The following is a 71,534-nucleotide window of genomic DNA, read 5'->3' on the forward strand; positions in this document are numbered from 1 at the left end:
TTATACATTTTATTTTAATTAATCTAATAATATTTTTTATTTTTCTAAAATAAACATTTAAAAGTATTTCTTTTGACGAATCCGTCCACCAGCTAGCTAAACCCATTTAGTAATGGATTTTAGCGAAAGATGCATATTGAAAAAATACATAGCATATAAAGAAAGGATAAGGGCTTGTTTGGCAAGCTTGAAAAGTAATTTTTTAAATTTTTTATTTATAAAAAGTAATAGTATTAATGTTTAATATAATTTTTAAAATTAAATTATAATTTTTTAAGAAGTTATTTAAGAGTTTTTAACTAAAAAATAACTTCTCACATAATATTATTACTTTTTATCACATTTTTATAAAATAAGTACTTTTAAAATTAAAAATTTAAATACAAAATAATTTATTTATAAACTATTTTTAATATAATTATTTATTATTTAAATTATTTTTTTAAAAACAACTTAATTAAATTGTTTATTCAAATTGATCCTAATAAATGCCATGTTTTATAAGTTTTTTTTAGATACTTACTATGTATGATATGTACATTTTCAATATATATGTGAGTGTGCACCTTGGCATACTCTTGTGATTGTGGGCCCCATTCCAAATTATGCTTTCATTATTTATCCTTTTTACTTTGTCCTACTAATTAAGTAATAGAGTAAATTATCCAATTAGTTTTGGGAAAAGTTTTTAAATTAGTTTTTGAAAGTTTTTTTTAATTAAATTTATTTTTTAAAAATTTTAAATTGACCATTTTAGTTTTTTTTTGTCATTTTCATTGTTAACGATGTTAAAATATGTTGATATAATACATTAAATAATACTATACATATTTAATAGTTTTAATTGGCAATTAATATGATAAAATTGATAAAATTATATTAAATTAATTTTAAATTGAAGGATTTCGATGTCTCAAATTATCCTTTTAATTAAATTTTGGTTTGATATAATTTTATAAATTTATCATGTTAATAGTTAATTAAAATTTTTATATGTATTATAATATCATTTAACGTGTCATATTAATTTTTAAAAGACGAATTTAATTAATTTTTTTAAAAATTTAATTTAAAAAACGAATAATAATTCTTCAAAACGAATTTGACAATTTCCCTTTAAATAATACCTACTACCACTAAACAAACATATTAGTATCACCATTAGACATTAATATTTGTTAGTTGTTACATAGACATGGTTATAAATACATTCTCCAATAATCATAATAATAGATAGTAATGATAGTATACATATGGAGTTGTATACTCACCTACGAGCAAACTATAGAAGATAATAGTTTACTTTCCATATTCTTATAATAATAAAGAACATGCATGTGCAACAATGTTGTATCAATTAATTTAATGTACTTAGAGTTTTTTATATTTCTATTTAAACACGTTTCTTTTATTATAATTCAAATTGTAAACACGGTTATATAAATTAAATTCCATTATTATTTTAAATTGTGACATCATTATAATTTGTTATTAGTTACTATTTATGTATATGTACAATGAATTTCATTGCTGATTGCAAAATTAAGACTGCAAATAGAAAAATAAAATAAAATGTGTGTATCATTTTGTATAAAACTGTCAATCATCAGGAAATGAAGTATATTAAAGTAAATTCCTTTTTCCTTTTGAAAGTATATTAAAGTAAATTCTTATACCATCTGTTTGTGAATATATTATTAAGTTAATGGTTAAATTAATTTTTAAAAAAATAGGTTATTTTTTAAATTTATCTCTAAAAATTTTTATTAATTAAATTAATTTTTTAAAGATTATAAATTAATTATTTTTGTCCTTTTATCACTCAATTAATAATTTTTGTTAACAATTAATGATATAAAATATTAACTGGTAGCATACGTAATACTTATTATGTCTAATTATTACACGTTAAACAAATATGTTTAAAAATTTATTAATTTAGTCCATTTTTTTAATTATATAAATTTTAATCCTAATATAACTTAACGACACTAAATTGGTAAATTTTCATAAATATATTTATCTAGCATCTAATTGGATATGTTAAATATCATGGATGATAATGTGAATTAACATTTTATATCATCAATTATTTATGAAAACAATTAATCCAGTAATTAAAGAGCAAAAATAATTAATTTATAATCTTTAAAAAAATAATTTAATTAATAATTTTTTTTAAGAATAAATTTAAAAAATGAATCATCTTTTAAAAATTGATTTAACTATTAAAATAGGTAAATATTATGGTGTCTATCATTTTGTACCTAAATTACTAAAAAAATAAATAAATAATATTTAATAACTTTTATATGATTTAATTTTTATTTTAAATATTTATTTTTTATTTAAAAAAATTAGATAATTTAAATAATTTAAACACCATAACAAAAATACCATTGAATTCACCATTAAAGTATTAATCCATAAATATTAAAGAGAGAGAGAGAATCGTGCAGCTATGTCTTGTGTATTTATTATATTTTTTTAAAATTTGATGAAAGATTATTATTCGGCCGTACTATTTTATTTTATTTTATTTCATTTCGGTGGAATTCAAGCTCTTCAAGAGAAAGGGTAAGAAAAGGGGATCCAAAGACTTTTGGAATTAGAAATTCAGAAATGGAATAAACTAAATGAATGTACTATTAAGTAGTAACTACAATGCATAATTTAGAAAATAAAATAATTTATTTACATACTAAAATTAATTATTAAAATTAATTATTATATATTTTTATATAAATATATATAATTTAATTTATTTTTAATATATATTTTATATTTTAATTATATTTTATTTTAGTAGCTGATTTATTGTTATAAAATATATTACATATATGCCTGACTAATAGGTCACCAAAATATTGCATAGTATCATCATTATCTATGAATTAATTAAGGTGTAATTAATATTAATATATGAAACCATGAATTCATTTATTTATGGCAACATTATTCTGAGTTTCTGAGTGAGTGAAGAAGAAGAAAGTAATAAGAAAGTAAAAGAAAAAGAAAAGAAAACCGTGTTTGTGTTTGATTTCCAAAAAGTTTTGGTGCTTAATAATGCTCTCGTGACTCTCTCTCTCTTCATCACCAACAAAACCTTTCAATTTTTAAACCAATACACACATCTCATCTGCAACCAAATCTACTGCCATTCACTTCATACTTCAGAGTTCAGATCTCTCTCTCTCTCTCATTGCACTTTAAGGTTGTCTTTTATTTTATTTGTTTAGTTCTGTTTAGCTGAGATACCTTGGAATGTGTGTCCGGTTTTGTTTCTTAATCTTCTGGATCTTCAACTACTTAGATCATTGCTCAACCTGCAGAATTTCAATGCATGCTTCTTCTTCTTCTTCTTCTTCATTATGTTATTATTATTTCTTTTCCTTTTCTTTTTGGTCTCTGTCTTGATTCTCCATTGCTCGGTTTTATTCAGTCATATTTTCAATGCTGCAAATTCAGAAAGCTCCAATCTTTACTCCAAATGGTTGAAATGTTTCTGAGGCAATGAAACTGAAATGATGTATGCAAATTCAATTTTTTACTTTTCTATGCAGTGGAAGTCTGAACTCTGAAGGAGCTTAAGGAAGAGCAATTTTTGCTGCAAGTGGAAAAAAAAAATGACCATTGATATGCCACCATCTGTGGCACAAAGTGTGAGGACTAATAGATCTTCATTTAGTTCAAGCTTTGGCCATGAGGATAATACCCCTCTTCACCACTATTCTGCTGTTAGTAATGGTGATGGCTATGAAAGTGATAGCTCAAGTTTTGCACCACCGTGAGTATCATGCTTTGTTTCAAGTTTCATTGCATTATATTAATGCAAGTGTTTGATAAGTATTTTTGGATAAAAAGGTTGGAATTTTATGTGTTTGGTGTGTTGGCAAATGTTCAAACCTGAAATCAATGAGGCTGAAATTTCTGAATTATATTAGTAGAGTTTACCAAAGAACCTATGGATTTTCTTCCACAATTTTCTTGGTGTTCTCTGAAAACATTGTATGCTGCTGCTCACCATAATTTTCATATTATGCACTTTTTTCTCCTTTCCCCCATTTGAGTGGCTAGTTTTATGGCAATGCAAGAACGAATTCTCTGATTGTGACCTAATGATTTTATTCATTTGTTGCAGCACACCAAACACTCTATCAACAGCTATTCCAGCTGAACTTGCTGGAGTTGTACCCTTGATTGATAGATTCCAGGTGCGGAATACATATTTCTATCTATCTAGAATTGTAATTTGCTTGAGTAATATTCTTCCCTCTTTATTATGTAACTCAATGATCTTTGTCCAACTAAGTTTATGTGTCATTGGTAGATTTAATTGATTGGTTTATGTGCATGTTCATGTCAAATCATCAAGTTCTCCTTGATGCTGTTTGTTATAGGTAGAAGGATTCTTAAAATTGATGCATAAACAAATTCAATCTGCCGGCAAACGAGGATTTTTTTCTAAAAGATCTGTGGGACCTCAAGTTCGAGAGAAACTTACATTTGAGGACATGCTTTGTTTCCAGAAGGTAATCAAATGCTCAATTTTCCATAATGCACAGTTAAGTATATCAAACACAATTGAAGAGCTAAGTTGAAAATTCATGTAGGATCCAATTCCAACATCGTTGCTTAAGCTGAACAGTGATTTGGCAAGTCGTTCAACAAAATTATTCCAGCTAGTTTTGAAATATATGGGTGTTGATTCATCTGATCGTGTATCTCCAATTAGCTTAGACGAACGAGTTGAGCTTGTAGGCAAAATATACAAGCAAAGTTTGAAACATTCAGAACTCCGAGATGAACTTTTTGTCCAGATATCAAAACAAACAAGGAACAACCCGGATAGGCATGCACATTTCTTAAGTACTTAATTTCATTCTTTCATGTTTTCTTGTAGTGGTTAATATCTTTGTTGGTCTTTATCTAAATCAGGGAATCGTTGATTAAAGCATGGGAGTTAATGTATTTATGTGTATCTTGCATGCCTCCTAGTAAAGACATTGGGGGATATCTATCAGAATATATTCATCATATAGTAAATGGTGTGAATACCGGCCCCGAGATTCGAGCCCTTGCATTGAATACATTGAGTGCATTGAAGCGCTCTGTCAAGGCTGGTCCTAGACATATAATTCCAGGGCCCAAGGAGATTGAAGCTCAGTTGACTGGGAAAAAGCTTACAACTATAGTGTTCTTCCTAGATGAAACTTTTGAAGAAATTTCATATGACATGTCAACAACGGTTGCTGATGCTGTTGAGGTTTTCTTAAAACTCTTATCTACTGCTGTCTTAGACATAGTTATTTTCCTTTTGTTTCAATTTCTTGATATCCTCAATCAATTGTGTTCATTCTATCAAGATTGCTTCAGGAACTTGCAGGGATCATCAAGTTGTCAACATACTCTAGCTTTAGCCTCTTTGAATGTCGCAAAGCTGTTACTACCTCGAAATCACCTGATTCCGGTAACATAATCTCCTTTTCCCCCTCATTGCTTCGTTGCTTGTTGATATTGTTAATCTAGCTATCTGAAATCAATAGTCTCACAACTGTTCTTATTGTTACTTAGAGGAGTACGTTGGGCTAGATGATAATAAACATATTGGGGATCTACTAGCAGAATTTAAGGCAGCAAAAGATCGAAGCAAAGGAGAAATTTTGCATTGTAAATTGATCTTCAAGAAGAAATTATTTCGTGAATCAGATGAAGCTGTGACAGATCCAATGTTTATGCAGTTGTCCTATGTACAAGTATGCCTTTTTTATTTTCTTTTTTGTTAATGAAAAAGAATTTCTAACTTTTAACTGTAATTGCCTTAAAAGGTATATGGTTTTCTGATGCTGGATGTGTTATTACAGTTGCAACATGATTATATTTTTGGAAATTATCCGGTTGGAAGGGATGAAGCATCCCAGCTATCTGCATTGCAAATTTTAGCTGAGATTGGATTTGTTAGGAGACCCGAATCATGCTCGTAAGTGGTTTTCAACTATCATCTTGTTGCAAGCTATCATCCTACAGTGTTTAGCATGCTATTGTTGATGTTCTGTTGATTGAAATTGGAATTTTCTAATCTACAGAACTGACTCAAATATCTGTATTTATCAGTGACTGGAGCTCATTTCTTGAGCGATTTCTGCCTAGACAAATTGCAATGACACGAGCAAGACGGGAATGGGAGCTGGACATTCTTTCGTGCTACCATTCACTGGTATGGGACTCTGATACTGGCTAAGAGCCTGCACCATCTGTTTATCATTTTTCCAGTTGTAGTTTGTGTCATTGATTATTATTGATACCCTTAAGTCTGCACCTAATAGTAGTCTTTTTTCTTCTCTCATTTAATATAGCATTCCTTTTTTCATAGGAGCATTTGACAAAAGATGATGCAAGACAGCAATTTCTGCATATACTCAGGACACTTCCATATGGGAATTCTGTTTTCTTCAATGTGCGCAAGATTGACGATCCAATCGGGCTTTTACCTGGACGAATAATATTAGGAATTAACAAAAGAGGGGTGAGAATTTATAGTGTGATAAAATATTTTAGACTTAAATTTTTAGGAATGAGTTGATCTTTTAGTTAAATGTTTCTTCTGGCATATTGTATACAGGTCCACTTTTTCCGTCCAGTTCCCAAGGAGTATTTGCATTCAGCTGAGTTGAGAGATATAATGCAATTCGGAAGCAGCAACACTGCAGTATTTTTTAAAATGCGAGTTGCAGGTGTTCTCCACATATTCCAATTTGAAACCAAGCAGGTGATGCTTTGATTGACATAAACTATTCAAGTTCTTGATTTTGGTCCTTCTTACTTGACTAATATCTTTATCAGTTTGGAGTTATTGAATGTCATTGGTATCTCATCCTTCATTGTAGGGTGAGGAAATTTGTGTAGCTCTTCAAACACATATAAATGATGTAATGCTCCGTCGCTACTCAAAAGCACGGACTACTGCTGGTGGTTCTTTGAATGAAGATATCTCTAGTAATTTCAAGTCTCCTAATTTGGAATCATATGAGAAGCGTGTCCAAGATTTATCAAAGCTTGCTGAAGAGTATAAAAGAAATGCTGATCAAGTAAGTTTAAGCTTCTAATTTCTAATGTATGTTATGATATGCTGTGCAAAATTAAGGTTTATCCTAAACTCTAAATCCTTAATGATTGAAGCCTTAAGCATTAGGCCAATGCATATTTTTTCGGTCAATTGATATAATATCTTAAATTATGTTGAATAGTTGCGTGAAGAATTGAACGAGAAGCGAAAACAAGAAGAGAAAATGCTACAAGAGTTGGAGAGCTTGAACGAATCCTTGAATGTTGATAAGCTTAGTCTTGAGGAAGTTACAAATGACCGTGATAGGCTTATCTCATTATGTGATGAAAAAGATAAGGCTCTTCAGGTAAAGTTCTTAACTTAATTGAATTGGTCTTAACATCTTCACATTATTGACCTATCTCAATGATTATACAATCTACTAGGCTGCAATTCTAGAGAAAAGGAACATGGAAACAAGGATGACCAAGTTGAATAAATTGGTTATAGAGAAAGAGAACACTACCCAAAATGAGCCTATTGGAGCAAATCAGCAAGTAAGATGCCTTTTGAAAGTAGTTGTTCATCGTCATTCTTCTTATTGATATAATTTATTTTAATTACATATCATTTGTGGACTTTGTCTGGTACTTGATAGGTTTTACAAAAGCTTGAAGCTGAGCTAAAACTTTGTAAAGATGAGCTTCGTGTAGCTGAAGAAACCATCAAAAGCCTGACAACTGACAAATTGATTTTGGAGCAGAGGCTGTCTAGCCTTGAGAAGAAAAATTCTGAAGAGGTAAAGAAGATTGAGACTCTATTAGTTATTTAACTTTAAAACAAATAATTCTAAGATGTTCAATCAGCATCATGGTGGTGGTTATAATGCAGAGTTCTTCTATTCAATTGAAACTTGAACAAGAACGCAAAACTCTGAAAGGTCAAGTTTATGACCTCGAAAGAAAAGTAGAAGTATTCAGACAAGAGTTAGTTGCTGCTGAGTCTACACTTTCAGCCAAGGACTCTGAATTGAATGCATTGAAGAGCAATTTGAGAGAGCTTGAAGAATTGAGAGAAATGAAAGAGGTTTTGATACTCTTGTCTCAACTTATGGTGTTAAATTTAAGATGCAAAGCAACTTATAAATTTCTTTTTACTTCATTTAGGACATTGATAGAAAGGACAAACAAACAGCTGCCATATTGAAGATGCAAGCAGCTCAACTAGCTGACATGGAGTTGCTTTATAAAGAAGAACAAGTTTTGAGGAAGCGATATTTTAATACAATAGAAGGTGGCAAGGATAAAGTTTTAATTACAAAAATTATGTCTTTGACTTGTGAATTTACATATTTAATCGACATAATAAGAACATTGGAATTTTGGCCTCTATTTCAGATATGAAAGGCAAGATAAGAGTGTATTGTCGGTTAAGGCCTCTAAGTGACAAAGAAATTGCTGAGAAAGATGGAGATTCTCTTACTACTGTAGATGAGTTTACTGTTGAACATCAATGGAAAGATGATAAACCAAAACAACACATATATGATCGTGTGTTTGATGGCAATGCCACTCAAGAAGATGTATTTGAGGATACAAGGGTAAGTAAAATCATGGCAAATTCTTGCTTTAGATATATATGAACATTAAAATTTTCTTACATCATCACTCTTTAACATTGTCATTATCTTGGCCATTACATTGCAGTACTTGGTGCAATCGGCCGTAGATGGTTATAATGTCTGCATTTTTGCTTATGGTCAAACTGGTTCCGGAAAGACATTTACAATTTATGGATCTGAAAGCAACCCTGGCCTTACCCCACGTGCCACTGCAGAACTTTTTAGAATTTTAAGGAGAGACAGTAACAAGTTTTCATTTTCCTTGAAGGTAACAATTTTAAATTTCAGATTAATAACTGTTTTGCATTTTTTTAAAAAAATATGTCATTATCTCCTGAATATATGTACAATGATCTTGCTGAAGTAGGTGATTAAGGTTTTTCCTTTGTCATGTGAGTGTAATAATATCATAATACTTCTTGTGCATCAATGATGCAGGCATACATGGTGGAACTATACCAAGATACACTTGTTGATCTTTTGTTACCAAAGAATGCCAAGCGTTTAAGATTGGATATTAAGAAGGACTCAAAGGTAAACATTTGTATTGATTGTAAATTTCCAATCTCAGATCATTTTTAAGAATCCAAAGTATTTAGAATTATTCAATTGATGCTAGGGAATGGTAGCTGTGGAAAATGTAACGACCGTGTCAATTTCTACCATGGACGAACTGAACAGCATAATACAAAAAGGATCTGAAAGGCGACATACTTCGGAAACACAAATGAATGAAGAAAGCTCAAGATCTCATCTTATTCTATCAATAGTAATTGAAAGTACTAATCTTCAAAGTCAATCAGCTGCAAGGGGAAAGGTAGTACTATTCTTTAAGGTTATTTTGAAATATAGTTGTGCTGTTCTGTGGATGTTAACCTATTTTTATGTTGATTTGAAATACAGCTGAGTTTTGTGGACCTTGCTGGTTCAGAGAGAGTGAAAAAATCAGGTTCTGAAGGTAGTCAACTTAAAGAAGCACAAAGTATCAATAAATCATTATCAGCACTTGGAGATGTTATTAGTGCTTTATCCTCTGGTGGACAACACATACCTTATAGGAATCACAAGTTAACTATGTTGATGAGTGATTCATTGGGGGGAAATGCTAAAACTCTCATGTTTGTGAATGTGTCTCCAGCACAGTCTAGCTTGGATGAGACTCATAACTCTCTTATGTATGTCAACTATTTGTTTTTTTTTATCCTTTTTTTCATATATAAAAAAAGAATTGCCTAACAAAATTGCATTATGTTTTAATGATAATTTAGGTATGCATCAAGGGTGAGGTCAATTGTGAATGATCCAAGCAAAAATGTTAGTTCAAAAGAGATAGCTAGGTTGAAAAAATTAGTTGCTTATTGGAAGGAACAAGCAGGTAGAAAAGGGGAGGATGAAGATTTAGAAGAAATTCAAGATGTAAGACCTTCTAGAGATAGAATTGATGGCCGCCATTCTATGTAGAGTAACTATTTATTATTCAATTCTAAGAAAATAGGAACTGTCATTTGTTGTATTTTTGGTTTTGCTTCATTGGAATGTCATCTGTTAAATTTTCAAGGTTGCATGTGCTTATAAATAGGTTGTAAGGTATAATTTTTTTTTTTTTTTGGAGGGATGTAACTCTGTATAGTTGAACCTTGTATATATGTTGTTAATCTTTAACTCATTCAATATTAATGTATACTTTATTCTTCCTAAATATGGTACTCAAAAGTATACAATTATACACTTAAGAGATAAGGTGTGGATAACATCTTAAATCTAGGACATCTTTTTTTATGGACTTACTTTGGAAAATGAGTATAACTCTCCAAGACTTATAATTATAAGGCTATCAATAACATTTAACGAGCAAAGAAGGTTGTGTTAATGGGAGAGTACTCTAAAGTTGCAGCTGTAGGCTCACTTGAAGAAGGATCACCCGAGGAAGCGCCGCTTTGATCCGCGGCAGGCCACACAAAAGGTGGCTTGAAGGGTGGAACATAAGGCACAGGAACTGACCCTGATATGATCTGAACAATTGTCTGCATCTTAGGCCTCTCACTTGCAATGGGGTGAGAGCATGCTAACCCCAATTTCAATACCCTCTCTGCTTCTTCAGCCTCAAACTCATTCTCTAGCCTTGGATCTACTGCCTCTAGTATCCTTCCCTGGCGGTGCAAGTGCCAAACCCAATCCACAAGAAACTGATAGTCCAAATTCTTTGTCCATGGCCTCTGTCCACACACCACCTCCAGCAAGACTGCGCCGAATCCATACACGTCGGATTCACGCGTGGCCTTTCCGATGTATAAGCACTCTGGTGCAATGTAGCCCATAGTTCCAGGAACACCATGCAAATTTGCATAAGATGTCTTCTTGTTCTCAATTGCACGAGCCAAACCAAAATCGCCTAAGCGTGCATTAAAGTCAGAGTCTAGCATGATGTTACTTGCTTTGAGATCTCTGTGGATCACTTTCTTATCGCATTCGTTGTGTAGGTAGTTCAAAGCAGCAACCAACCCTGATATGATCTTGTATCTTAGATGCCAACTTAATGGGGTTTTGTTGGTCCCTTCCTTGAAGAAAAGGTGATGATCTAAGCTTCCATTAGGCATGTACTCATATACTAAAAGTAGTATCCCATTCTTGTGGCACCATCCTGCATATTTATCATCAAATTAGTAAAAAAAAGCAATGCAATATAATATATACTCAGCTAATTATTACTAAATGAAACTTCAATAGTAGAGACTCACATGCAATTCTCCTGGGAAGTTGATAGTTGATAACCAATAAATGATTAGACATGTTTGATTAAATTGTCATCTAATCATGTCATCTAATAATGTTTCACTATCAACTTTACATCAAGACAACTGTGTAAGTTTCCACCAACTTCAATATAGAGACCAAGTAAGCGGACAAGGTTCTTGTGACGAAGAGAATTGATGATGGTGAGCTCAGCCAGGAAATCATGTGTGCTAGAGATCTTGTCCCTCAAGAACTTCTTGACAGCCACCTGGGTCTTGTCCTTAGGAAGTGTTCCTCTGTAAACAGCACCAAAACCACCTTGTCCTAGCTTGTTCTTGACATCATCGAAGTTGTTGGTTGCCATCTTCAGATCCTCAAACCTGTACTCTTTGGGGGTTCCCGGGAGGTTCCTCAATGTGTTCACCAGCGTCTTGTCTGACCCACTTTGGCTTATCATTTTGCTTATGCATTTGAGGCAATACACAAATCTACGAATGATGCTGATAATACCTATGGTTACAAGTATTAGAACAGCCACTACAATATACAGAGGGATCAGTGAATGCGCCATGTCGTTGGAGTGTTGAAAATTGAAACCAATAAAGTGATCAAACATGGTTTAATTTTATTGTTTTAATTTGTATCTGAAGTTGAAATTAATGTATTAAAATATTGCCCTGCCGAAATTAAAAGATAAAGAATGTATTTGTCTCACTTTATGTCGTTAACTACAATGTGGATACAACAAGAAGGACTCGACAAACAATAATGTTAGTGATGAATAATATTCATTTGAGTGGAATAATACTAATACTGTCAGAGAAGTCTCATGTGGATAAGACTCATAACTTGTGAGTTGAGAAGAAATTAATAAACCGTTAGTTTCCAAAGTTTAAGATAAACGTGAACATTTACACTATACATACTTCATTCCTGCATGACGTACATATAACAAATTGTTTGACGAATTGAATTTGATACTAGCTAGTGCAAATTAATGTATGAAGATATATAACAAGAAGGTAAGAAACAATGTTGTTCATTCATCGTCGTATATAATTAATAATAGAACAATGCCAAAGCCACCTTGACCAAGCTTGTTGCTGTCATGGAAATTGTTGGTGGCGATCTTGAGCTCCCGGAACCTGAACTCTCTTGGAGTCCCTGGCAGTCTCCTCAGTCTGCTCAACAATTTCGGGTCCGATCCACTTCCAACTGCTTTTGACAATTTTCCGGGAACTTTCTTCAATCTGGCTTGTTAATGTGATTAAATTATATATACCTCTAAATTATATTTGTCATTCTATTTGTCATTTTTTGTATTTTTGTTTTTGCTCTAGTGGAATGCCATCTGTTAAATTTCCAAGATTGCAACTCTGTATAGTTGAATCTTGTATATGTGTCGTTAATCTTTAACTCATTCAAATATTAATGTATACCTTATTCTTCCTAAATATAGTACTCAAAAGTTTACAAATATACACTTGAGACTTTAGAACATCTCTTTTAATGAACTTAGTTTTGGAAATGAGTGGAACTCTCAAGACTTGTAAAGGCTATCAGTAACATTTAACGAGCAAAGAAGGTTGTGTTAATGGGAGAGCACTCTAAAGTGGCAGCTGTAGGGCCTTGATCCACGGCAGGCCACACAAAAGGTGGCTTGAAGGGTGGAACCTGACCCTGATATGATCTGAACAATTGTTTGCATCTTGGGCCTCTCAGGAGCCATGGGGTGAGAGCATACTAGCCCCAATGTCAAGATCCTCTCTGCCTCTTCAGCCACAAAATCATTCCCAAGTCTGGGGTCCACTGCTTCTAGAATCTTCCCTTCACCATGTAACTGCCAAACCCAGCCCACCAAGAAATGATGCCCCCCAATCTTTGCCCATGGTCGTTGACCACACACTACCTCGAGTAACACAGCTCCAAATCCATACACATCGGACTCGCACGTGGCCTTACCGGTGTAAAGGCACTCCGGCGCAATGTAGCCCCGAGTCCCTGCTGGTACACCCTCGGCATACGAGGTTTTCTCGTTGTCAAGCGTTCGAGCTAAGCCAAAGTCACCTAATCGTGCATTGAAGTCGGAATCAAGCATAATGTTGCTTGCTTTGAGATCTCTATGCACCACTTTTTGATCATACTCATTGTGCAGGTAATTTAGTGCAAAAGCCACGTCTAATAAGATCTTATATCTTAGACTCCAACTTAGTGGGGTTTTGGTAGTCCCTTTCTCAAAGAAAATGTGGTTATCCAAACTTCCATTAGGCATGTATTCGTATACCAACAGTAGTGTCCCTTTGTTGTGGCACCATCCTGCATATATTTTTATAATTTAATTCCGTAATATCACAAAAAAAATAAAACTCAATTTAAATTATGTAATATCACAAAAACAAATTATATCAAAAGCTGAGTTGATTGCTTAGCATGTTTCTTTGACTGATGACCCAATTACCTAGTAAGCGCACAAGGTTCTTGTAACGGAGACAGTTGATGATGGTGAGCTCAGCCAAGAAATCACTGATGCCTTTGATGCTGTCCCTTGAGAACTTCTTGACTGCCATTTGCAGCTTCTCCTTCGGCAGTGTTCCTCTGTAAACGATGCCAAAGCCACCTTGACCAAGCTTGTTGCTGTCATGGAAATTGTTGGTGGCAATCTTGAGTTCCCGGAACCTGAACTCGCTGGGAGTCCCTGGCAATCTCTTCAGTGTGCTCAACAATTTCGGGTCCGATCCACTTTCCCTTATCTTCCTGCGTAGGAAATGCATAACACCGGTAATAAGCAAAGCCAAAAGAGGTGCTCCCACACCAACACCTACGCCGGTCTTCCACCAGTAATTATCATTTCTTGCACTACTCATACTATAATTAGGTAGAACCTCCACCGACAAGTTCCATCTAAATATTGCGTTCAACTCGTAATAATTGCCGGTGGAAGCCGAGAACCCAAAATATGACATGTCATTCACCAAACCTTTCAGGTCTAGATGCGAACTCAATACTGCCTTCGATGGCTTTTCCGCTACTATGGGGCCATCGTAATGATACTGACTCTCCGCCATGTACACCTCCATCTCCTTCTTTACACCATCGTACTCCACCCACACCATGTAGAACCGCGTGTCATTACTTGGAGCCAACCAAACTTGGAAAGAGGAACGGTAACTTTGGAGACGACGCCATTGATGTCGAGTCCCACGTGGTTGTCGTCGGGGTCGAAGTCCTGCTTCACGGTATCGAACTCCACTGCAACGATTTGGTTGGAAGAATTGCCGTCGGTTAATTGATTGGTGAGGCCCAGGTAATTGCCATAGCTGAGGGGTGGAATCGAGAGAGAAGGTCCGATGATAAAGGCAATACCTTCGCCGGGAGTGTTGTTGCGAACGCGATAGATGTTCATGAGGAAGGAGGTGTTGAAGGAAGCGATTCTTGTGTCATCCCACAGCTTGAAGGGCTTGTTGATGAACACTCGTCCGGAGTTGACGCGGAGGGCCCCATCGGCGGAATATGGACTCAGTTGAAGGTCACTGAAATTCAGCCATGCCATTGGTATGACATATAACTCTCTGTTGATCATGGAGTGATTGAAGGGCCCAAAATTATATTTCTCTGTCTCCTGGGACAGGACCACTACCAGGAACAGTGGCAAAATAGCAAATGTGGTTGCACTGCCAAGGTAGAGCCATCGCCGTGAATCCATGTTAACAAGCTGACTGCCAATTTGACTCAAAATCAAATTAAAACATATTACATAGTGTGTGTAGTCAATATGAGCGCCGTGTATACAACTTCAGACTCTGAACGCGTTTTGACATTTTCGGGGAACTTTCTTCGGTCGCTTAGAGATGTCAACGGGGCAGGGTGGGGTGGGGATGCCTCCCTGCTCCGCCATCAGATTTGCTTTCTATCCCCGTTTTTATTTTCCATTCTGGAAGAATATTACTTACCATTCCCATTCTCCAGAGTCTCATTCTCCGTGGAGATCCATTTTCCATCTACCTAATAATTCTAATTAATTATTAATTTTTATACGAATAGAGTTGTAAGTATTTATTTTATACAAAAATGATAAGATTTTATATAAAAAATTTAAATGACACGATGATAACTTCTTTTAAAATAACGTAATGGAAGACGTAACGACGAGTCAAAAGACAAAGCAATGGATAAAGTGAGAGATGCGACGACAGAGAATGAACACGACGACAGAGTTATAAAAAGAAACACTACAAATAGAAATTACGACTCAATAAAAATATGGCACGATGAAATGTGACGATGCGGTAAAAATGGTGGCACAACAAAAAAATCAGTCAAACCAAAACAAAGGTTAAGCCATCTAAGAAAGCAGCCACCAAGCCACTAACACGAGAAGCTTGCGCCAAGGGGGCAACAGGTGTAATCTTCAATTCTTCGTACAATTATACTTCTGTTAACGCAAAATTGGGTACAAACTTGATGATGCTCTCCATTATAAGTAGAAGTTACATAAAAAATTTCATTCATTCATATTTTAAAATTAATATTTTAACGATGCAGATTCATTATGCACCGGTGTACCAATAAAGTACAATGACACAGGTGAAATTCTTCCGTAAGTATAAATATTTGTCAAACATATAAATATTATGGAAAAATTATTCTAAAAGACCATTAAAAAGATTTAATTGTTAAAAAGAATCTTTAATACCAAAATTATTAAGAAGGATCAAATTTTTTTATATTTAAAAAGAAAAATCAAATCATTTTGTAAGGAAAAAAATATATCCTTAATTACTTTTTATTTATTTTTATAATCTTTAATATATGTTGTTTAATTCTCAACGCTATATAGATATGTATGAATATTCACTTGGAATTAATTAGTTAATTAATTTAAAACAAATTACTCTAAAAGATCGTTAAAGAGATTTAATTATTAAAATATTAATTCTTAACTATTTTTTATTTTTTTTTTATAATTTTTATATTAACAATTTTTTTTTAAATTTTTAGTAATTTTTATTATTTATTTATGTTTTACTTTTATGATCTTTTGTTTTTTATTCTCGTTCGATAAAGATTACAAAAATAAAAAATAAATAAAAATAAATAAATAAATAATAAAAATTACTAAAATTAAAAAAAAAATAAAATTTATCAACATAAAAATTATTAAAAAAATAAAAATAATTAAGGATATATTTATCCTTTTATAAAAATATTTGGTTCTTCTTTTTAAATATAAAAAAATTTGGCCTTTCTTAATAATTTTGGTATTAAAGATCTTTTTTAACAATTAAATCTTCCTAACGACCCTTTAGAATAATTTTTCCCATAATAATACACTTGTCCTATAAAGCATGGCCACTACTCTGATTCTATTTACTGTGTTCTAATAAATAATTTTTTTAAATATATTTAGACACATTTAAATATTATTATATATTTATTATTTAGTCTTATTTTTAATATATATTTTTAAAATAAATTAAAAATAATATATTATTTATTATTAAAACAACAAATATTATAAATATTTTATATAATTAAAAAATATTAAAATAATTAAAAAAGTAATTTATATTTTATTAATAAAATATTAAAATATTATTATAATTTATTTAAAAATATTTTTATATTTTAAATATATGTTATATTTTTTTGTATTATAAAAATTTTAAATTTATATATTCACATATTTTATACGGTATCATCTCGTGTGAACACTTATCAAATATCTAACTATGAAATCCCTAAATTACCTGAAAATTATCCAAATCCTAATGTACTCTCCATACTCCATTACACAGAACACACGTTCCTTCACCCCTCATCCAGCTAGGGATGTCAAAAACCTCCCGGAACCGGGAATCTCCGCAGAGACCGCTCCGAATGAGATCTTGATAGCGAAAATTTTTTTCTGCAGAAACGAGGATAGATGATAAAATTCCCCGAAGTAGACCCGAACGGAGATCCCATCTCCGTATTTTCTACCATTCCTGAATATATTAAATTACTTAAATATCTTTATAAATTTAATTTTTATTTTAGTTTTTAAGTAATTTCACTTTGCATATATATAGAAAAGTTAACCCCAACTCCTCTTTCCAATTTCCACTTCCCACTTCCAACATAGAGCGCCGCATTTGTTGTTCGACAGTGCTCCTCTCCTCGCGAATCCCTTCGTCTCTCTCTGCACCCTTCCTCTGCATTCTCTCCGTCGTCCCAGCCAGCAACCTCCGACCACCATCGTCACGGCCTTGTCACTGTCCGTTTCACCCGGCCCACACTGCATCATCACCGCCCCGCCCCGTGCGCCCTGTTTCGTACGCTCTCTTCCCGTCGTTCGCCGCTCTTCTCTTCACCGGCGTTTCTGACCTCTTCAGCCATTTCTCTCTTATCCCTGGTAAGATTCACTACTCTCTCCTTTTCTTCTTTTATTTTGGGATTTCAGCTTAGGTTTTTGCTTTTATTCATGAATTTGATGGTGATTTTGATTTTTTGAAGTTGGTGGCTGTTGTTTTTGTTAATGGATGTTTTGTTCTATGAATTTCTGATAATTGGTGGCTGTTTTTTTCATTTTTTTCATACTTTAATTTTTTTTATTTTCCATTAATTCTGAATTCTGATTTTATTAGCTGTTGCCTGTTGATGAGTTTATGCTATGCTATTCTGTATTAATAATTTATATTTTGTAGAATGAAAAATTCTGATTTGCTGCACCATTTATATATTGAATTATAACCCAAAACGGTGATACATGAATCGACTAAACATAAAGCTGATTCACCTTCTTATTGTGCTTAATTTATTGGTTGAGCTACTTTAGTACAAGGATTAAGTGTGTTTCAGGCCTCAAGTTTCAGGTTCTCTGTTTGTTGTAGTAAGTTAGTTATGAGTTTTGATTGCAATTAGGATTCACTAAGTGGAATCTAGGGCCTTTTACAAACGTTTGGAAGGATTTAAGGAGTTTGAGGTTGTTGCAGGTTTAGAAGATGAATGGTTCTACTTCAGTTTTGGATTTTCTATTGAAAACTAGCTTAATTTTGCAGGCTTTTGGTATCTGACAATCTAACCTGAAGCTTTATTTAGTTGCATGCATGAGTTCCATTGTAGGGTTTGAAAGTTATTTATTATTCTACACACGTTGCTGGTCTTCTTTCTTTTCTATTCACTATAGTATTAGTTCTAAACTTAGGTTTTCACCTGTTTTGTGCTGTAGTTTCTGACTTTAATATGTATGTACACGGATTTGAGAAAACTCCCCTTGTAGTGCAAAATGTGATTGATTGCATGTGGTTGGAAGAAAGTAATACATAAGCAGATGAGAAAACTCCCCTTAACAGAGAACATGGAGTTGTTTGTTGGAAGCTGAAGACTTTATTTTATGGCTTTTTTTAAGAATGGATGTTGTATTTTAAAATTTCGTTTTATGAACTATGATCACTTGATTTTATATTTCTTTATTTGCAAGTTGTAATCTTGGATAAGATATGTATGTTTGTGATATGTATGTTTGTGTGTTGTTTTGACATTTTGTGGTTTTTTTTATATTTTTTTAAATTTTTTATGGTAATTTTCATATAAATGTTCAACATAAGCAGATGGGGAATGGGGACCCGCGGGGAACACGGGGAACGTGGGGAATGGGGATGGGGGCAATTATTCTCCCATAGCGGGGAATGGGGCGGGGACGGGGACAAAATTTGAGGGCGGGGACGGGGAGCAGGAGGCATCCCCGCCCCCGCCCCCGCCCCGCCCCCGCCCCGCCTCATTGACACCCCTATCACCCAGCGCCACAAACTCTCCCACCAATCCAGACCTCCTCACATCCCTGTCGTCCTCCCTCTCCTCCGTCTACTGCCGGACAACAGCAACTCATATCAGCAGCGTTTTGTCTCCCTCTCCTTTCCTTGTAGCACCCCTCCCTCTCCGTCGTCCTCCACGGCTCTACGCAGCAGCAGGCCAGAGCAGCACGCATCAGCAGCCGCCGTGGTCCTCCGCGTACAGTAGCAGCACGCACCAGCACTCCCCTATCGCCCTTCACTCCGCCGTCGCTCAAGCTTCAAGGTCTCGCAGCGTCTTCCATCCGCGCAGTCCCTGTTTTTGCCGTCCAGCCCCGTCTTCCCTGCACTGTCTGTTTATCTAGAACGGAGCCCTAGGTGTTGGGATTTTTTTCTAATTTTTCTGAACTTTTTCTTTTCTGACTTCTAATTGGTTTTAGGTTGTGACTTGATAATTTTTCTGTTCGTTATGATTATTGGTTCTTGGTACTGATTTAATGATTGCGGTTATGATGATTTTCAATTTGTTATGATTATTGGTTCTGATTTTCCATTTTTATTCTGATTATTTGTTCTCTACCTTTTTTTATTCTGATTTTCTTTGTTATGATTCTTTGCTGTTTTGTTCTGAAAAGAGTGGTAAAGATGGCATTGAGCATGAAGATAAATTTCACAAAGGCAAGCTTGAATATGCAGATCTATCACCTTCCTTACTAATTAAGTGAGGAACTCCTGATGATACTCATGGGCCTCAATTGTTTGTTAAAAAGTTTTGGAATTTATTGCATGTTTTGTTAATGAGGCCATGGGCATCTTCTGGGTTTATTATGTATCTATGCGTGTATCAATGTCAATTCAATGCTTAGCAAGCTTGATCTCTCATAGCAAATGTGAACAAGAACAATAATTATCATTGGGAGGGATGGAAAGAAGATTGGGTTAACACCAAAGATTTGATTAGATCAAAGAACTTCACTTTATTTTCCTTTGTGTGAATCAAGTTGAGTGGTGTTTTGGTTCTTCTTTACTTTTGTTTTTCTTTTCTCTTTTGCGAGCTTGTGTAATTTTTTGTTTCTGTTTGCTGACTCACTTCACTGTTTTTATTCTTTTTTATTTTGGTAACCTTTGCCTTAAGTAACCACTAAACACTAGCCACAGGTTCTACTATTTATAGAACGAACTTTGCCACTTAAACCCATTGCCAAAGGAAATTAGAAGCTAGTACTTTTAGAAGATTTGGTTTGATTAAAGAAGCTCAACCCATTGAGTGATCCTGGTTTCAAGATATTGCATGTTGTTATAACTTGTGCTTTAAAAGAAAAGTGGAATCTCTGGCCATAAATCATAAATCAGTCATAGCAAATATGATTATTGGTTCTCTACTGTTTTTTTATTTGAATTTTTTTGTTATGATTCTTTGTTGTTTTGTTCTGAAAAGAGTGGTAAAGATGGCATTAAGCATGAAGATAAATTTCCTTTAGAACATATTTTTTTAATTAGCGTAAAAATTGAAAAACCGAATCAAACCAATCTATTTCTAGTTGGTTTGGTTGGCCTCACAAAAAAACCGAACCAAACCATATCGAATTTTTATGTATAATTTGTGCGGATGTTTTTTTTTTCTTCTAAAATCCGAACCAGACTGCAAACCAAACACCCCTAGCCAGAGTAGCTGCTATCCTATTTTCTGACGGATACTCAGTATTATTATTTTTGAAGCTCACTTAATTTTTATTTTTTTGTTTGTTTTTGTCAGGTTTCAGATTAGTTGTCAGTGATGGAGCATGGGTCACACTCTGATCAGAGTAAATCAACTTTTTCTCTGGCAGATGAGGATCATACATTTGCAAATTCTATGAGATTCACATTAAATCAAGAGTAAGTAGTGTGAAAGCCATGTGTTTTTAATCTTAGGAATTTATTCTTGCATTTTGAGAGGAAACTACATAAAATGACACAGAAATAAAAGAAGCAGTATATATTGCTATAGCTATATAGCTGAAATGAAAGAAACCTTATTGGAGCATTAAGCAGTTACACACCCCAAGAATCTCCCAATTTAGATGCCTAACTGCTCTCCATATTCTCCCTTCTTACTAGTTACAACAAACTTGACACATAAGTGGCGCATCCCTTCAGTTTTACATTTCCCTGCAGAAGTCATCGCTTGACCCAATTTCAATTGGTTCCTATTAGCCCTTGATTTTATATTAGAAATATTTTCAAAATCAGTCAATGGAATTCAATATATGTCCTAAGTGTAAGCGATATCATACAAGGTTCCCTTATAGCAACCATGTCAGGAAAATCCATTAGCAAATAGCAATGCAAAAGCTCTGTATCCAACAATTAATTTAGTACCAGGAAATACCTTTGAATTTGAGGCATTTCTTTCCAACCACCAAAATAAAGAAGTAAGCAGCATGCTGCTCTAAATTCATGTCTTCCTTATAATGACCAATCAAACATTGTCTAGATTTTGCTTTACTATAAATCTTTACATACTTGGTCCTTATACATGATAAAGAGGAGGGTTGCATTAGACCAATGGTAACAAGTGTAAGACTTTGTAAAAATTCACCAAAAGAATTAATGAATTCTTGAAATAAATAAATATAAACTAAACTGAATCCTTATTGTGAAGCATGAATTTCTCCCACATATCTGTGAGGAGAGGACGGGGATTGAGCCAAATATCTCTATTGCTTTTGATTTCTCTCTGTATTTTTTGTGGCACATAATTAATTATCCATTAGTTTAGGTTTTGCATCTCTCTTTTTCACTCCTTCACTTATAGCTTTTATTTTTAGTACTATATATCCTAATGAGGTGATATCAGTAATGTTTCTTGCAGTCCAAGAGTTACATTTTGTGGGTACAGCATTCCTCATCCGTCTGATAACCGCGTTAACATCAGAGTCCAGACAACAGGTAACATATGGCATGCCTTTCAACTGTAGTAGGTATCATCATGTGAACTATATCTCTTCACCTAATAAAGATGAGAGGACAATGATTAATCATGATTGCTTTTCTACAAAGTTTTTCACAGCACCTTTTTTTTCATCATCTCATATCTATGGCAATTTTCCAAGCCTGATCCTATTGCTTTCTTGGCATTTCAAATTTCATCTTGTTATCATTCAAGTGGTCTTAATTTGATCCTCTTTTCTTTATTTTAGCTGCTCCTCTTAAGGTGGTTTCTGGCCATTTCAGGAAGATATGAGTAAAGTCTAATTTGTTGTCTCATGCATGATTGAACTTGAGGCTGAAATTATTGTTTTGAGAAAAGTGTGGTGAATTAAGTCCTATTCAATGTTCAAAAGTCATATATATAGCATTGACTGGGAGATAGATTGAGGACATGTTAATACCCGCAGGCATTCCCATAAAATTTATTGATTTAATCCAATTATCATTCATTTGGTCTTATTGTGTTCATTGCTTTATCATTATGCAACTGTAGGGGATCCGGCACGAGAAGTTTTAAAGGATGCATGTCAAGATCTGATGCTTATCTGCCAACATGTAAGGAGCACTTTTGATAAGGCTATCAGTGATTTCAAAAAGAGCGAGACTGTAGAGATTGATGATTCTGAATAGTAATATTTTCTAGTTATATACTTGATTGTTATTTTGTGGAGTGTTGATTCTCCACTGTGTATGGTTGGCATCAAATTTTCATTAATATAAAAGACCGTTTTGCTTTCAATGATGTGTTGGAGACAAGACAAGGGACCTTCTATTCCTATTTGTTACTTTGGTTAAAACACAAGTCTTTTAATTTTTTCTTTAGCAAATTAATGACTTTTGATTATCACATGCTCATGCTCCTTGACATTTTATTTTGCATTGAATTAGTTTTAGACCAATAGTTGTTATCAACCATGTTTGCATTTGCTTCTCTAGTCTGGTAAAAAATTCTTGTCATTGGTGCAAATTATTATAACCAGGTCTAGGGTATTGTTATTTAAACGCGTCCAGTTTTACAATATTGTTTGTGTTTATGATTTTACTAACTTTCTCATTGATTTCTTACCATTTAAAATTCACAGCTTTACCACTCTTTTCAGAACAAAACAGCAAAGAATCATAACAAAGAAAATCAGAATAAAAAAAGATAGAGAACAAATAATCAGAATAAAAATGGAAAATCAGAACCAATAATCATAACAAATTGAAAATCATCATAACCGCAATTATTAAATCAGTACCAAGAACCAATAATCATGACGAACAGAAAAATTATCAAGTCACAACCTAAAACCAATTAGAAGTCAGAAAAGAAAAAGTTCAGAAAAATCCCAACACCTAGGGCTCCGTTCTAGATAAACAGACAGTGCAGGGAAGACGACACGGCGGGGCTGGACGGCAAAAACAGGGACTGTGCGGATGGAAGGCGCTGCAAGACCTTGAAGCTTGAGCGACGGCGGAGTGAAGGGCGATACGGGGAGTGCTGGTGCGTGCTGCTACTGTACGCAGAGGACCACGGCGGCTGCTGATGCTGCGTGGAGCCGTGGAGGACGACGGAGAGGGAGGGGTGCTACAAGGAAAGGAGAGGGAGACAAAAGGCTGCTGGTACGAGTTGCTGTTGTCCGGCGGTAGACGGAGGAGAGGGAGGACGACGGGGCTGTGAGGAGGTCTGGATTGGTGGGAGAGTTTGTGGCGCTGGGTGAGGGGGGAAGGAACGTGTGTGTTCTGTGTAATGGAGTATGGAGCATAGTTGTAAGAATCGGATCGGTGATCGAACCGGTCAGGTTACTGGTTCAATTGATAAATCACTGGTTGAACTGATAAAATCGGTTTCACATGAATAAAAAATATAAAATAGTAAAAAATTTAGTAAAGTGAGAATTAGGTTCTTGAAATTTTTGACTTCAGATTAATTAGCCCTTGAAAAAAGTAAAGTATCAATTTGGTCTTTCACGACAGTAAACCATGGATACGTTATGTCCCTCTATCAATTTATTATGTGAAATTTAATAGTGATGCTTATATATTTCTATTAATTAGTCCTAAGTCAAAATCTTTGAAGACATACTACTTAACTTAATATTTTAAAAAATTTAAAATAAATATATTAACTAACATTTTAATAATGGTATAAATCCTAAAGTATTATATATTAAAAAAAAGTGAGTATAAAACTAAAATTAAATTAAATAAATATAAAACAATTCAATTATGTATATGTGTATATACATATACACATAAAGTATATATATATATATATATATATATATATATATATATATATATATATATATATATATATATATATTAACTAGCACATAAAGTATAAAAGTTACAAAGCAGCTTGGTGGCATACCTTGTTGAGTGCAACAAGAGAGACATGAGTTCGAGTCCTGCACAGGAGTAAGTAATGTTCGAGGACGGCTAGAGCACCGTAGACCTGTGAAATGCTGGGAGCACTATAGGACTGGCCGGTTTCTGACGAATCGTCCGGTTCTTACCGGTTTAATTGCGTGTTCGGTCTAAACTATAAATCGAATCGGCCAAATTACCGGTTTACTGGTTTTTCGAGGACGGCTAGAGCACCGTAGACCTGTGAAATGTTGGGAGCACTATAGGACTGGCCGGTTTCTGACGAATCGTCCGGTTCTTACCGGTTTAATTGCGTGTTCGGTCTAAACTATAAATCGAATAGGTTCGATTACCGGTTTTCCGGTCGAACCGGCCAGTCCGATCCGGTTCTTACCACTATGATGGGGAGTACATTAGGGTTTGGGTAATTTCGGGGTAATTTAAGGATTTCATGGTTAGATATTTGACAAGTGTGCCACACATACGAGATGACACTATATAAAATATGTGAATATATAAATTTAAAATTTTTATAATACAAAAAAATACAACATATATTTAAAATATAAAAATATTTTTAAATAAATTATAATAATATTTTAATATTTTATTGATAAAATATAAATTAATTTTTTAATTATTTTAATATTTTTTAATTATATAAAATATTTATAATATTTGTTGTTTTAATAATTAATAATATATTATTTTTAATTCATTTTAAAAATATATGTTAAAAACAAGACTAAATAATAAATATGTAATAATATTTAAATGTGTCTAAATATGTTTAAAAAAAATTATTTATTAGAACACAGTAAGCAGAATCGGAGTAATGGCCATGCTTTATAGGACAAGTGTATTATTTTATTATGGGAAAATTATTCTAAAGGACCGTTAGAAAGACTTAATTATTAAAAAAGACTTTTAATACTAAAATTATTAAAAAAGATGAAATTTTTTTATAACATTTAAGAAGACGAACCAAATCTTTTTATAAAAAGATAAATATATCCTTAATTATTTTTATTTATTTTTTAATAATCTTTATGTTGATAAATTTTATTTTTTTTTATTTTAGTAATTTTTATTAATTGTTTATTTATTTTTATTTTTTTTTTGTGATCTTTATCCAACGAGAATACAAAGCAAAAGATGATAAAAGTAAAAAATAAATAAATAATCAAAATTACTAAAAATTTAGAAAAAATAAAAATTGTTAATATAAATTATAAAAAATAAATAAAAAATAGTTAAGAATCAATATTTTAATAATTAAATCTCTCTAATGATCTTTTAGAGTAATTTGTTTTAAATTAATTAACTAATTAATTCCAAGTGAATATTCATACATATCTATATAGCGTTGAGAATTAAACAGCATATATTAAAGATTATAAAAATAAATAAAAAATAATTAAGGATATATTTTTTTCCTTACAAAAAGATTTGGTTCTTCTTTTTAAATATAAAAAAAATTTGGCCCTTCTTAATAATTTTGGTATTAAAGATCCTTTTTAACAATTAAATCTTCCTAACGGTCCTTTAGAATAATTTTCCCTTATTATTATTGTTGTTGTTATTATTGTATAAATTTTTATGATATAAATTTTTGTTTTAAAAATTATATAAATTATTATAGAATTAATTATAAAATAAAAAACTCTTTTACATTATTTTACTTCGAATTACTGTTGATTTGTAATTCGAATTAGTTTGATTCGAATTCTGGTTGATCCATGTTACGTTTTTTGCTTTGGTAGAATCATGTAATTTCTCATCCACTATAATTTAATAGTGTGATTTGCCCATAAAATTATTTATGAATTAGTCACTATTAAAGTATTAATTAGTACAACTAAATCAAAACTGTTATGAGAAGGAGGAGTAGTATAGTCAACCACTTCTCTAATTGGACTTCAGTTTATAAAATAGATATTTATGAACTGTTCTGTGTTAGTTAATAGTGGTGACCATGGAAATTTAGACTATTCGTAAATCAATGTATACGATCGTATTAATTTTTTTTTCACTGAAAGCATGTAACAAAAGGAATAGTGACAGAAATGGAAGGTTTTGCAATGTGAAGCACAGGGTACAATGCAAGGAAGCAAAAACTCGTTGGTCAATTGCCACATGTGTGTTAGCATCTAGGAATAGAAATGTTGAGGCCCCAAAAGAATTGGTAGACCATGATCACAAATGCATTTATCATCCTTTTTTTTCATGAAGATTAGAGAAAGCTAAGAATAATGTCCAACAAGATGCGCACTAATGAAGCCCTTGAGTTATTAAGGCCATTGTTTGCCAAATAATTAAGCAACTTTTTTATCAATAAGGGGGAAGCCCTGGTTTGTATTAGCATTGATACTTCTATAATCATCAATTCTATATTTGTGCACGGAAGTGAATGTTCTTATGATTAATTTGTGGGGATTTTGAGATAACACTAGTTTATCCTTTTAAAGAGTACAAAAATCAAAAGCTGAATCAACATATTTCATCAAAATTTACATACATACATACATACATACACAGAGTTCCCCAATTTCTTTCCTTTCAAATAAAAATTAGAGGGAAAAGAGAAAAAAAAGGACTATGTATTAAAGAATATATACTTAATTACTGATCAATCAAGTCAAATCAAAACAAAGAAGTGGAAAAAGTCTGAATTGAACTTCTTCCACATTTCCAAGGGACGAAAATTGATTTGGATGTGTGAACAAACAGGACTGAAGCAAAATCTATTTTAGAAAAAAGAGGCCACATTATTAGACCAAGGAACTGTTACTTGAGAACTCAAGATTCATAGAGGAATGTGTGTTAATTGGAGTGTACTCAGTGTTTGCTAGTGATGTGAGATCACTTGCAAAGCTTCCAAGATCCACAGCAGGCCACACAAAAGATGGCTTGAAGGGTGGAACATGAGGAACAGGAACTGACCCTGATATGATCTGAACAATTGTCTGCATCTTAGGCCTCTCACTTGCAATGGGATGAGAGCATGCTAACCCCAATTTCAACACCCTTTCTGCTTCTTCAGCCTCAAACTCATTCTCTAGCCTTGGATCCACTGCCTCTAGTATCCGTCTCTCGCGGTGCAAGTGCCAAACCCAATCCACAAGAAACTGATAGTCCAAATTCTTTGTCCATGGCCTCTGTCCACACACCACCTCCAGCAAGACCGCGCCAAATCCATACACATCGGATTCGCGCGTGGCCTTGCCCGTGTGGAAGCACTCTGGGGCAATGTAGCCCATTGTTCCTGGCACTCCTTCTAGCTCCGCGTATGATGTTTTTTCGTTTTCAATTGCGCGGGCCAAACCAAAGTCGCCTAACCGTGCATTGAAGTCGGAGTCTAGCATTATGTTACTTGCTTTAAGATCTCTGTGGATTACTTTTTGATCATACTCGTTGTGTAGATAGTTCAATGCAGAAGCTACCCCTGATATGATCTTATATCTTAGATGCCAACTTAATGGGGTTTTGCTTGTTCCTTCTTCAAAGAAAATGTGGTTGTCTAAGCTTCCATTAGGCATGTATTCGTACACTAAGAGTAGCACCCCGTTCTTGTGGCACCATCCTGAATAATTAAATTTTAGATCAACAAAGTCAATCATCTAAATAGAAACATTAATATGGTGCTAACTGCTGATAAACCAATGCCGTTGACCACATATATAGAGAGATATGCTTAGTATTATATATAGTTATATACTACTGCTACTACACCTAATTAATTTTACTTGTAAGTCAAGATAAGCAAAATTGATATGTATTACGATAAGAAGATAACGACCTTAGAATTTTTTTTTTTTTGGTGACTTAACGATCTTTGCTCTTGCTATAATAAGACTTGATGAGTTTTTCCAATAAAATAATGGCTTATGGCCTTATGGGAAGCTAGCTAGCCTGAAGGAAGTTTTGACATTGTCATGAATTAGAAAGTCATAAACTCGTATTGACAATATAATTTGACCAAAAATGTTGGTGAGTTATTTTATATATGTTTATTCAAAATTCCCTATTATTTCTTATTGTCGAATGAAGTATAAATATCATTATATTAATCAAAGTGAAAGTCACAATTTAATTTTATAATATAATAAGAGTTTAATTTTGATCCACTGAGAGTATTAAGTGTTTTACACCGTCGTGCAATCACATTTGTTCTTTTGAATGACCATTTTACGCGGTCAATGTGAAATGTAGTTATTTTTACTGATGTAACTTTACATAATTAGATGCACGTATAAAATTATTTTATACTGATAGTGCATTAAAATTAAATTCATATAATAATTAGATAAATTCTACATATCCACGCAAAAGTGAGGTCATTTGTCATTATAATAATGAAATTTGGTAACAAAATTTTTTTTGGCTCTATGGTAAGGGTTGATATTGACCAAGTACATAAGGAATACAAGGTCACTTTCAAAAGACAATTAGTGCCTTAGTGGAACCAATGAAAAGGGAAGGAAAAAAAAGACAAAATAAGGATACCAAATCTGAAGATATATGTTGATCAAGCCTCCAAGAACGGCAAGAAGGTCAATTCTAACTAAAGGGGATGGATGAACATTTTAGAACTCATCAGATTTTGGCCATGTGCAACTATGTTTCATCATTTTCTCTTTTTTAGTTATTCTTTACACGACCTACTTGAGGGAAAATATTCATATAAAAAATAGTAAGACTAGTTCTCTCAACAATGTTTTTTCATTTTTCACTTAAAAAAAATATAGCTTACACCTTAAAGAATAAAACATCTACCATTTAAACCAATTTTTTCCAATTATATCTCTAATCAAAGGAAAACTGGAAAAGAAGGAGAAACTCGTAATTTTAATTATGACACCATCACCAACCATTCTATTATTAGATGGTCAAAATTGTCAGCGAATATATGTACTTGCACTAAATGCAACTACATCAATCATGGCCGCTAATTAATTCGACAAGACACCATGGATCACTCTCTAGGTCTCAAATATTCCTAGTTCGATCCCTTGATCATCATCACCATCGTCATAATCAAAACAATAACGAATCTAGATCCTAACACTGTCAAGTTCAATCTAACTTCTTCTTATTCCTGACAGTGACTGCTAGATTATTATCATTAAAGCAGTAATTTAATAAACAAGTAAGAAATTAATTTAGAAACATACCAAGTAATTTGACAAGGTGCTTGTGGCGGAGCCTATTGATGATTGTAAGTTCAGCCAAGAAATCATCAGTGCTCTTCATCTTGTCCCTAGAGAACATCTTAACGGCCACTTGAAGCTTCTCCATTGGAAGAGTCCCTCTATAAACCACACCAAACCCACCCTGTCCAAGTTTATTGTTCTTCTCATCAAAATTATTCGTAGCCTTCTTCAATTCTTGAAACTTAAATTCCCTCGGTGTTCCAGGCAAGCTCTTAAGCGCGCCCATAATTTCAGAATTCGAACCATTATCACAATTTTTCCTCAACACGCAGCACCACAGGAACACACCTACACCACCAACACCAATAACCACTATAGGAACGCCCACACCAAGCCCAATCGAGATCCCTTTATTGTTTCCGTTACCGCTACTTTTCTTGGGAAGGGTTTCTATTGATACGTTCCATCTCAAGACGCAGTTCAATTCAATGGTTTTCCCTGTTGAAGCTGAGAATCCGAAAAAGGATTTCTGGCTAACGAAATCTCGAAGATCTAGTGTCGAATTCAACACCGGTTTTGACGGTTTTGCCACTATTGGACTGTCTTTATCGGCCTGGGGAGCCATAAAGACGTTTATGACCCTGCGTGAACCGTCGTAGTCGATCCAGATCACGTAGAACGCTGTACCGTTTGGTGAGATCTCGTAACCGAATTTGGACAGTGGAACGGTGACGGTGGAATTGACGGAGTTGATGTTCAGACCGATGTGGTTGTTGTCTGGATCGTAGGCCTGCTTCACGGTGTCGAGCTCAACGGCGACGATCTTGTTGTCGGAGCTGCCGTCGGTGGTGGAGTTTGTAAGGCCGAGAAAACCGCCGTAGCTGTTGTTAGGGATAGTGAGATTCGGCGCAATGAGGAACGTGATGCCTTCGCCGGGGATGGTGTTGTTGACGCGGAAAACGTTGACGAGGAAGGAGGTGTTGAAGGAGAAGAGTGTGGAATCGTCGGTCCAGAGAGCGAAGGGTTCGTCGTTGAAGACTCTGCCGGAGATGTTGTTGAGGCTGACAGCGCCGGCGCTCTCCGGTGTGACCTGGAGGGCGCCGAAATTGATGTTGCCGTTGATGACGGAGAAGTTGTCGTAGTAGGAGGCGTCAAAGGGGCCCCAGGTGTATTTTTCGGTTTTGAAGTTGGTGGCGGCTGAGATGGTGGTTGTGGCCGCCGGGATGACCAGGAGGATGAAGATGATGGCGGCGGCGGAGAGTGGCGAGTGTGGTGGAGACATGTCAGTGCTGTTAAAGTTTTTAATGGCGGCTAGCGGTGGTGCTGGTGGTGCATTATTAGTGTGAAATTTTGATGCAAATTAAAAAGAAGGAAGCGATGGAGGGTCTTTTTTATACGTTAATTATTATATTATTTTATTATTTATGACAAATTTGACTCTGTTTCACTCTGTTTCTTGCTAGTTTCCTCCAGTTTATGGCTATTGCATGAGAAGGATAAAATAAAATGAGAAGTGCTGATTTTCTTTTCTATTATCAAAATATGAATTTATATGATTTGAACATCTTGCATCTTTATGTATTGAATTAATAGAAGATAGTTGTTATATAACATTAGAAATAATAAAAATCAGTTAATATATTAACTAAAAGATTTTTGTACATTCACAATTCCAAAACTATAAAATCCATGTAAACTAATTATTTATCTAATGTATATTTGTAATTTTGATAATCTTATCATCATTATAAAATAAGATGAATAATGGATAGGTTTTGAATAAATGAATAAGAAAGCGAATCAAGTTATTACTAAGGAGAGAAAATGTCTAAGGTGTGATGGTGTGTTGTGATGTCATTGACGTGAAACCTTTTGGATGATGCTAAATGCTAAGAATTTTCTGTTTTTACTTTTTATAAGTGCAAAAAAAAAAAGGTTGTTTATTCGAGTGAATAGAATAAGATAAAATATAAAAAATAAGAAATATAAAATTTAGTATTTTTGTATTTTGTTTAATGATAAATTAAAATAAATTATGAATTTTTTATTTTTTTATTTTTTTATTTAAAAATTTAAAAAATATATATAATAATAAAAATACAATTATAAAAAAATAATAAAAATAATAAAAAATAAGTTGTGTTATTTATTAGTATTTTTATGTTTTATTTTTTAAGATGAATATAAAATATACTAACTCAGTATTTTTAGACACAATATTTCTATACATATCTCAAACATAATTTTGTGTTTTTATGATTACGTTTGTTTCTATGAACAGGACAAGACATGATACTAAGAATAAAACATAAATAACAGAAATATAAAATTTAGTATTCTTATATTTTGTTTAGTAATAAAATAAAATAAATTATAAAAATTTAATTTATTTTTATTTAAAAATTTTGAAAAAAATATAATAATAAAAGTATAACTATAAAAATTAACAAAAATAATAAAAAAATTATATTATTTATTAGTATTTTTATATTTTTTATTAAAATTAACATAAATACACTAATTTAATATTTTTATACATATTATTTTTATTCTTATTTTATTTATTAAATATAATTTTACGTCTTTTATTTTTATCTTAATATTTTATCTCTATAAACAAATGCAATTTATATTTCTATCTCCGTATCCTGATCCTATGAACAAATGCAACCATCCATATTAGTTGATTAAACGAGGGCATTGGCCTTCCACAGTAGTTGACAACGAACATCAAAATTTCTTAGTATATCTTTATAAGTTATTGAACCGTTAATTTTCTTTAATTTACTAATTAACAAAGTAAAGTCTGTCCTCCACTATGTTGACTCAACACATATATAAAGGATTGTCCTCTATCATTTATGAAGAATTTGAATTTTTTAAAATTTGAATTATACTTTAGATAATAAAATATAATTTTTTATTATTTATTTTATAAGTGAGATTAAAAATAAATATAAGAGAAAAATTATTTAAAGATAAAAGATTATATTTTAGTCTCTAAAATATAAATTTAAAATTTAGAAGATTCAAATTCATTTCTGAATATTATCAAAATCTAATTATTTAAAAAAAAAGGGTCAAATGACTAATAATTTTAGAAAAAAATTAATTAGAATTGATATAAAACAAATTCAAAGAAAAATTGTGTTATCCAGCAGTTTTCTTTTAAAATATAGAAATACTTAACATTTTTTTAACTAAGTTCACATATTTATGTATATATGCTTTTTTATAGTTTTTTTTCATCTCTTATTTAATTTTTTTTGTCTTTTTTTTCTTCCTTCTTTTATATATGTTCAACAGAAATTATTAAGTACAAAAATTTTAGTACATAATATAAAAATTTTGTAGTAATTAACACTAAAAATTTTAAAGGATTACAAAATAAGAATAATAACTCACTCAACTAACAAAATATATTCAAAGTATCAAATATTATCAAAACTTAACAAAAAATTATTAGATAAAAAAACTAAATTAGTATTGACAAAAAAGATAATAGAAGTAATTTCTAGCTATGTAACAAATTTATTGAACACAAAAATTTTAGTGGATAATATGGCCCAGTTTAAGAATTTTGTTTTTTATAAATTTTTGTGTGCGTGACTATCAAGTTTTATTAATTTTTGAATTCTTTAAGAGGAGTTTTGATTTTTTTTTTCATCATTCGAATTACTTAGTATGAAGTACTGGCATTTAGTGTTTTTATTACTTTTATTTTTTTGCTATGTGCACAAATTTAAATGTTATATGGATAAATTTTTGTTTTTTTTAACAAATATTTATGTACTTTTTATTCTTTATCATCTTTTTTTTTATCTTCTCTTTTTTATTTTATTTTATTTTTTGTAATTTTTCTTGTTTTGTCCACTTCAAAAGAATACAAACAATAAAAGAAAAAAATAAATAAAAAGAAGAAATAAAAAAATCTACAATAACACTAAGAGGAGAAGGGAAAAGAAATTTTAAAATGGAATAATTACTCAAATTAAATTTTGAGAATTTTAATATTGAATATTTTAATCTTTTAAATTTTAAAATATACAAAATAATTCTTAACATTTATTTTAGTCTCTTTTCAATTTGATTCGTTTAATTAAAATGACTGCTTTAAAACTTTAATTTTAAGATTTTGTCAGGATTGTTTTGAATTTTTTTTATTTTTTAAGGACTATTTGTATTTTACTATTTGAATTAAAGTAGATGAAAATTGTATTATCTAACGAAGATAAATATTAAAGATTATTTTATACATTTTAAAATTTGAGGAACTAAAACGTATAATTTTAAAATTCTTAAGAAATGATTTGTGTAACTATTTTTATAAAACAATATTGCAACAATAACAATAATAGAAGAAGAACAAAAAAAAAGAAGAAACGTACAAAAAAAATATGTGTAATTCACATACAGATTATGTAAGTAATTTTAACTGAATTTGAGTTAGTTAAATAGATTTACTTACTAAGATGTTTTAAGATAGTGTTTGTTTTGAAGTATTAAGATAGAAATTGGGAGATTAGGACTCAGTATCATGTTTGTTAGTCTTAATACTGGTATTAAATTTTTAGTCTCTGTTTTCAAAATTTCAGTATTTCAATACTTCTAAAAAATAAAGACACAGGAGACTGAAATTTTTTGGAATGAAAATTAAAATTTTAATAACATTTTATACCTAAAATATCTCAATTTCAATTAATTAATTCTAATTTTATTTTTTGTGCAAATTAAATTAGAGTTTCATTCTTATTTCAGTATCTATCTCTCACTTTATACCAAATACAATACTGAGACTGTTTCTCAGTTTCTGTCTCTCAATATCAATCTTTTAGTCTTTGTCACTCTTCTAAATGCTACTGTTTAAAATATCCTCAATTTATTTAGTGGCAGAGAAAATAATTGGAAGTAATTATTATTAATTAAATATTTTAAAAATAATATACATGTAATACAACAACAACAAAGTCTTGTCCCACTAAGTGGGGTCGGCTACATGAATCAAACGACGCCATTGTGCTCTGTCATGTATCATGTCTACAGAAAGACCGTTTTACATGTAGATCTCGTTTGACCACCTCATGGATGGTCTTCTTAGGTCTTCCTCTGCCTTTCGCCCTTTGTCCATCTTCCATCTCATCCACCCTCCTGACTGGATGTTCTATCGGTCTTCTTCTCACATGTCCAAACCACCTGAGACGCGATTCAACCATCTTTTCCACAATAGGTGCTACTCCAACTCTCTCCCTTATATCTTCATTCCTTATTTTATTCAATCGCGTATGACCACTCATCCATCTCAACATCTTCATCTCTGCCACACTCAGCTTATGTTCGTGCTCCCCTTTAGCCGCCCAACACTCCGTACCATAAAGCATAGCCGGTCTTATAGCGGTGCGATAGAATTTACCTTTAAGTTTTAAAGGCACTTTTTTGTCGCATATAAAACCAGATGCACTCCGCCATTTTGACCAACCTGCTTGGATCCTATGATTTACATCATGTTCAATCTCTCCATTATCCTGTATGATGCACCCAAGATACTTAAAACTTTTAACTTTTCGTAGGGTGTTCTCTCCAATTTTCACCTCTATATTGGAGTTTTCCCTTCTCAGACTGAACTTACATTCCATATATTCCGTCTTGCTACGGCTTATGCGCAGACCATACACTTCTAGAGCTTCTCTCCATAACTCCAACTTCTTATTTAGGTCTTCCCTTGACTCTCCCATAAGGACGATATCATCGGCAAAAAGCATGCACCATGACACAGGCTCTTAGATGTGCTCTGTGAGTACTTCTAAGACTAATGTGAAAAGGTATGGACTTAAGGATGATCCCTGGTGTAATCCTATACCAATAGGGAATTCCTCTGTCACACCACCTTGAGTCTTCACACTAGTTGTGACCCCATCATACATGTCTTTAATTGTCCGAATATATGTGATCCTTACATCGTGAAAAAGAATTAAATCTATTGGCCAAAAAACAAAAACAACCAAACTAAAACTATATTGGCAATTTGACAAAGGACTAATTATCATTATCATATGCGTTGCACGTCCAAACAAATATGGCCATATTTAATGGCATGTACGGACTTATTATAAAATAAATTTATTAGTTTTGTTCTTTTTTTAGTTTCAGTTCTTGTATAAACTAATGGCAACCTCACGTCAAAAATTAAAATAAATTGGAATCTAATTTGAAAAAAAAAAATGTAATGACAAGAGTCAAATAACAATTTAATTTAGCCTCTTGAATTTCATTTGTAACTTGTTTAATATATACCTTTAGAAAACCAAAATAATTTAAGATGATTAGTTGATTGCAATAATCTCAAAAATGAATCAATTTTATATATATAAAACGTTAAAACATAAATTTTACCATAGCTAAAGATTGACATCTTATTTATTATTCTATTGTTATATAAGTCTTTTTTAAATTATAATTTTTATAAAATTTTGAATTTATTTTTTTAATTGTTTTTCTTCATTTAATAGTCTGTACTAATATTATCTTCTAATTAATATTGATAATAAAGTTAATCAACAACTTTCATTAATTTTATCTTTTAATTAATGAATTTAATATCATTACTAAGTTATATATTTTCTATGAAAGACTAACCTCTCATTTCTTTGTTATTATCTTTTATATATATTTTATGTTATAAATAAAATAAATTATGTATTATATTTTTTAATATATTTTTAAAGTTTAAGAATGACTGATAAATTATGAAATCAATTGATATTAATGATATTTAAAAAAATTATTATAAAAAATATTTGAATTTATTTGAATTTTTTATATTTTTTTTTACTTATATAAATTATTATAGAATTTTATTCGATAATAAAAAATATTTTTAGTGGAGTAGAAATTATATGAGCCAGATAGACTTTTGTTTAAGTAAGATATATTATTTTTATATTCATATGTTAATTTTTTTAAAAAATTGAACTAATTTATCAAAATCAAATAGGGCAATAAAATCGATTCTTTTCTTATATTTCATAAAAAAAATTATTTTAACAAAAAGGTCAGAAATTAATTTAGTAATGGATAAAAAAATGGTAATATTTATTTATTCAATATATTGGTGTATGATGTATTATTTATATATGTTGATTTGTCATGTTCAGTTATATGCAAAATGTAGATAATATTTTGAATGGAACAAAAAACAAAAAATTAGCATGCAGCAAGTTGCGTTTAACAGGGAGGAAAAATAATGTCTCAAAACGTATTTTATGTCCTCTGCATGCAGACATGATCAGTCATGTTGAATATCTTAAAACTTTATAAACGCAGATTATAATTGACAGATGGTAGTAGTAAATCGCAGATTACGATTGACAAGCTCTCTAATGATATGGACGACACGTGTTAGAAAAAAAGTACTAAAACGGGTCTTTAAAATACAAAACGCAGGCTAAGAAGCAAAAGTTTCACTTACGATGAGAGTATGTTAGAGTAAAACATTGCAAAGGGTTGTGCATTAAGAGGTGCAAGGATTTAGGATAAGTGTGGGAGAAAGAAGAATAGAAGAAGGTTTAGAGTGAGAGAGGAAAAAAATAATTCATAATTTTATCTTATCTGAAAAATATATTATTGAATATCTGAATTATTTTTAATAGGAAAGTGTTTTTTATGATAAATAAATTTATTTATTTTTATTTTATTTATTTGTGTTTTAACTAATAATTTTATTGTTAATTTCGTCGTTGTTATTATTATTGTTGTTGTTGTTGTATAAATTTTTAGATAGAAATTCAGGTGCAGTCGACTTCACGTGAAGTTGATAATTAAGAGTTGTTAGATGATTTTATTGATTTGACTAAATTTTCATTTAACGACTCCCGGCTATCAATTTTACGTAAAGTCGACTGCATCTGAGTTTTCACTAAATTTTTATGATATAAATTTTTATTTTAAAAATTATATAAATTATTCTATAACTAATTATAAAATAAAAAAACTCTTTTATTATTATTTTAATTATCTACAAAATTATGTATAAAAAAATTATAATATTAAACTTCTGCACATTGTACGAATCTAAATCTTGTTAAAGGAATGTGCAAAGCACTATGTTCTAAATACCCTTTGTTTTCCTTTTTCCATAAAGGATAATTACTCATAATTCAAAGTTTTTCTTTCGCGTTCACATTTAACAACAATAACTTATCAAAAAAAATCTAACAATAAAAGATATATGGTTTTTCGATTTCGTTATATTTATTTACGATGATAAATTAAACTATACTATTAATTAGATTTTAATTAAGATCTCATCCGTGATCCATCGTCACTGATTATTATTCTGTTCGGATGCTTTTAGCTTTATATTGCTAGCCTTTTTTTTTTGTCAACGAAGTAATGTTAAAATAAATTTTGAGAGGGGGAAGAGAGAGAAAAAAAATTAAAAAGGATAGATGCCCTTTAGCAAAGAAATTAAAAAGAGATGTTTTAGGTTAGATTTGGTTCTAAGAACAAGAGAAGATAAGATAAAATACTAAAAATAAAATATAAAAAATAAAAATATAAAAATTTATATTTTTATATTTTGTTTAAGTATAAATTACAACAAATTTTTTGTTTGTGATTAATCTTTAATAAATTATGAAAGTTATCTAATTTATTTTTATTCAAAAAATTTAAAAAAATATATAATAATAATAAATTATAATTATAAAAAATTAATAAAAATTTAAAATTAAAAAAATTTAAAATTAAAAAAATTAAAAAATAAATTATATTTTTTATTAATATTTTTATATTTTTATTAAAATAAATATAAAATATATTAATTTAATATTTTTAAACATATTATTTAAAATATTCAGTATCTTCTATGTGTAAAGACACATTCAACAGATAAACATAAACTTAAAATTGGTGAATATGACAGCCTTTGTGCCAACGTTGATGTATTATATTTGCATATGATGTTTTAACTTTTAGCATATGGTCTAATATATACAGCTGGTGGTCATTATTAATCATTATTTATCTTTATTATTAGACCTACACTTTTTTATCTTTATCGCTTTAGAGCAACTTGACAATAGTTTATGATCATATAACTTTAACTTATTCCCATGCATATTATATATCGTAGTTTTATTTTATATATTTTTGTTTAACATAAATTTCATATTACTTTAAGCAATATTTCCGGAATATATATATAATAAAAGCTAGCATAATCGATATATATTATAGATTTAATTACTCTGTTAGTCTTTATAGTTTTGCAAAATTTTTAATTAGGTTTCTATATTTTTTTTTAATTAGGCCGCTACACCTTTTTTTTTTAATTGAGTCCATATATATTTTTTTCTTTTTATTTGAGTTCCTGCACCAATTTTTTTTAGTTGGGTCCTTATATAATTAAATCAATTATTATTAAGAAGGTAGTCACCAAAAAAAAAAAAATTATTATTAAGAAGGACCTAATTGAAAAAAAAAATTGGTGCATGGATCCAATTAAAAGAAAAAAAATACAGGGACCTAATTGAAAATTTCGCAAAACTATAGGGACTAACAGAATAATTAAACCTATATTATAACAATAAAGTTTTATATCTAAATAAATTATTTAGCCAACTAAGTCTAATTAAATTGTTATAACCTAATTTAATTCTAGGCGTATTATCTCTAACAACCTTTTAAATTTTAATTTAATGCGCAACTATGTATAACTACCTTTTTTATACGGATTTTGTTTTTTTTTTTCAAATTTCTTTAGCGTTTTTTGCATTCTCTTCCTTCTCTGTGTTTTCTTCCTTTTATACGTTCTCTTTTGTTCTGTGTTCTCTTTATTCTTTGCGTCTCTTCGTTCACGGTTAATACTCTTTGATCTGATTTAAAGATTTAGATCAATTTTTTTTAAAAATCAAAGTGTAAAATCAGGTTTAAACAAATATTTTATTTTTAAAGTCAATGAATGATGAAAGTTCAAACGGTGAGTTAAACTAAGACGAATTGAATTATTGTTTTAAAACGAATCAAATGGATGATGTTTGGTTCGAACTTCGTTAATGTAGTTCATTAATATTTGATGTTTCTTTAGTTGTATAATTTCGTTTTTGTTTGTGAAAATTGGTTTCATGGTTAAAGATTTAAATTTGAATGTAATGTAAGATTTTTGAATTTTTTGTTAAATATGTTTTTGTTCTTAATTTAGGTACATTCTAAGTTTAATTTTGATGTATTCTGATTTGAGCTTACTTTACACTGAATTTGTTTTGTGTGTCGTCATAATTAAGAAATTTCGGTGCATTCTAAATTTAAATAAGGTGTACACAATTTAAAATTATTCTTCCTCCTCCTTCTCATTTTCTGCTTCGTCTTTTTGTTTTTTTTTTTATCTTCTCCTTTTTATTTTATTTTCTCATAATTATTTTTTTTATTTTTTTAGAGAAATAAAACAAAAAAAAGAAGAATAAATTTTGGTTCATTTTTGCAAAAAATTCAATTCAATAAATGTGAATTTACATTTATTCAACTAAATAAGATTACAATACAGTATAAACATATTCATTCAAGTCTAATATGAGAAGCAATATTACCAAAAAAAGACGTAAGAGCAAAAAAAAAAGAATAAATACAACATTAAAAAAGATATTTTTATACTTTTATAACAAAATTTTTTATAAAAATTAAGATATTTATGTGTTATTATTAAAATTTGATGTTATTTTTTTTAATAAATTTTGCACAATTTAAAATTTTTCTTTCTCCTCTTTTTCATCTTCTACTTCTTTTTCTTTTTTTTTCTTTTTTTTATCTTCTCTTTGTTTTATTTTTTTTATTATAATTTTTTATGTTTTATTCTTTTGAAAGAAATAAAACTAAAAAAAGAAAAAAACAATAAATAATTGTAATAACATTGAAAAAGTAAAAGAGAAAAAGAAATAAAAATAAAACAAACTAATAGTACCAATAGAAGAAAGATGAGAAGATGCATGAAGATAAAAATCGTTTTTTATATTCTGAGTGGGGAGCGGATATTTCGTTTATGTGAAGCGTGTGTCTACATCCTCTATATAATGAGAATGATTTTTATTGATTTTACATTAATTTAATTAAATTTTATTATCAAAAAAATTTAAATGTATAACGAGTCTGATATTATAAATATTGAAATAAAGATAAAAGTCCAAACTAAAAAAAGGAACATATTAATTAATACTAATCTTATTCCACATAACAATAATAATTGTATAAAACTATATGCATTATTAAATTTTTGAGTAAATGATCTAATTGACTTCGCATTTTTAATATATTATAACTCATAAATAGGAGATGCAAATGAGCTTTGAACTGACTCCTTTAACTTGTTAGAAAGGACAATTTGGACGACGACGACGAACACAAAAAAAAAATTATTATTATTATTATTATTATTATTATTATTATTATTATTATTATTATTATTATTATTATTATTATTATTATTATTAAGAAAAAAAATGAGTTGCATGTCAACTAACGATGCTAATCGTTATCCCAAAATTTTTGTATGCAGTTAGAGTATATCCAAAATTTGATTAAAAGTATAATTTATGTTATTGTTAGTCGGATGTAATTTGAAATATTTAACGATGATTATAATTTGTAATGAATATTATTTTTTATTTAATTAAAATATTTTATTATTTTTTATAATAAAATATTATGTATTTATTATTTATATATATTTTAACTTTTTTTAGTTATAAATTTTAATGTTTAAACTTATTTATAAATTTTTTAATAATAAATTTTTTTTAGTCAAGGCTGAAGATGTTTGGTTCAGTTAAACTAAAATAAAAAAATATATATTATAATGGTTTTGTAAAATATATTTAAACGAGGTGAATTTTAATAGTGCATTTGTTTCTTTGAATTAGTACCTAATTTTTATCTAATCTATTTTTTATAGTAAATTTTAAAAAATTATTTATTTTTATATTTTAATTAAATATTAATTTTTAATTTTTTAGTAATTAAACACTAATTTTTTAAATATCATAACAATCACTTTTAAATAAATAATTTTGTTTTAACTAAATCTAATTATTTTTTTCTTTTCATGTCTTTCTTTTTTTTTAACTAAAATTTTTTATTAATAAATTTGAAATTATTAAACCAATTTAATTGAATTTGATGACTAAAATGTTTAATCGTATAACATTAAAAAAAATCCAGTGCTTTTCGATTGAATCGGCTAGATGATGTGAATTAATATATGAATTTGAATATTTAAATAAAGATAATTTTAAAATTTTTATCTGAATTTTAACTTATACAGTAAATTGATAAGATAAGGCTCACATGATTTAACTAATCTCTTAATTATTTATTTATTAATGGTTGGCAATTTGGCATGTACTACAAATATAATTTTAGTGATCATCGGTACTATACATTTGTTTCCCAACGAACCAACATAATTTTCTCATGCATAATATTGAATGAAATATATATATAAGTGTTGACCAATATCTTTTATTCTAAAATGACACCCTATTTATTTAGTAATTAGATATTTTTATTAAAAATAATATTATAAATGATTAATATATTAAATTATCTAATAATTTACAAATTATAAAATAGTATGCTTTTTAGGACATAAATTAATTAACCACCATGATTCTGGCTAGCTAAAGTCAATCGAAACATGGTGTTGTAATTAATATAAACTGATATATCTGACCATGGATTATTGGCTTATTGCCTCCACATCAAGAGTAAGTAGCTACCTCCCTTGTTTTTTGTCTTTCACTGTTATCATTATTAGTTGGCATATAAGAATAATGTTACTAGCTATGACAATTAATTAAACTTCTAGTACTTAAAGAAACTATGTATGTCTGACCTAAACAACACGTTTCTTATTTTATTATTTTTAAAGCAATCATAACTATAATTTGATCGAGAGTCGAGACAAACAAAAATGGTTAAGATGAGAAGAATAATACAAGATAATTAAGGTTGACTAGTAGCGTATGAAAGTTTGTAGTTAAAAAAAAAAAAGACTCAACAAAAGTTAAGGTCTTGCTTATAATTATTATTATTGAATTCTTTCCATTTACAAATTAAAATGCATGATTCATAGCTTTTTTTATTATTATATTAATAAATACTAATGTACTATTAAACCCAATTTAATTAAAAAATTAAATCATATAACTCAATTAGAAAGAGAGCGCGCAGAGCGCGATAAAAAAGAGGAGGGCGTGTGGAGCATAATAAAAGTGCAGATGGAACTGCTAAAATAAAATGTAGATTGAACTCCTGAAACAGATGAAATTGCCGGACAAAGGCGTGAAACTGGCATAAAAAGTCGCAGACAGGCCATAATGACTATTCCATGAATGATATTTGTTTTCTGTTAAAACAGGGTGACCAAGACTGATATTGAATTTTTACTTGGATGGATGTAACAGAGATTGGTTGGATTATGAGCTAAATTAAAAGATTGATTATTCATCATAGGAGGAGGTTAAAAAAGTAAGATAATTTCTCACCGGAAAGATAAAACTATAAAAAAATGAAATAAAAAAATGAAGAATATTATATTTTTTTTAAGAAAAAATCCACCAGAAATAAAATGGTATAAACATAGAAGTCGAACTAATTATTCCTTTATATACAATTGCAGTTCCAATAGAATAAAAATTTTTAACTATTAGTTATCAACACAGATCTAAACACATCACAACACTTAAACATTATACAAATCTGAAGTTCAAGACATGGAAAAAGCGAACCCTAAAGACACTATCGGCATTGACTTCCACCACTCCCTGGTGTTCCTGTAATCGTCGGAGGGTAAGGGTTTCTTTTCTGATTTGGTAACAACAATCTCGTTGTGGTCGACATTGCTGTCACGACGATCTTTTGTGATATGGCCACTGGACGGCAGAGACTTCGATAGCTTCTTCTTATTAGTAGTTGGACATGGACAGTAGCACGATTTTAATTTGGTGACGAACTTCTTCATTTTCGAATGTGGAATTGAATTGTTTGTGGACAATAGCTCTGATATCATGATAAAATTGTGAAAGAATAGGAAAAGAAAAAATGAAGAAATTGTATTGATTGTTAATTGATTGAATTATGAAAGTAAAACTAAATATATATAGAGCATTGACCTAAAAAAAATAAAAGCAAATAAAGATAAGATAAGAACAACTAAAGATAAGATAAGATAAAATAATAAACACTAAAATTGTAACTGAATTTATGTATTCTGTTGGAATGAATTTGTGAATCACAAAAACTTCTTTAATATTGTGATAGACTAAGATAGAAGAATACTTTAATAATTTTTTAATGTATATTTTATATAAATATTTGGTTTAATAATTTATTTTTTATATATTCATATAATTTAAATAATCAATTTGTTAAATAGTCAATTTTTTTAATTAATAACTAACCAACAAAATAGCAGACAAGTAAAAATAAAAAAGAACAACCAAAAGATCAATTTAAAATAAGAAAGATAAATTTTTCTAGATAATTTATTGTACAAAATTTCTCTTTATAATTTGCTTCTAATTTCAAATTTCAGTTGTATTTGTTGATGCTTAGAATTTAATTGGGGATATATAGACTATCACTAGTGCTAGTCTTATTTTTTTTTTGGAAAGGAGCTAATCTTTTTTGAGTTCGAAGAAGATACTGAATATGATTTCTTTTTTGGCATCCAATCATAAGTCGCCACGTCAAACAAAAAAGGTCGGTACTGTACAAGGTTACCAGTTCACCACTACAACCCAATGCTTCTCTGTAACTACAGCAACGATTTCACACATTGAACCCTAAATTTTGCTTTCCTTTTCAAATTTCAATCTCCATTCTTCATTCGGCTGTGGAATTCAAGAGAAAAGGACAAGACCTTCCTCAATTTGACTTCTTCTGGTTTGTCCCTCTGTTTCTGCTTCTCATCCATCTCCAACTATTTTCGTCGTTCATGTAAAATTTTACCAATTTTTGGGACTTTCTGTGTGTGGGTGAATTCATGTAACCTTTTCTGTTTCGAAAGGGTTGTACTTTTGGATTTCGCTTTTGATAATGGGCGACTGTGTATATTTCTCAGTTTTAGAATATCTTGTGTGTTTTCCAGTTCTTAGGGATTATTTGGGACCATTACTTGCTTTCCTTTTTTCCCAATATCAGGATTGTTCTTTTTTCCAAATCCTTTTTCTCATACAGCTAATTTAACTGTTGGTGCTGCCAATTCATGATTTATTTCGAATTTCTTGGTCAAGAAGGAAGTTTGATTCTGGTGGTCAATAATTGAGTAATGAATAATACCAACTAAGTTTTGGATTGTTACTTCGTTATGCCATCGATCAATTCATATGCTTCTGTGTGTTTGAAGAGCACCCAAAGCACTTGTGATTAGAAGTGAATTTCTTATTTGTTGCATTGATCTGGTGATTTTTGTTTTGTTGAGCACTTATGTTGATGAACCATGAACTTTTCATTCTTTTAGTTTTAGGAGTAATGGTAAATTCTTTTACCTGAAACTGAAAGTAATCCCTGCTATGTTTTCTTTGTTCTTTTCTATTCTGTAGTGGCTGGTGAAAAATGCAAGATCAAAGGATTCCTTTGTCAGAGGAGTTCTTGAAAAATAAACCAAAGAAGAAAAAATTCTCAAACCAAAAGGCATCTTTGTTTCAATTGCAAGGGAATAATACCAAGGAAGAGGTACATGCTCCTATATCATCAAAACCAGGACAGAAGGGTTCCAAAAGACATTTGATGACTGAAGTCTCACCACCTTTTGCAAAACAAGAGGGTTCCAACTCAGATTCTTTTCCAGATTCCTCTGCAGCTGGAAACGAGTACCGGGCATTGAGGCGGAAGTATCTGTTGCTGGAGGATGAGAGCTTTTTATTAGGGAAAGAGCTAAGAGAGATTGAAGATGAAGTAAAGACTCTTGAAGATGAGAAAATTGCACTGCTGGATCAACTTGTTGTAATGGAAGGTCTTGTTGACCCGTCAGAGATACACTCCTAGTGTCTGCGATTCCTAGACTTGTATGTCATTTCATCTTCTGACGATGACATCTATATGTTGTTATATAATCTCTAAAATCAAAGTTTAAGGTTTGAGTCCTTTAGGTAGCTCTTTGGAACTTGGATGGATTAAAAACACATTTGTAGAAATTATATAAGTCAAAATTCAACCTTTCTGTTCTTTGTCTGGAATGTTTCTGGAATACTTTGATCATCTAATGTTTTTTTGTCATAGTAAGGTATTGTTTCTAGTTCATTGTGGTAGGTTATCCATTGTAATTCTATGGTTTCTTATGCAAATATGATTTAATGTTTTAAGAAGCAGCAAACTTTTAACTTTAGACAATTTACTTCGGGATTAATTACAGAGTAAGTGTTGTTCTATATTGTTGTTCCCTGACATCATAGAGTTTTTCCATTTGAGTATTCTGCAACTAATGAATTGAGCCTTACAAAAGTAAACATGTGGATCATCAGGAAATACAACATGATTGCCAATCACATTTATCCTTTATGAAAGAGGAAGAAAAAAAATATTGCCAATGTAAGACTAAGATTAGAGTTACTCTTTTATAATTTTACTGCATAGTTTTCAATTTGCTTGAAGGGAAAGATAACTTTATTATTTAGGAAAATAAAACAACTCCATACTCTTTTTTAGTATATTATTTTTTCAAAAATTATTATTATAAAGGTTAAAGATTAAAAATAATTAATACACCTTCTTAACTTCCCATTTTGGTGGGGAAGGAAAAACACATCACACATGGAAAGTGCTGAAGAACCTATATTGAAAATAAATCTGAGAAATTTCAGGACTCCTGGATATAATTTCTTCAAATTCTGTGTTTTGGTAATATTTGCTACACTGAGCATATAACTATAACATATGTTTGGCAGTGATCTTCTAGACTGCATCAGGGATTTTTAGAAGAATTGGTTGTGATAGGCATATAGTGACTGCAATATTCTCACAGCTCCTAAGCTAATGTAGTTATTTACAAACACTGTTATCTGACCAACCCAAAGCCTGATGATGAAGCCCGGACAACTATTGGAGTTGTGACCTGAGATCTGCCATTCTTCCATGACAAGAACCCAAATGTGTAGCCCTTTGAAGGAGCAGCCACTTTGAAATTCAATGTGAACTTGATTTTCTGTCCAATTCTTCCGAAGATTAACCTGTCTGGCACAACAGTGACATTAACTCCAGCAGGAGACACCACTACAGATTTATATACACTTCTTGCTTCTCCAACATTGGTGACAACACGTGTTACTGAAAAGTTGTCTTCAAGATTAGGCACTGCAATAGATGGATAGTTGAGGCTGGATGGTTTCTTGAATGCCCCATCACATGTGCTGTTGTCTCCTGTAACAAGATGGAGTGACCTCTTATCATAACCAATTGAACAGAGGAAGTCAATATAATCTTCTGGCTGTGAATCATAGACAAGGCCAGGATCTAGAACTCTTGTGGGGTTCACAAACCCTGATCCATAGTCAAATGCATTAGCTCTTCTTCCATCAGGGTCCCTTCTAATGGGCTTGTGCTGCTTATCCAGAATAGTAGCTGCACATTGAATTTATGATTAGTTTCTTGAATATAATCACTGAAACTTGTGGACTGTATGGACTGTATATTCAATGATCTACTTTTTCACTGTGTTATGTGTGATATATTTAACTTTTATACATTTTGAGGCATCATATGATGACCAATAAACTTTGATCTGGTAAGGAGTTATGATTTAATGTTTGATTAAGAATAATTCCAAACTTTGTGTTAATCTAGTTATGTTCTTGGAAAAACCAGTTGATTGATTACAAACAGTAATGTTTGACTAAAATTTGATACCAGTTGTCATGATGGCAGATTTGATAGCAGAGGGCGACCATGAAGGATGAACAGCTTTGACTAATGCTGCAATTCCAGATACATGCGGACAAGACATAGAAGTTCCTGATATAATATTGAACTTCATTTTTCCAACGGCTGCCGGAGACCATGCTGCGAGAATGTTTAATCCGGGAGCTGTAATATCAGGCTACATAGCAGTACAGTGAGAAATCTTTTATAATTGAGAAGGGGCATGTTTATGAACTTATGAGAATATCACCTTCAAGATTTCTGGGTTTAAGGAATTGGGGCCTTTAGAAGAGAATGCCGCTGTTCGGGGTGCAGGTCGAGTTCCTAGAACTGTCTTGGCTGCAAATATCCTCGCCATAGGCTTTCTGTTCGGCACAACAGAATGCAGGGTCAGATAATGGCAAAACAAGCAACATACTTAACATCAGTGTCTATTTTCTCAGGTGTAAAACAAACCTTGTTCTATTGATGTATGATAGAATATGTTCGCCTGTTCTCCTTCCAACAATAGCTGAAGGAATCACAAATGGTATGGCAACATCTTTATCTGTCTCATCAATGAGTATCATTCCAACACCACCTGCCTCTTTCACTACCCTACTTTTGGCCAACTTTGATTCTGATGAACTCTCTATATGTCTACACACCAGAACCTTCCCTCTGGCCTTGGTCTTATTCAGGGAGCTATCTACACAGTAACTGCAAAAAACAGAATCGAAACAATACCAAACTTAAAAAAGCCATCCATGCACATTGATTTAGACTGTTCTCTCTATCAAGTACCTTGTGCTTCACCTGGATTGATAAGGAGTAAAATATCCATCAAAGGCATCTGCTGCAGATATTATTCTTTTGGAGGCATTCATTTCTAAGATGCTGAGACTTTCACCCTGTTCCATTCATTGGAGAAACAATAGCTCAGTCCAACATGAAAGCAGAAAACACTAGAAATGGAAACAATGAACGAAAATAGAATCTAAACATTACCGAGATGTTGACACCATTTCCTAGTACAACATCAGAGGTGAAGTCCCTATCAGTGGAGCTAGCAGCAACAGTGAAAATCCAAGGTGCAAGGTTAGTAGCAGAACCAGGAGTTCCTTCATTCCCAGCTGATGCCACCACTAGAACTCCATGCCTAGCAGCATGAAAGGACCCCACTGATATGGCATCATTGAAATACTCTCCTTGAGGGGCTTCAGGACCCAGAGACAATGATATAATGTGAACACCATCTCTTATGGCATCATCAAAGGCAGCTAGCAAGTCCACATCATAGCAACCTGAATCCCAGCAAGTTTTGTAAACAGCAATTCTAGCCCTAGGTGCACCTCCCCTGGCTCCTCCAGCTGCCAGCCCCTTGTAACTCATGTTCGACACGTAGCGGCCGGCCGCCGTGGAGGCCGTATGGCTCCCATGTCCAGTGCTATCCCTTGGGGACCTGAAAGAGACCTTCTTGTCTGACCCTTCTTCTGCTTCAAATCCACTCATATAATATCTTGCTCCTATCACTTTCCTGCACCATAATAATTAACCAATGAAGTCAACATGGTGAAAAACTTTTGAGGGTGTGATTCAACTCCAACCACAAAACAAAACCTGTTACAAGAAGATGCATTGAATGTTTCTCCTAATTGACAATGGCCCCTCCAACTTGGTGGCACTGCTGGCATGTCGGTGTCTCTAAAACTTGGTGATTCAGGCCAAATTCCTTCATGAATAGTCATAACCAGTAAGCAAAAAAATTAAATGCACACCATGACAAAAAGTCAAAAACCCCACCATTGCACTGACTATTTAGTAGCTACACCTTCTCACACTGATATTGTACCAAAATAATTTTCGTAACAGTGATGATATTTGTTTTCAACAGATTAGGTGTAATGTATCAGAATGCAAACTTTTAATAGAATGCTGATCTAATTAAAGTAGTTCATAAGTAGGAATTTGACTACACAATGATACCATGTGAAGGTCCAGTGTTATGAGTCATAGTTTCCTTTTAGTTGCTATTCCTAAAAGTAGAGGGATAAAAGGTACATAATTTGGGCTACTAAAGAAATAAATGAAGTGTAGAAGTTCTTGTGAACAGGATAATAAATGTGTTTATGGGACATTGAAGTAAAGGTACACATTTGTACGTAAGTGATGAAGGAAAAGTAACCAAAAAGGTTCTATCATAGGAGGCTGTAGCAGCAAAACCAGAGTTACTAGAAAGTTTGAATGGTTGTTAGTTGTTACTTTTCTTAAAGTTACAATTATTATTCATTTAAAAAGAATCTGGTAACTATGAGTAAAGACTACATAGTACAAACTCACCGGTATCAATGAAACCAACGATGATATTGGCTTGGTTCTTTGTGGATTGTCCTAGAATCTCCATGGTTTCATCCTTCTCAAGTCCCATAAAGTCCCATGAATGAGTGGTGTGAAGTTTTCTCTTATAATTGGGAAAAACTGAAACAACTCCAGACATTCCTTGCCATAATTTTGAACATAAGAGAGTTGTTAACAGCAAGAAGCCATTGATTTGTATGTTAGAAATTCTTATAGTTTCAAAAAGAAAGAAGAAATTCAGTGGCATACTTGAAATTTGTGAAGCTTGTTCTTGAGTCAACTTGGCTGCAAAGCCTCTGAAACCATGTTTGTAGCTATAAATATGAGAAGCTTGTGCTTTCTCAATACTGTTAAAGAAAAATCACATATCAGAAACAAGAAAGAAAGGGAGAATTTTCCGAAAGAAAAAAACTGGCTTCAATTATTCTAACCTTCCTTCATGAACAGCAGCAAGCATCTGATGGTGTTGCTTTAGAACATCCTCTGGTTCTTGCCCAGTTTTGCTTCCCATGTACACTACATAAGCCTGCCATTGCCGTACAATTCAAATTCCATATAGTTTGATTGATTGGTTAATTAATTAACAAAAATTAATACAGAAGAAAACATAACAATAAGAAGCTATGTAAGTACCTTAGAAGAAAAGCAAAAGGTAGTTTCTGCAGCAAGAACTGCAAGAAACAGATAAAAGAAGAGACTTGAAGATGACATTGGTCACAAGTTCCAAGCTTTGGCTAATGATTGGTCATGAAACGATAAAGGGTTGCAGAAACTGAATGCCAATTCAGAGAAAAGGGAAATCAAGATGGAGAAATAGGAGAAGGCAGGACAAGAATCATGTGTTTAGGTGCAAAGTTGTGGGGTGTGTCATGTGTGAGAATTCAATGGGAGAGGTTTATATATAAGAACAAGAATTAAGAGAGAAAACAAAGAATGTGAAAACGTGGAGTAGTAGTGGGTTAAAAAGGTTTAGATTATGATACACAGAGATAGAGATAGAGAGATAGGGACTTGTGTTCTTTGAACTAACCAAGAAAATTAGTTATTTTCCTCTCAAACCGTTAATATTGAAAATTAGTAATTAGCATGTGGGTGGCTTTTGAATGGAATTTCATTACATTAGAAATTATTTATTTCAGTTTAATTCGGTTCTTATCTTATATTATGATTTATTTACAACCAAATGTAGCTTTTTATGGAATTATTCATTAGATTTATTGCATTCAATCCAATTCAATTTAAGGTTGGAAATGTTTAATTTTGTATATTTACTTCCAATTCTTTTTTTTTTTTTTTTTACACTCACTCTATTATGATATAACTTATTTTTTACATATTAAAATCAGTCACTATATATTTGTGTATAAATATATGTATAACTTAAATTATTTTTAATATGTATTTTATATTTTAAAATATATTATACATTAGTGATTAATTTTAGTATACACCTAATATTATTATATTTTTGAGTTTATGTTAAATTTATAAATTAAAAAAAAATTATTAAAAATATAAAAAATTTAAATTTTCAATACACTTATTTTATATTTATTAAATAAAAATATTTAAATTTTTTTATTAATTAATAATAAATTTATCATAAATTTTTAAGACACATATTAGCTAAATCCTATATTTTTTATATTGGAAATATCAATTTTTAGATATTCAAATACCAATGTTAAGAAACACCCAAGTCTTACCTAGTGCAATAATGCAATGTGTGGTTTAGAAACAAGCATGTTTTAATTAAGTGATTAACCACTCTTTGTTTTTATCATTGTTTTTAATTTGTCTTTTTAAAAAAAAAAAGAGAAGAGGAAAGAGATGTTATTTTCTAAGTAATAATAATGGTTGCTTGGTGTTCTGAAATTTTGAGATGCTGTTGCTTTGACTTGACTCAATCACTCAAATATTATTTTGGCGTATTGAGTGCATCATTAATCGTAGTCGTCATTTAGATTATTGATTTAATTATTTTAGTCTACACATTTAATAATGGGTTTTTGAAGTTCATTGGTGAAGAACAAAAATACACCAATCACCGCCATGTATTGACGCTTTATAAACAATCAAGGCAACTCCGTTCTCCTTTACACGATTGCTAGTGAAATATATATATATTTTCTTCTAGTTAAATTAAATATTTAATGTTGTGTAAATAATTAATAAATTTTTATAATTATACAAAAATAGAGAGGCGCATATCTAAGTTTTACTTTTACATACATACTAAACTCATAATATACATTTCTCTTGTATTTAGTGTAATAATCGCATATATATTTATCGAGTGGTTTCTTCCATACTTTTAGATTTTATTCTTATAAGTTGGCATTATTATTATTATTATTATTATTATTATTATTATTATTATTATTATTATTATTAAAATTTAATTTTAAAGTAGTGTCGGTGTGAAATTATTTTATACATATATTCAGTCACATAACACCATATTAATAAAAATAACTACTTTTTTATTAATTACGTGAATAATCATCTAAAAGAACAACAGTTATGATTACATAATCATGTAAAATATTTTATATTATTAATGCATTAAAATTAAATTATTATTATTATTATTATTATTATTATTATTATTATTATTATCAAATTGACATGTGTATATTTTTGCTAATATAAGTTATTTAAAACTATCAAATTTGAATTCCAAAATTTTGCTTCCTTATAATTGATTTGACCCAAAATTAAACGTTTTTAAATTTATCCTTTACTTTGACCAATTTCATCAATAATTTATTGGAACAAACGACTAACAAGGTGTGAAAAAGGAAGGGGTAGAACTTATATAGATGCTGCAAACTAACTGTGTAAATATTTCTTCTTCTTGAAAAAAAAAAAAAAAAAAAAAAAAAAAAAAAAAAAACAGAATTTCATACCATCTACATTAGCCATTATGTATCACATCAAATCCACATGATTCTAATTAATCAATTATTCCACTATGTACACTACTTTCAATTAAATTTACCAAACATATATAATATCGTAGAAATTTATATACAGTTATTTTTATGTGAAGTTATTAATTAAAAATTATTAAATAATTTAATATATTTAATTAAATTATTATCTAATAATTTTCCATTATTAACGCTACATGAAAATAACATACACACAATGTACCTACTTAATCAAATTATATAGGATCAGATACTATATTATTTAACAACAGAAAATATAATTGCATTCATTAGCAAAAGTATTTAGCATAATGTACGATGGATGCCATAAAATCGAATTCTATATATTCATTTATTGGAATCTTAAATCACATCATCTTTGCTTAAAGGACAGCCCCAAATCTTTACATACCTAACATTCTATTCACTTTTTAGTTACAGAATAACACAATACTCAAATTAAATGTGGAATACGATTATTATTCATATTCGATAGATCTCCTTTTATTATCTGAATGTGAATAGAAAAGAAGCTTTTTTTTCTTTTTTTTATTTTTTTCAAATGAGAAATCATAATTAAATGCCTTTGTTTGCTATGTATATGTTTCTTCACGTCAAAAATACTTAGAAGGCATCCAATCCAAAGCACAAGTTAAGGAGTATGAATCATCATAAATTAGGTTCAAAATCAATTGCGTATACATTGACACTACCCAACTCTTGAATATGCAATAAGAGCAATGTAATATAATCAATAAATATTATTATTTTTTTGTTAGTATTTAGTTAATAATAAGTTGTACATATATTTATAGATATTTTATTCACAAAAAATATATAATTTGTATTTATATTATTTATTAAGAATTTTATACACATAAATTAATATAATTTGTATTTAAATTTTTTAAAATTTATACACATGATTTAATAAAATTTATTTATTAAAGACAATTTAATATTTGTACTGATCAAATAATGACAAAAAATATTAAAAGTGACTGGTTCTCAAAAATTTTTCTATGTGATATTTATTCAAATTTAATTTTAATGTACTTTCAGTATAAATTTATTTTATATGTGTATTCAATCACATAATATTATATTAATAAAATAACTATTTTTTTACACTGATCACATAAATGGTCATCACTTCAAAAAAACATAATAATTATAATTATATGATTATATAAAATATTTTACATATTATCAATACATTAAAATTAAACTCATATTTATACGTGCTTTTTTTTCTTCTTTCTCTTCCAACTTTAATTTAACCCTGGTGTCATCTCATCCTATCTTATTCATTTTTATATGTATTTTCCATCTTATCATAGAACACCCTTATCATCATATCATCATTATTCATTTTCTATATAGATTGTGTTCATTTATACCTATGATGTGAGAAATAATGTTAATTTATATATTATGTTATTAAATAAAAAATTAATGTATTAATTAGGACTTATTAATTCATATTTTTTTATTAAATATATAAAATTATAATAAATATAATGTTAGTCATAATGATACATATCTTATACTTTAACTAGAAAAAGTTTTGAGTTCAAATCTCATAAATTAAATGATAAAAATATTTTTTAACAATATACAGAATGAAGAGTATTTTTTTAAAACAAAAATTTGTACGTTAAACTCAAATTTCTCTCTTCCTAATGATAGCCTAGTGTATAAGTATCATGCGTTAACCGTAGAATCTCAGAGTCGCACTCAAGAAAACGAAAAAAATATAATATAGGTATCCCCGGCTTGATTATTAAATTAGTCAAATAATTTAGATAGTACATATGTTTTGTTTACATTAATAAACACAGTTCCATAGCCAGTCCAAAATTAACTTTTACATTCACAACAACCATTTATTTTCTCTTAAATCCTATTAAGTTTTGTAATTACACCTCTAAAAAAATTAATTTAATTGATCAAACACAAAATATTTTCTTAAACTTACTTTTAATATATTCTAAATAATTGTATCAAAATCTAAACCAAACGAATCTTCTGTATAAAACATTTTTTATTAGGAAAAAATTTTGCATCCATGTAAAATCTACGTCCATGTAAAAATTACATTGATGATATCTAAGTAACTTTCACTCCACGTCCCACACTCCTGTTTATTTTACACGCGCTTGTTATAATCTATATAACGAATTTTTATTTTGCGTTATCAACGTTTTTCAACGTAAACTTTTTCATACCACGTAAATCACTTTCGCGTTGTTCTCCTTCTTCTTCTTCTTATTCTTCTTCAACCTAATTAAATTTGTTGTTCTCCTCTTTTGCGTTTTTCTTCTCTGCATTATGGATCTGGATTGATTCAACGCAATTATCTTCGTTGTTCATCTTCTTTTTCGTTTTCTTCTTCGATCTGCACTTTTGAATTGAAATAATGAATGAATCAACTTCAAATCAGTTGAATGAGTGCGATTTTAATGATTCTTCTCAAACGCATCAATTTGATGAGGTTTGGATTATTGAATTCTAAATCAAATTTAATGGAATGAAATTTTTAATTTTATTTGAAGTGAATTGAATGGACTGAGGTGATCTACATCTGAATTGAATTCAATTGAATTGATAATATATAACTGTGAGTAATTGTGAGTGTCAGTAATTGTGAGTAACTCTGAGTAAATGTGAGTAATTTTTCGGTTTGGTAAGTACTAAAGAGGTGGTTTACTTTCATGTTTTCGGTTCGATCCGCAGAAAGGAATCTAACAAAAATTAGACCAATATGTTCTGTTTTCTTTCCTAAGCACTATATAATTGTTTCACCTACCGAAATTAAGATTTCGGTTCACCATAAATAAGATTTCGGTTCACCATGAGTACTGTGTTCTGTTAACCGTGAGTATTGTGTTCGGTTCATTCTGCACTATTCAAAACTCTTCTTCCTCACCTTCTACTGCTTCTTCACCAGAGAGAGAAGGAGAAAAAGACAAAAAAATATATCAGCAATAACAACAAAAGAATAACGATAGGGTTTCAGAGTTTAGGGTTTTAGTGTTTAGGGTTTATGGGTTCAGGGTACAGGGGTTCAGTGTGTTTCAAACTTTCGGTTCGTCCTGTGTATTAATTTCGGTTCACCGTATTTATGGTTGAGGGGTTTAGGATTTAGGGGTTTAGGGTTCAAAGTTCAGGATTTACAGTAGGGTTCAGGGTTTAGGGTTTAGGGTTTAGGGTTTAGCATTTAAAGTTTAAAGTTCAATGTTCAGGGTTCGGGTTCAGGGTTTAGGGTTTAGCGTTTAGGATTCAGAGTTCAGAGTTCAGGGTTCGGGTTCAGGGTTTAGAGTTTAGGGTTTAGGTTTTAGGAGTGTAGGATTTAGGGTTTAGGTTTTAGGGATTTAGGGTTTATGGGTTTAGGGTTCAGTGTTCAGGGTTCTGGTTTTAGTGTTTAGGGATTCATAATTTTTTGGTAAACAGGAGAGCGATTTGGATTACTCTTCTGAAACAAATCAAACTGATAAAGTTTGGATTATTCAATTTTGAATCGAATTGAATGGAATGCAATTGCTAATTTGAATTTAATTAAATGAACGGAAGTGTACTGAATTGAATTGAATTGAATTGATAATATGTAAATTGTAGGCATAGTTATTTGAATTTGATTTTATATAATGGATTATGTTTCGTTCACTCAGTACTTTATAATTGTATTGTTTTCGGTTCACTATGAATATTATGTTCGGTTCACTATGAGTACTGTGTTCGGCTCATTTTGCAAAAAGCTGTTTGAATTTGATTTTATGTAATGAATTATATTTCGTTCACTCAGTACTATACAATTGTATTATTTTTTATTCACCATGAGTACTATGTTCGGTTCACCATGAGTACTGTGTTTAGTTCACCGTGAGTACTGTGTTCGGTTCATTCTGCACTATTCAAAACTCTTCTTCCTCACCTTCTACTGCTTTTTCACTAGAGAGAGAAGGAGAAAAAGACAAAAAAAATACAGTAGCAACAACAACAAAATAATAACAATAGGGTTTCAGGGTGAAGAAGAAGGAATGCAAAAAAGAAGAAGAAGGAGGAGAAGGAGGAACGCGAAGAAGAAGACACTCCGTGCATAAACGAGCGTGAAAAGAAAAAGAAGCGCTGGGCGATTTCGTGTATATATATTGGGTGCGTGTATTTCACGTTTTATTTAATGGTATTAAATTTTTTTGATATTGGACCAACTTAATTACATGATTACATAGATGTATAGCATCCCGTTTTGATTATTTACCCATCATTATTAATAAAAAAAAATTTGAAAACCAAATTTAGGAAATCAAAACTAGTCAAAACTTTCTATTTCTAACTTTATTTACACTATGTTTGTTTCAATAGAAACGAGAAGGAAAGAAAATGCATGGAGGAAAAATTGATGGAAAATGAAGTTTTCCTCTGATTGGATGAGCATAGAAAATGGATGGAAAAGGAAAATAATGGTGTGGAGCCCACATTTAAGTTTTCTTTCCACACCTGCGAAGAAAACCACCGAAGTTTTAAAACAAAGATAAAATTACTAATATGCCCATTGTTAAAATGCAAAGCAAAATTTATAACATTTAATTGAAAATAAAAAAGGATCAATTTAAAAAAAATATTATTGTTAACAATGATAATACATTAAAATTTTAAAATACAATTAGGATCGTTTTTTTATTAAAAAAATAATTTAAATACTTTAATATATTATAATTTACATATAATATAAATAAGGGTATTAATGTAATTTTACTTGGTTATAATTTTCTCTCTCTTTATTTTTTCTTCTATTCAAATAAAATAAAAAAAATTTCTACTTTCTTTCCATTCATTTTCTCTTCATCCAAACAATATAAAAAAAATCAACTTTTCCTTTCATTTTCTTTCCTCTCATTTTCTTTTCTTCTATTTTCTTTCCTCACATTTTCTATCTTACATCCAAACAAAGTGTTAATGAGATGAGTCTAATTATTATTATCCTTTCACGCACCTCATTTTTTTATTGTAGTATTTATTGTATATAAAAACATTGATTACATATATTAAATAATATATTATAAATACATACGTTTATCAATTTACATTCTTATTAAATAAATATATATAATTTATATTTATAGTATTTAATTTACATTATAATAACGAAAATATATTTTTTATTTATTATGTAACATCTACATATTCATCCATATATTTTTATAATTGATATGTTTTTATAATTAATATTATTCAATTCTAAACTATATTTTATTACATATTTTAAATTATTTCACATGTGTACTAATAAATCATGATTCAAATTGTTTAAATATTTTTCTTTTAAAAGCATCATACATTTAAATCAACGTATAATTTTTTAAATCATCATCTTTGATAATTTTAAAATTTGTTTCATGTTTTTTCAAAGCAAAGTAATTTATTCTATTCACATATATTTTCAATTTTTACTATAATTAGATTTAAAAAAAAGAATGTGAAATACTTAAATTAATTTATTCAATTAACACATTTACTCATAACATTTATAAATTCATACACATAACATCCATAATTAAATAAAGTACACATAACATCTAAAATTTTATATTAATAACGTCTATAATTTTATACTCATTATATTCATAATTTTAAATAAATAATATATATAATTAATAAATTTTTACAATTAATATTACTAAATTTTAAACCGTGTCTTGTTATATGTTTCAAATTATCTCACCTATATACCAAAAGGTCATAATTTTAATATTTTTATTTACTATTCATATGTATGCTTGTATTAATAATTACTTTTAAAATTTTTTTCTTAATTTTTGCTTATATTTTATTTTTTATTTTATAATAGTCTATATATAAAATATAAATTGTATAATAGAAGTTTTTAAATTTTTTAATTTAACATACATACTTTTATACGTATAATATTTATACTTTTATATACATAATATTCATAATTAATGAATTTGTATTAATTTATTATTATTTATTATTTTATTTTGTAAGTCATAAACCAATAATTTTAGATATTTTAAATTTTCAATAAGTAGATATCGATTAAATTTAAGATGTTTTTATTTTTTATAAAATGTGTTGAGGTAATTTGATATTTTTTTAGAAATAAAAATATAATTAAGAATTTAAAATTTTTATTTAAAAAAAAGTATAAAATTATAAATGCATGTAGTAATAGGGAGAGAAAAATTTTTAGAATTTAATTCACATTAAATTTAGAATTAATTTTTAATATAATTAAATAAAAAAATATAATTATAAAAAAATTAATTATATCAATTAAATTAAAAAAATAATTAATATTTTTTTATAAACACAAATATTATTAATTATATATCTTTATTTATTATTTATAATATTTTCACTACCTAACACTACTCTAATCCGTAGTTGAAACTGAAAGATAACCATAAAGAATTAAAAGGGGTGGCCTTATATATATATATATATATATATATATAGATGAACGAACTCTAATAATGTGTATGATGATCACGACACATGCATATCTAATAATCTTTGTCATTACTGAGATGTGAGAAAGTAACCGATATATTAGAAGTAATGATGTTGATTGATAGCTATATGGACATAGCATACATTAATATATAAATCGTGGTTTCACTGTACACATGATGAAATGAACATATAAAAACAAATATTTTTTAAGCAACAGAACCTAATAATTGTTAGAACAATAATGCAGGGGTTGATGCCTATACGTGTATAATGAATTAATAGTGATGGGATGTGTATGCATCTATAATCTGCATGACTTTAATTAATTCACATCACAATCTTTGATTCTATGTCATACATATACATAACAAACTAACTACCTTTTAGCCTGGAACTAACACAGTAACACTCATCAATTTAAACCATTTTGTGAGTTCATTATTGTTGAAGAAAAAAAAAAGAGTTTTATGTTGATGTAATTAATATATATATATATATATATATATATATATATATATATATATTATTTTTAGACTAGTTATTTTATTAAAATATACAACAACAATTGAAATTCTTAATTATAAAATAATTTCATGTTGATACTGTATACAAATTTAATTTAAATAATAATAATAACAAATAACAATAATAATAATAAGGTGAAAACTCAGGTGCAGTCGACTTACGTGAAGTTGATACCTGAGAGCCGTTAGATATGATTTGACTGATTTGACTAAATTTTTATCTACCGACTCTTATATATCAACTTTACATGAAGTCGACTTCACTTGGGTTTTCACCTAATAACAATAATTTCAACATATAATAATAGGAAAATAAAGACTTAAACTGGTAACGTAAATTTTGTAAAAGGAATCCATCATTTTTTTTATGGATGTTCAGAAATTAGGAATATTTTTAATTCCTTCGTTAGCTTGTGAAGAAAAGCAAGAATAATGATTTTCTATGTTAAATTTTAAATATATTTAGATTCAAAACACAATGAAAGATTGTAATAATCTATATATAGATGCATACTTTTGTGTATGTATTTTTTTAATTCAAGGGTTTAGTTAAAGGCACGTATTAAGGTTATTATTAGTTAGAGTTTTTAAATTTGTAATTTTAATTAATAAATATAGATATATTAACAATTTAAATTTTATATTTTTATATATTTTTAATTAATTTTAATATATATATATATATAATTGCATTATTGATGGCAATAAAGTTATTTCATATCTTTTTGAGGCTGTTGTTATGTTTCAGAAAGTTGTAACCAAAGTTGAAGATTAAAGTCATGGAAACATTAATAAAAGCATGGGAATGTTTTGACTTATATTAACATAATTTAGTGATATCTTGTTTCTTGTAGGTAAGCCTTCTGTAGTATTTGCTACAATTGACTATTTAGTTAAAAATTGACCGGGTTGGTAATGCTTTGACCTAAAAATTAAAACAGGTAGGAGTTTTTCAATTTTTTACAAAAATATTTAATAACTAAAATAAATTAACTAAAAACAATCATAATTTATTATCTTATTTAATATTTATTAATTATTGTACCAATTAATAAATAATAAATAAAATAAATTTTATTGTAATAATTAATATAATTAGTCTAACTCCGTCTTTCACTAGAGGTATAAGAATATTATAATAATTGTTATATATAATCTTCAATCAACTGAGTTAGTCTAGTAATTATTTGAGAATCATGTTTAATAATTTATTAAAAATATTTTATATTATTATTTCTAATGATAAAATTTAAAAAAAATTAATATATACTTTCAATCAAATATTTATAGAAATATATATATAAACTAACTTATAATAACCTACAAACTTAACAAATAATAATAAATTAAGTAAATAACCAATTATATAAAAAATATAAAAAAATTAAGCAAGACTAATAGAAAAAAATATATTTAAATAAAAAAATAAAACAAGCTTTATTATTTATTCTATTATTTATCTATATATAATTTATCATGTATAACTATGTGTCTTGATTATTAGTTTAATGATTCTCTTAAAATAAAAAAGAGAGTAAAAATATAGTTTTTTTAAATTAAAAGAATAATGGAAGACTACTTGTTGAATTATAATATATATTTTATTTAATTTGTAAAAAAAAAGAAAATAAGAGTCAAAGAGTAAAAGATAAAAAAGATTAGAAAGATAAAAGAGGATAAGAATAGAAAAAATAAAAGTGAAAGATTTTTTGAATAGATGAGGATATTAAAAAGAGAATAGAGATTTATATTTTATTTTTTAAATAAATTGGACTAAAACTATTATATCTTATTAATACTATATAAAAGTATCTAAATTTTTTCTAAATTATTAATGAATTATATTTATCTATTATGATTTGAGATTTTTTTTTGTGTAAAGGGAGAGGCTGAATAATAAAAAAAAGGTTATCTCCATAAAACTTTTTTTTAACAAAAATTAAAATTTTGAGGGGCGACTGTCCCCCTTCCCCCTTCAATCCCTAGAGCCTCCCTGCCTGTGGTTGATATTTATATAATTTTAGTTAACAAATTTTTATCTTACAAATTTTGATCAACAATATTAGCTTGATGTTAAGTGGAGTTGACTGTTATGTGTTTAACTAGAATTTAAAATCACTATTGTTGATAACTATTGTGATACTGAATAAGTGCTAAAATAGAGATGAGAGGCCACTTTTTAATTTATTCATGATTTGTGATTGTTTTTAAAATTTTTTTTTGTTTTAGTTTAATTATTTTTTATTTTAGTTTGATTATATTTATAGATAAAATTATTTTAATAATAAATATTTTTAAATTTTGTTTATTATTGTAGCGACCTCAGTTTTAAAAATATAAATATAAATAAGTTATAATTTATTTCATAAATTAGAGTTTTCTATTTTTAGAAATTGTTTTATTATCAATAATTGAACTAATTATATAACTATTTAAATTCAATTAAATACATATTCTTTTATATATATATATATATATATATATATATATAATGATAAAATATTTTACATAATTAAAACTATAATTTTATTAACTTATAAGTACGTAATGAAACTTATATGTATATTTTAATTTGAGTAATTAATATTTTAATTTAAAAATAGAGATTAGTTAATAATATTATTATCGAATTCGATATCCGCCGATATGAATAAATATCAATACTCTTTGCCGAGCTTAACTTTATTAATGCTTCACCAAATACCTTTTACCTTTAAGTTACTAAAATCATTTAAATTAGTAACTCATATATTATTAATTTTATATATAAATTATTATTATTATCGTTATTATTATAATTATAACTATTTGACTTCTCTATTTCCGATTACCTAGTCTACGCTTTCGTTTATATATATATATATATATATATATATATATATATATATATATATATATATATATATATATATATATTATTCACTAAAGTTCGTTCCTGTATTATTATTATTATTAACTATTTAACCTAATACTTCAATCATTATATATATATATATCCACTAAAATTTATCATTTTCGTTATATATATATATATATATATATATATATATATAATATTAGGTTTTATAATATAATATTATATTATTATAATTCATTCTTTTTTCTAATATAAGTATAATTTATTATTATAATTCCCTTTCATAAAGTGCATTTATATAATAAAGACTTGGCTTTCTTAAGTGATAAGTGTATATATATATGAATACCGTAAGGAAAAAAAAGAGAGAGAATAACATAACAAAGAGAAAAAGAAAGAACATAAATCCTTTGAACTTTTGGCTTTGATATTTTGTACTTCGTAACTCTAATAAAAAATTTAATCCGATAAAAATATTTGTATCTTCCTTCTCTACACGTTGGCACCACTTTTAATTGGTAGAAGTTGACGATGATGTAGCTTCTTTATCTCTTGGGTTTGGCCAACGGAAGTTTTAGAAGACACAGACGATTTTGGACGTTTTTTTCTTTGATAGCTCGGTCAGAAAGCTTCTCCAGAGCTTTGAATATTTTGATTTCGTACGAAGGTATGGTTTTGGTTTCTCGTAGTTAATGTATAATGTCACGTGAAAACTTAGGCTAGAAGACCATAAGATAGGAATGAACTGAATGTATAATTGATAGATTGTGTATGTGGAATGGAATGTGTGGTTTAGCTGTTGTTAATAATTTACTGCTAAAGTTGGTTGGTTTTGGAAAAAGATTTAATATTGGTATTTGTTTGATTTTGAAATAATTTATTACTGGAAATGATTTGAAGGATTGAGAGGAGTTTGATTTGATAGTTGGGACCCTTGAAGGGTGGCAGTAATTCGAGTTTTAGAAGAGATACTGCCAAAGTTTCTATAAGAATTAGAGGTTTGGTTTGAGGCGTTATTTTAAAAAAGAAAGAGATTATTATGTGGCTTGTGTATTTGAGACTATTTGTTGACCCTCTGTCGCAAGATGTGACCGGGCACTTTAACTTCTCGGATTCCCCCATGGGCATGCATATATATATAAATATTGAATATTATATTTGAGCTTGGAGTTTGACTCCATGGAATATTATTGAGCTTGGAGTTTAACTCCATGGAATACTATATTATTGAGCTTGGAGTGTAACTCCATGGAATATTATTGAGCTTGGAGTGTGACTCCATGGAATATTATATTTGAGCTTGGAGTTTGACTTCATTGAATATTATTGAGCTTGGGGATGCGCGCACAGATGGACTGTTCAATGGTTAACTACCAGGACTTGTCGGGTTGACTGTATAACCGACAGATGAGACTCATCAGCCATAGGACAAGCATGCATCATATGCATTTGTTTGCTTTGCTTGAGTGTGTGTTGTTTTAGTTTGCTTAACTGTTAAATTCTGCTTATCTGCTACTTGTTCTACTTGCTGTAAATGCTTCTCTATCTGTGTTTCCTTACTTGAATTGTATGTGTATGTTTTCTGAGAAACTCCTCTTGGCAGACGTGTGAAGAGGGTTGTCCTACGGGTGATTCAGAGGATTAGAAGTGACAGAAAGTAGAATGTTAGGTTAAATTTAGATTCAGAACTTGAATACTTTAGATAACTTACCTAATTCTGGTTTAGTTGAATCCTTAAGATGAAGTCTGAGTGTCGAAGTTCTAGGAATGCCTCTGACTTTTTCGGGACCTTTTATATTAACTATGCGGGCACCTTTACCATACTGAGAACCTCCGATTCTCATCCCATACTATGTTGTTATTTTTCAGATGCAGGTCGAGAGACACTTCGTTAAGCGTTTGGGTATCCTCCTTACAAGCGAAGAGCTACTTTTTTTACTCTCATATTTTTGTTTTATGCTATGTATATATGCTTATAAAATCTCCGCATGTACATATTTGTGTTTTGTCCCTCCTAGAGGTTAACTTGGAGATACAGGTGTTTATTTTGTAATTTGAGTTTTATTTTGTGTTGTATATAAATATATAATTATATACTCTGGCCGACCTTAGCTTTGCAGGTCAAGTCTATAGCTTGCTATCTGTATTTTGGACTCTTATATGTATATATTTTCAGTTTCTTTTTTCATCTTACCTATCCGTTTAATGAATATCCATGCGAGAGTCACACAATTTTCTATTTATCGTTCTTGATTAGCTAATTCTTCAAAGCTCCTAGTCCTAAATATGATTTCTTTCGACTATATTTATATGTCTTTTCTTTTAGAGGTTGTCATACCTTACCACCTCTACTTTACGACTTAAGCGTAAAGCTCTGTGTGGTAGGATGCTACAATTATAATTAAATTTTTTATGATTTTATTATGGATTTATAATTTTAACTATATAATATAAAAAATTTATTTATTATAATAGTCTTAATATAAAAAACAGATGGTATACAGTTTATTTTTTAAAATATTTATATATTAAATAATAAATTATTTTGTATGAAATTATTTGAAATATTATATTAAATTTGTAAGAAATTTGTGTAAAAATAATTTTTTATTTTGTATGAGATTTATTTTAAATATGTAAACTATATTAAAATAAACTTATTTGAAATTTAATTAGAAAGAAATATTTGATTTGTTTAAAATTTGTTTAAAAAAAATCGGTTATATTTGACTAAATTTGTCTAAAATGAAGTATATTTTTTATTTGAAATTTGTCTAAAATAAAATATTTTTACATTTAAAATTTGCCTGAAATACATTATCTTTATGTTGGTTAATCGATCTAAAATTTATCTAAAATACATCATAATAGTTAAAAATCTAGCAAATAAATATCTATTCGAAATCCACCATCACATAATCGGCTGACAAAATTTCGCACGAAATTGTAGACAAAATGTAAATTAGCAACAAAGATTTTTGAGACAAAAAAAATTCGTTTCAATTTTGTTAGAAACAAAATTTTTGTCTCTAATCTATTCAAAATTTATCTCAATTTTATCTCAAAATTCATCCAAAATCTGTTCTGGAAATGGATCATCACCAATATCTTGCTGCTAGTCCATCCACTCTCCCTGTAAACTTCATCCTACCATCTTCCTTATGGGAGGCATGATTGTCAAACCCCTTCCCTCTCTCCTTGTAATTTATGTATTTAAATATAAATTCAATTTATGTTTTAACCTCTCATTCACATTCATATAGAGTAGGTACAACTATTCATAAGCCAATTTAGAGGTGCAACTTGATATCTTTACGTCCCATTTGAACATTTTTTTTAAATTAAGATATAAAAAAAAAAGAAAAATATTATCATTTCAGACCACTACTACTGAACCCAACCCTTTCCTCTCTCCTTTAATTTGTATATTTTAGATACTAATTCAGTTTCACTGGGTTTGAACTAAGAGGCTATATTTTGTACACTAGAGAGTGACGCTAGATGTGATATAATTATGGTGGCAATGGTCCATATTTTCTTTAGTTTTCTTTTATAGTAGTTTACAATGCCTTTTTATGAGTTGTTCTTTGATGTGTTGTATGCATGATAAGTGTGGGTTATTTTGATGTGTTATGTTTGGTGTATTTTTGAGTTGAAATTATTGTGACATAAATTCATGTGACTTTTATTAATTTTGAGTCTTTTGTTATTTCTTTAGCTTTAGGATCGAGTTAATTAACAGGAACAATCTAAAAAGAAGTTTTGCCACTGCCCAAACATTATAACTGGGCCTGCCTGTAATTAACCTATTCTGACATGTTATAAAATTAATTAAGACAAATTATTTTAAGAACCTAAATTTGTTAATAGGTAAGATGTAAGCTTACAAGTTAGTCTTAATGTCTTATAAACTTATTAAGTCTGATTGAACATGTTAAAACATAAATAATTTTTATGATTAAAAGTATATTAGATATTTTTAATTTATTATATTTTATTATAAAAACTTTTACATATTCTAAATATTTTAAATGCTTATATGTTTTTGTAAATATTAAATTTAATATATTACATATAAGTAATTTTTATTAAAAAATATTTTTTAAATAATATTTTTAAATTTTTATTTTTGTAAAAAATCAAATCTTTTAACAAGTTTTAAGTTAGACTAGACTCAATAATAACCAAGATTTTAATGCTAAAAAATAAGCTTATAACAAGTTACTCATTAGACCAATAAGTTATAGTTTAAATGATATAGTCTTTCTATATTCACTTAAGAGGTCGCAGATTCGAATCTCCCTAAATTTTATATAAAAAAAGTTACAGGTTAGATTCAGCCCTACTTCTATCATTTTCAAATTTCAATCTCATATCTTTTGGTGATATTCCCCGGTCCCGTAGAATCTGCCGGTCTAATCATACCACCCGATTCAATTCAGTCATATTCAATTATTCACTAGTTTGATCGATCCAAATTAGTTGAACCAATCGTTTCGGTTCTGTTGGGTCGAATCCACTGGTTCGGTTCGATCCAATCCTGCCATTCAATAAGATCTCTACCGCATGTACCGCAGTACCGATGGTCATCATGCTTGTCTTACGAAATAAAACTCAAGACGAAGTGAACGTTCAGTCCGCTTCCATTTATGCCTTTTTGGAACACGTGACCAGGCCCACCTTTAAGGCTCTAAGTGACGCTTTTACCCTCGCTGGATCCCCAATTTACACAACGAGTCCTCGTCCCTGTTTCCATGACCATAACAAACTTACAGTTAACACTCTAACAACCTCTCTATCACTTTAGCGTCATTCTGCGTTCTATCGCAGTTGTTCCCAAAACGACGCCGTTCGACCACACTCTCGGTACGTCGCAGCATGGCGGAGAAAGTATTCAGCGCGAAAGAGATCTTCGCCGCCGATTCGTCCAACATCTTCATAATGATTCTGGCATTGTTGATTTGGCTCGGAGCTATACACCTCAATTTCCTCTTTATTCTCTTGTTGATATTCCTTCCTCTCTCCAAATCACTCTTGTTAGTTCCTTCTTCTCTTCCATTTTCTTCTGCATGCACTTCGATTTGTATTTTTTTTTAAATAACCTTTTCTTTTCCGTGTTTCAGGCTTTTTGGTTTGCTGGTTGTGTTGGTGGTGATTCCGGTGGACGATAAGAGCAGATTGGGAAGAAGGTTGGCGAGGTAGCGCGTTTCGTTCGTCGCTTTCGCTTCCTTATTTATTTAATAATATTATTGTTATTTAATGTTCTTACGGTTTTCGAATTTGTGATTGAAAGTTTGAAACATTTTCCATTTTCAGCTGTATTAAAAAATCTATACATTTTGATTGACGTACCATTATTCATTTCTAGGTCCTTAAGCAAGTATGCTTGTAGTTACTTCCCGGTCACGCTTCATGTAGAGGATATGAATGCATTTGATCCTAATCGCGCTTATGGTTTGTGTCAATTGATTTGAGAGTTTGAATTATTCTATTGTCAATTAAAGTTTAGTTTTTCTTTAAATTGCTTGATTAGAAAGTCAAAATGGTTTAACTTCAGTTTGCCAAGTTACTTGGCCCTTTCTGTTTGTTAGTAGTGACAAGAGTATGCACAAAATGCAGTTTTTGGTTATGAACCACACTCGGTTTTGCCAATTGGTGTCATTGCACTAGCTGAAAGCATTGGTTGGATGCCACTTCCAAAATTGAAAGTTCTTGCTAGCAGTGCAGTAAGGCTCTTTTACATGAGACTCTGTAATGAACTGATGATTAATGATGTTAAGATTCCACTCCAAGCTTTTGACTTGGCACTTAATAATGAACAGATTTTTTACATACCGGTGTTGAGACACTTATGGACATGGTTTGGCGTCACACGCGCAGCAAAGAAAAATTTTATCTCCCAGTTATCAGCTGGATACTCTTGCGTTTTAATACCTGGTGGAGTGCAAGAAACATTTTTTATGAAGCATGGCTCCGAGGTACGTTTATTGTCTCTCTTTCCTGACTCGGTAGTTTTATCATATTTTTATCCTTTGAATAATCAAAGGAAATATACATTTTCACCTAGACTGGGGGTATAAACTACAAGATTTTGAGTTGTGACTGATGACAAGTTTAATAATGCATATGCGTAGGCAAATTCCATAACTATGCCAGCACATAGGGTCAATTAACCTAGGAATTTCTTGTTTCAAATTTCAACAGTCTACTAGTTTTTGTATCCTATTATAATCCATAACCTCTCTTCAGATTTAGAGTGAGTAAAGAGAGAAACATTTGTGACTCCATTTGTATTGTCTGAGGGATCAATAACCAGGACAAATTTTCAAACTACTTTCTATATTGTATTTCCTGTATGCTGAAGTACCAATCACTGCTAAGTTTTGTGTTTTGAATTTATCTAAATTCTAAATTCTTGTAGAGCAGAAGAGGAGCGAAAATTGTGACTGATGCACAATAATCAATACACAAAGTAAACTAAAAATTTTGTGATGGCACTCCTTGAATATTATACTGTATGTATTAAACTGTTACTGTTGGAGAATTATTGTTTAAGAGTTGGAAAATCTTCTTAGACTGTTTAAATAGGCACAAAGAACAGACCCTCTGTAAAACGGTTCTTCCAAGCTGAAACTCACTTTTATATATTTAGATTATATACTCATTTTGGTTCTCAAAGAATTTCGGACCAGACACTTTAGTCCCTAACTAAAATTAATTATTCGATTAGTCTCTAACAATTAATTCCGTCAGACACTTAGGTCCTTTGCTCCGTCAATTCTAACGGAGGATAAAATGGTCCCTGACAACTCTAACAGAGAACAAAATGGTCCCTGGCAACCTCTGTGCATAAACAACACTGTTCTCTTCCAATTTTCATCCTATCTCGTATAATCCTAACAGTCTAACATTGCAACTTCTAGCAACATGTGCACACTCTACAACTTCAATATTCACAAGAAGAAAAATCCTCAACTTGTTTTCAACCAATTCATACTCAGAAAACTAATGATTATGTCTCTCAAGTACTTATCGTCTTCAATAAATCTCATGAATCTAGACAACAAGTCCGATTTGTTAAGACCCGTTGTTGTTGTCGCCATCTTCCTCCTCCTCTGACCTGTTATTTTCATGACAACATTATTCACCACTCCGATCGCTTCTTTCATCTTCTTATCTGAATTAATGTTCAGTAATCGCTTCAGTTTCCATATGAGCGGTGACGGTGACATTGCTTGTTATAATAGCTTGGATGCATGGTTGAAGCTGTCTACTAGCTTGGACCCGGGAAGAGAAGGAATGAAGCATTTGTGCTCCATTCTAAATGAGAATTTAAATATGATGTCGAAAGAAAATCTTCTCGTAATGTCCTAGTGTCCAACAATCTATATTGCTTGGTGGATAGTAGAACGTGCTCTTAGGATAGTTGTAGAGCTTGATCTTGAGAATGTGGTGGACGTTGTCGGAGTTGAAAGTGATGTTGTTATTGAGGATGTGGAGGTGTATGCTTTTGGTGGGCAAGTGGGGAGGAGGTGGATATACTAATCACAGATATTTGGAAAGTGTGTGGTCCATGTTGAAGTAGGTGTGACACGAGTGGCAGTTACACAATGGCTTGATCTTGGAGTTGAAGAGGAAAAAGGAGAAGATGGAGAAGAAGACTGTGAAGGTGAAGAAGGAGAGTACGAATGTTAAGACTATATGAGATATGATGAAAATTGGGGGAGAACGATGTTGTTTCCGAACAAAGGGAGTCAGGGATCATTTTGTCCTCTGTTAGAGTTGTTAGGTACTATTTTGTCCTCTGTTAGAGTTATTAGGGACCATTTTGTTCTCCGTTAGAGTTGACAGAGCAAAAGAGCTAAGTGTCTGACGGAGTTAATTATTAGGTACCAATCGAGTAATTAATTTTAGTTAGGGACTAAAGTATCTGGTCCGAAATTCTTTGAGGACCAAAATAGGTATATACTCATATATTTATTTTCATAAAGATTAATAATCTAAGATGGATTTTTTATGTTGTAGATTGCTTTCCTTAAAACAAGAAGAGGATTTGTTCGTATAGCAATGGAGCGTGGTCATCCCTTGGTTCCAACTTTTTGCTTTGGTCAGGTACTTTTGGCTTTATAAAACTATATATTACTCCAAAATTTATTTGTGTATAGTTTCCTTATCTGTTAATTTCACTCAATTTTCTTTGCTCATGCAATCAAGTTAACCCCCTTTTGGTGTAACTTTGCCATAGTCAGATGTCTACAAGTGGTGGAAACCAAGTGGGACGTTGGTTATGAAACTTTCAAGAGCTATAAAGTTCGCCCCAATATTTTACTGGGGGATTTTCGGGTGTGTGTTTCTTTTATGCATATATGTGAACTGTTTTCACTGGCCAAGGGTAATTCAACAACAGCTGAAGCTGAATACTATTTATGGTTAAGAATAGCCTGTGTTAACAAACATTTTTTTCTATCAACATTGATGATTCTTGTAACGAAATAGCATCGCATTGCCTGATTCACATAGGCAACTCCATATATGTATTGAAAATACTTATAAAAGCCTTGAATAATTGATTTGAGTAGAATAGCTACTGCACTAGTATAGTTAAGCATGTAAGATGCTGTTGTATACTTGTATGGAGCAATTTCGGAAACTGATATTTGAAAGCCACTCCTTTTCAGAACACCAATACCGTTCAGACGTCCAATGTATATAGCAGTGGGCAGACCAATTGAACCTCCCAAAAATCCAGAACCAACCCAGGAGGAGGTATGTGATTAGTTAGACGCTTTATGCTGCATATGATTCCAAGGATCTAGTAACTTGATGACCAATATTAGCATACTTTGACTGATCGCA

At 30.1% G+C, this 71,534-nt stretch overlaps 6 protein-coding genes, 1 long non-coding RNA gene and 1 pseudogene across 16 annotated transcripts in view; 4 read left to right on the forward strand and 4 right to left on the reverse strand.

Annotated features, from left to right (window-relative positions):
- The first annotated feature begins 2,946 nt into the window (after positions 1–2,946).
- Positions 2,947–10,365, forward strand: LOC112800216 (kinesin-like protein KIN-14E). 3 transcript variants are annotated; one of them, XM_029298186.2, is made up of 24 exons: positions 2,947–3,214; positions 3,564–3,787; positions 4,142–4,214; positions 4,376–4,532; positions 4,614–4,852; positions 4,939–5,266; positions 5,377–5,470; positions 5,575–5,756; positions 5,865–5,980; positions 6,115–6,217; positions 6,374–6,526; positions 6,623–6,769; positions 6,888–7,088; positions 7,248–7,412; positions 7,492–7,602; positions 7,704–7,844; positions 7,937–8,131; positions 8,212–8,338; positions 8,443–8,645; positions 8,752–8,934; positions 9,105–9,200; positions 9,286–9,483; positions 9,570–9,841; positions 9,935–10,365. In XM_029298186.2, the coding sequence occupies exons 4-24, from the start codon at positions 4,422–4,424 to the stop codon at positions 10,125–10,127; spliced, it is 3,558 nt and encodes a 1,185-aa protein (XP_029154019.1). In that variant the 5' UTR covers positions 2,947–3,214; positions 3,564–3,787; positions 4,142–4,214; positions 4,376–4,421; the 3' UTR covers positions 10,128–10,365. The 3 variants fall into 3 exon arrangements, 2 of the variants coding, with proteins under 2 accessions (XP_029154019.1, XP_025698149.1); XM_025842364.3 differs by having other exon boundaries at positions 4,401–4,532; XR_011881749.1 differs by having other exon boundaries at positions 2,973–3,214; positions 4,401–4,532; positions 9,296–9,483.
- Positions 10,366–10,440: 75 nt separating this feature from the next.
- On the reverse strand, positions 10,441–12,289 carry LOC112800219 (probable L-type lectin-domain containing receptor kinase S.5). Its single transcript, XM_029298187.2, has 2 exons — positions 11,559–12,289; positions 10,441–11,307 (listed from the first exon to the last, which is right to left on the reverse strand). The coding sequence occupies exons 1-2, from the start codon at positions 12,013–12,015 to the stop codon at positions 10,511–10,513; spliced, it is 1,254 nt and encodes a 417-aa protein (XP_029154020.2). The 5' UTR covers positions 12,016–12,289; the 3' UTR covers positions 10,441–10,510.
- Positions 12,290–12,751: 462 nt separating this feature from the next.
- On the reverse strand, positions 12,752–15,235 carry LOC114924050 (probable L-type lectin-domain containing receptor kinase S.5; annotated as a pseudogene).
- A 2,209-nt stretch (positions 15,236–17,444) lies between these two features.
- On the forward strand, positions 17,445–22,880 carry LOC112800220 (uncharacterized). Of its 7 annotated transcripts, none has more exons than XM_072236598.1 (5): positions 17,486–17,790; positions 18,989–19,546; positions 20,925–21,046; positions 22,023–22,099; positions 22,635–22,880. In XM_072236598.1, the coding sequence occupies exons 3-5, from the start codon at positions 20,946–20,948 to the stop codon at positions 22,769–22,771; spliced, it is 315 nt and encodes a 104-aa protein (XP_072092699.1). In that variant the 5' UTR covers positions 17,486–17,790; positions 18,989–19,546; positions 20,925–20,945; the 3' UTR covers positions 22,772–22,880. The 7 variants fall into 7 exon arrangements, with proteins under 7 accessions (XP_025698152.1, XP_025698157.1, XP_072092699.1 ...); XM_025842371.3 differs by lacking the exon at positions 18,989–19,546 and adding an exon at positions 19,804–19,846 and having other exon boundaries at positions 22,008–22,099; XM_072236600.1 differs by lacking the exon at positions 18,989–19,546 and adding an exon at positions 19,804–19,846.
- A 4,083-nt stretch (positions 22,881–26,963) lies between these two features.
- On the reverse strand, positions 26,964–31,269 carry LOC112800221 (probable L-type lectin-domain containing receptor kinase S.5). Its single transcript, XM_025842374.3, has 2 exons — positions 29,668–31,269; positions 26,964–28,076 (listed from the first exon to the last, which is right to left on the reverse strand). The coding sequence occupies exons 1-2, from the start codon at positions 30,926–30,928 to the stop codon at positions 27,265–27,267; spliced, it is 2,073 nt and encodes a 690-aa protein (XP_025698159.1). The 5' UTR covers positions 30,929–31,269; the 3' UTR covers positions 26,964–27,264.
- A 13,016-nt stretch (positions 31,270–44,285) lies between these two features.
- Positions 44,286–46,001, forward strand: LOC112800224 (uncharacterized). The gene is made up of 2 exons (XR_011881750.1): positions 44,286–44,577; positions 45,237–46,001. It is a non-coding gene; the product is annotated as an uncharacterized lncRNA (long non-coding RNA).
- A 453-nt stretch (positions 46,002–46,454) lies between these two features.
- On the reverse strand, positions 46,455–50,878 carry LOC112800223 (subtilisin-like serine-protease S). 2 transcript variants are annotated; one of them, XM_025842376.3, is made up of 11 exons: positions 50,521–50,822; positions 50,319–50,413; positions 50,137–50,234; positions 49,870–50,028; positions 49,150–49,261; positions 48,538–49,066; positions 48,346–48,440; positions 48,007–48,249; positions 47,801–47,915; positions 47,539–47,728; positions 46,455–47,253 (listed from the first exon to the last, which is right to left on the reverse strand). In XM_025842376.3, the coding sequence occupies exons 1-11, from the start codon at positions 50,596–50,598 to the stop codon at positions 46,691–46,693; spliced, it is 2,277 nt and encodes a 758-aa protein (XP_025698161.1). In that variant the 5' UTR covers positions 50,599–50,822; the 3' UTR covers positions 46,455–46,690. The 2 variants fall into 2 exon arrangements, with proteins under 2 accessions (XP_025698161.1, XP_025698160.1); XM_025842375.3 differs by having other exon boundaries at positions 49,870–50,234; positions 50,521–50,878.
- Positions 50,879–67,267: 16,389 nt separating this feature from the next.
- The window catches only part of LOC112800225 (diacylglycerol O-acyltransferase 2D-like), a 4,697-nt gene continuing 430 nt past the window's right edge, over positions 67,268–71,534 (forward strand). Inside the window, exons 1-8 of the mRNA XM_025842379.3 lie at positions 67,268–67,714; positions 67,802–67,876; positions 68,047–68,132; positions 68,298–68,404; positions 68,501–68,656; positions 70,704–70,790; positions 70,924–71,021; positions 71,357–71,444. Coding sequence (XP_025698164.1) covers positions 67,557–67,714; positions 67,802–67,876; positions 68,047–68,132; positions 68,298–68,404; positions 68,501–68,656; positions 70,704–70,790; positions 70,924–71,021; positions 71,357–71,444 — 855 coding nt within the window. The 5' untranslated portion in view covers positions 67,268–67,556. The remainder of the gene's footprint in view (positions 67,715–67,801; positions 67,877–68,046; positions 68,133–68,297; positions 68,405–68,500; positions 68,657–70,703; positions 70,791–70,923; positions 71,022–71,356; positions 71,445–71,534) is intronic.

The sequence above is a fragment of the Arachis hypogaea genome, chromosome 5 (genome assembly GCF_003086295.3).
Source record: "Arachis hypogaea cultivar Tifrunner chromosome 5, arahy.Tifrunner.gnm2.J5K5, whole genome shotgun sequence".
NCBI classification, from domain to species: domain Eukaryota; kingdom Viridiplantae; phylum Streptophyta; class Magnoliopsida; order Fabales; family Fabaceae; genus Arachis; species Arachis hypogaea.

Excerpts from the sequence above, each read along its gene's own strand:
- LOC112800216 (XM_025842364.3), top strand. The coding sequence starts at position 3,627 with ATGACCATTGATATGCCACCATCTGTGGCACAAAGTGTGAGGACTAAT. Across the intron at positions 5,757-5,864 it reads TGCAGTTGTCCTATGTACAA|TTGCAACATGATTATATTTT; the intron begins GTATGCCTTTTT and ends GTGTTATTACAG. Across the intron at positions 8,935-9,104 it reads AGTTTTCATTTTCCTTGAAG|GCATACATGGTGGAACTATA; the intron begins GTAACAATTTTA and ends TCAATGATGCAG.
- LOC112800219 (XM_029298187.2), bottom strand. The coding sequence starts at position 12,015 with ATGTTTGATCACTTTATTGGTTTCAATTTTCAACACTCCAACGACATG. Across the intron at positions 11,308-11,558 it reads GAACCTTGTCCGCTTACTTG|GATGGTGCCACAAGAATGGG; the intron begins GTCTCTATATTG and ends ATAAATATGCAG.
- LOC112800220 (XM_025842367.2), top strand. The coding sequence starts at position 20,946 with ATGGAGCATGGGTCACACTCTGATCAGAGTAAATCAACTTTTTCTCTG. Across the intron at positions 21,047-22,007 it reads AGATTCACATTAAATCAAGA|TAATGTTTCTTGCAGTCCAA; the intron begins GTAAGTAGTGTG and ends AGGTGATATCAG. Across the intron at positions 22,100-22,634 it reads CATCAGAGTCCAGACAACAG|GGGATCCGGCACGAGAAGTT; the intron begins GTAACATATGGC and ends ATGCAACTGTAG.
- LOC112800221 (XM_025842374.3), bottom strand. The coding sequence starts at position 30,928 with ATGTCTCCACCACACTCGCCACTCTCCGCCGCCGCCATCATCTTCATC. Across the intron at positions 28,077-29,667 it reads GCACCTTGTCAAATTACTTG|GATGGTGCCACAAGAACGGG; the intron begins GTATGTTTCTAA and ends TTAATTATTCAG.
- LOC112800223 (XM_025842375.3), bottom strand. The coding sequence starts at position 50,598 with ATGTCATCTTCAAGTCTCTTCTTTTATCTGTTTCTTGCAGTTCTTGCT. Across the intron at positions 50,235-50,318 it reads GCTGCTGTTCATGAAGGAAG|TATTGAGAAAGCACAAGCTT; the intron begins GTTAGAATAATT and ends TTTCTTTAACAG. Across the intron at positions 47,729-47,800 it reads TAAACCCAGAAATCTTGAAG|CCTGATATTACAGCTCCCGG; the intron begins GTGATATTCTCA and ends ACTGCTATGTAG.